The 72,089-nt window shown below is 34.7% G+C and overlaps 4 protein-coding genes and 1 long non-coding RNA gene across 5 annotated transcripts; 1 reads left to right on the forward strand and 4 right to left on the reverse strand.

The window, feature by feature from the left end:
- The first annotated feature begins 12,089 nt into the window (after nt 1–12,089).
- Nucleotides 12,090–14,207, forward strand: LOC110698165. The gene is made up of 3 exons (XM_021875572.1): nt 12,090–12,364; nt 13,696–13,905; nt 14,079–14,207. Exons 1-3 carry the CDS (start codon nt 12,167–12,169, stop codon nt 14,205–14,207), a joined length of 537 nt encoding a protein of 178 aa, XP_021731264.1. The 5' UTR covers nt 12,090–12,166.
- A 1,110-nt stretch (nt 14,208–15,317) lies between these two features.
- Nucleotides 15,318–16,694, reverse strand: LOC110698166 (protein FAR1-RELATED SEQUENCE 5-like). The gene is made up of 2 exons (XM_021875574.1): nt 16,104–16,694; nt 15,318–16,061 (listed from the first exon to the last, which is right to left on the reverse strand). The coding sequence occupies exons 1-2, from the start codon at nt 16,692–16,694 to the stop codon at nt 15,318–15,320; spliced, it is 1,335 nt and encodes a 444-aa protein (XP_021731266.1).
- An 831-nt stretch (nt 16,695–17,525) lies between these two features.
- LOC110698182 (protein FAR1-RELATED SEQUENCE 5-like) lies at nt 17,526–18,401 on the reverse strand. Its single transcript, XM_021875584.1, has 2 exons — nt 17,847–18,401; nt 17,526–17,597 (listed from the first exon to the last, which is right to left on the reverse strand). The coding sequence occupies exons 1-2, from the start codon at nt 18,270–18,272 to the stop codon at nt 17,568–17,570; spliced, it is 456 nt and encodes a 151-aa protein (XP_021731276.1). The 5' UTR covers nt 18,273–18,401; the 3' UTR covers nt 17,526–17,567.
- Nucleotides 18,402–26,486: 8,085 nt separating this feature from the next.
- On the reverse strand, nt 26,487–39,824 carry LOC110698183. The gene is made up of 3 exons (XR_002506678.1): nt 39,405–39,824; nt 33,881–33,884; nt 26,487–26,496 (listed from the first exon to the last, which is right to left on the reverse strand). It is a non-coding gene; the product is annotated as an uncharacterized LOC110698183 (long non-coding RNA).
- A 1,165-nt stretch (nt 39,825–40,989) lies between these two features.
- LOC110698184 lies at nt 40,990–42,042 on the reverse strand. Its single transcript, XM_021875585.1, has 2 exons — nt 41,673–42,042; nt 40,990–41,575 (listed from the first exon to the last, which is right to left on the reverse strand). Exons 1-2 carry the CDS (start codon nt 41,964–41,966, stop codon nt 41,003–41,005), a joined length of 867 nt encoding a protein of 288 aa, XP_021731277.1. The 5' UTR covers nt 41,967–42,042; the 3' UTR covers nt 40,990–41,002.
- Between the last annotated feature and the right edge of the window lie 30,047 nt (nt 42,043–72,089).

Raw genomic sequence — 72,089 nt, forward strand, 5'->3', positions numbered from 1 at the left:
TTCGCCTAGTGATTAAACTTTGAAGATTTGAGCAAGTTATACCTGTGCTAAGAAGAAGTAGCTCACCCTAGGTGCCTGTTTGGCAGGCGACTCCTCGGTGGACCGCTTGTCAAGAATGGCTGCACGGAGTTGGGCGACTACTTTCTTGGAGGCCGAGATCTTTTCCATAACTTTGTCTGCAAAAGATGAATCAAATGGTTAGACACAGAAATTAGTCAAGTCTATCAAGACACACTAAACAGGCTATGTAGAAGGTGTGCCTCCAATCCTTCCACTTGTTCCCCTTTCCCATGGTCATCATGTAGCCTTTATGGCTAGACAGCTGGTACCAGCCGGTACCGCTTGTTTTTGGGGTCCGACTGAGGTAGTTCATGTGAGCGAAAGCTTCAAAGCTTGGCTCTACCCCATACATCTCGCAGCCGGCAACATAGCCCAAAATGTTGAACCATGAGTTTGGGGCCAGTTGCCAGAGACCCAGCTCGTACCCATCCAAAATCCTCTCTATAGCCGGATGTAGAGAAAATCTTAAACCATCTTTAATGGCCGCCTCATAGCAGCCAAAACACTCGTCCCTATAGTTGGACGATTCTGGCCAGACTACCGTATCCTCGGCATCCGGCATTGTTAAAATGAAACCATGACCCATCACATGGTCAGCCCTAAAACTCCCTATTTTTTCAGACATGGCCTTGCGCCTGCCTTTGGGAACATGGAAAAAGTAGGGAGTGTACATTTCCCTTTGGGTGGCAGCCAGCTCTGTCCATCTCTCCCCTTTCTCCACCTCATGGCTCTCTCTCGCAGTATCTAGCCGAGAGTGCTTCTTCTCTGAGTCGTCAGAGTGCCGACTGGAGGTGCTGGGCTCAGAGTCATCGCTCAAGCTCTCGGGTAAAGCAGTCGCCTGCCCAAATAGTTCAACGATAAGAGGCTCGTTCTAAACCTCCTCCCCTGATTCTGCCAAAATAGAATCACTTGGGGTGCTAGGGACTCCTGTTGGCACGTCCGAGATCTCGCTAATGGGCGCGTAGAAGGAGGAGTCGTCTGAATTTGTTATCCTGGCCGTTCTCTTTGTTCTGGCCATGGTGTCCTGCACAGACACATAGACAGTCGGACTCTGGGCAGTTCGCAAAGGGTGGTCCAGCATGGGGCAGGCGGCACTCCTCGTTCTAGATTCAGCCGTCCCTAGTGACCGGCTGATCACTAACCTAGGTCGTGCCGGGTGCTTTTGGGCTACCATTTTTGAAAAACAGAAAACACAAAGAGAAAGTGAAAAAGGGAACAGGCGGTTACCTTTGAGTATAAATGTCTTTGAACCCTTGAAAAAAAATTAAACAGCTGAAGAAGCAGGCGGTCTGTAAAGCAAGCGGCAGTCGTCCAAAGAGTCAGAGCAGTCTTCCAAAGTTCTGTCTTAAAAGTTTCTAGAATATCCAAATGATTTGGACACCCCGTATTTATGAGGGGGGAATTTCAAGGGTAAAAAAAAAACTGTAAAAACCGTTCTTTAATCATGGCGTGACACCTGTCACAGGCGCCACGTGGAATGCCACGTCACCCTTGTGAGGGGCAAATGATTAGGGGATTTTTCCCCGCCACGTGGACCAATGAAATCCTACCACGTGTCATCCACGTGGACCAGTCAGAGTCCGCCACGTGTTACCTCGTGAGAGGTCCAAGGTGGACCAATCAGGTCACGACACGTGGCAGGCAGGATTGCCAACTGAACAAGTGGCCTCCTACGGCCCAAAGTTCCAAGCAAAGCCCAATCAGCCCTAGGTTTACTAAAACCTAGTATTGGGCACGTTTTCCAACATCCTATAAAAGGGAGATGTTTCCCTCTGAGGAACATTCATTCAGAAATATTCAATACACATTAACTTTCCATCAGAGAAAGTCAGACACCTGACACCTCGAACTGAGCAATTACACATTGCAGATACTCTCTTGGATTCCAAGAGAGACCTTTTACTTTCCGCACTTTACTCCTCAAACACGTTCTAACTTGATCATCGGAGGCGGAACTCCCACCCACCGGAGTGTCCGTTGTTTTGCAGGTACAGGCGTCCATAAGTCAATCTTGGAATTGTAACTCTCCCGAAGGACATCAAAAAACCCCGAAACAACTAGCAACGAACATTGAAGAACAAATTCAAGAATAGAAGAGCAAAGACAAACCACGGAACAGAGATAATGAGATCTTAAATATATCAAAATTTCCAAAACAAAACAATTTTACAGCTAAATTGATATCTTTACTTTACTTTTAAGGCTATATAGTTTACTTTTGCATAATTTTTTTATTACTTTAAAACATTATAATATTCATTAGGGGTAAGGATTGTTACAGAACCTCAGCGTGTTGGCAATGCCTCAATGAATCAACCTTCACCATGTTGTCACCTGCACATTCATCTTCCAAGCAAAGATTAGCAAAATAAGCAGGGGAAATAGGACAGAGAGGTGGAGTTTGTGACATATCATGAGCTGAAGCAACATGTTCAAAGGAAATGTTGAGCACATTTTGGTGCTGCTGATCAGAGGAGGCAACTTAGTCATGATCAGCATCAAGTGAGTGAGGCATTGCAGCATTTATGGCCGAGCCATCATCAGAATCAAAAGAAGCAGAAAACACACACTCTTCCAAGGAAGCAGATTTGCGAAAGGAAGCACCTGCAATAGGGTTTGCACCAGGTGGCGTAGTAGAGGCCTGAGTTTTCATCCCTACACCTTCATATTGTCACTGAATATTGAACCGAGATTAGGCAGCATCGTCAAAACTCTATCATATTATATTAGAAGTTACTAAATTTCAAAATTGTTCATATTATATCAGAAGTTAATCAAAGTATGTCAAAAGTAGGCCATAATTACTCAAAAGTAATGATAATTAATAATCATTCATTAGAATGCCAGGATATATTTTTATCTCTACCAAACTACACTATGATATCAATGATGCTTTAATTTAACAACAAACCTATGGATGCTCTAAGAAAATCAACAAAATCTAGTTGCCATTCAAATGCGGACATAAACCACAATAGGTCAGCTTTTCACAAGCATATACACTTCTGAATCAAGATAGGCATCTGCAATGTTTTTCATCTTCACGAAAACCATTGAATAACTTAGATTCAATTAAGCCAATAAATTAAACAGATCAGTTTATTGCGTTGTAAAAAATTTCCTTTACACCGATTTAATTTAACTTTAATGAATTTATTAGTCACCTTCAACACCACACTGTCAGTACTTTGCAATATCCTGCTGCTTCCACCCAACAGCAATCCCATAAAGCAGATCCTCACGCTGCCACTACCATCAACACCATGCAGCTAAAAAGCCCCAAACAAAACCATATCATCCTCACCTCATTGCAACCTTGCACACCCCCCTACGTACTCTTCTAACCCATGGCAGCCCAACAATCCCACAACACAAAAACGAACAACACCCCTCAACACCAACAACTCACATTATAACAATAGATACCCTAATTAAAACATACAAAAAACAAAACCCTAAAAAATAGCATATAAATTATTGCATGCAGAAAATTGGAATATTTTAGCAATTGAACTAAAATATTTCAAAAAAATAATTGAAAAACCCTATAATTTTCGTAGTTGAAATAGAAAATATGCAAACATATAATTGGAAAAGCCATAATATATCAATTGAAATCATAAATACTTAAACAAATCATTGAAAAAACCCTAAATTTCGCAATCAAAATCGCAAAAACTCATTTCAATATCAGACAAAAACTCAAATCAACTTACTTGCTTACATATTTGCTAGGAAAATGAGCAAAGATGAGAATCTAAAAAGTTGAAATCGTGCGCAGAGATCAGAGAAATCACAAGAGCAGAAAGAATATGCAGCTAGAGAGAGAAAATGAAATGAAGAGAGAGAAAGTGAAAATAGAAAAAACGGGAAAATGTTAGGTAGTCATTCAAAGCCCAGAATAACTATTTTACCCTTAGTGAAGCGGGTAAGATTTCGGACGTTAGATAAAGCATGATCAACGATTGAGATGAGTTCCTAGTTCCTATTATAGACCTTGGTTTTCACATGATCTCGGTTCAATTCCGATATATATATATATATATATATATATATATATATATAGGATCATATGAGACCACCCTCCTTATGTGAGAACCCTATTTTATGTGAGGACATATTACAACCGTTGGATCAACTACATCTAAGGGTCATAATACAACCCGGTAAAACAAACAAAACAAAACAAATTTATTTCAAAATTTATTTCCTACATTTTTTTTTCTCTCTCCTCCTTCTTCTTTTTCGCTCATTTTTCTCTCTCCTCCTTCAATTCTACGGTGTTCATACTCTGCTGCTCTCTGATTTTTCATCAAAACTTCTTCAATCTTCATCAATTTTTGTTAATGTAAGTCTATTGTTTATACATTTGCTATTTTTCAATTAATTTTAGGTTACATTCATTGTTTTATTTTCGTTTTGATGTTCGTTTAATTTTTTCTGATTTTAGCTCATTAATTTAACATGCAATGTGTCGATTATGTTTTATTTTGTTATTTTTTTGTTGATTTTAGCTTTATTTTCGTTTTCTTGAGTGATTATCCAGTAAATTTTAGTTTTAATTTGCCTGAATTTTGGTTTTACTAAGTGTTCTTGTTTTGGTTTTGTATTTGCAATATTATGTTGTTTTGTTGCGATTTTTGCTTAATTTTGTTGCGATTTTTGATTGATTTTCATTTTGCTTTTCGTTTAATTTTAGCTCATCTCTGATTTTAGGATAATTTTCGTTTACTTTGTTCTGATTTTTGATTGATTTTGTTGCGATTTTTTGATTGATTTTCGTTTTATGTAATTTCTCAAAAATTTGTAAAATGTTGTTTGTCTAGTATCGGAAACAACAATTTGTAAAATTGATAAATAAATGGTGATAGTACAGTAAGATTCTATCAAAACCAAAAAAATCTATTTATTTCTAATAGAAACATAGCAGCAAAGCGCTAATCCTGAAGGTGTAACTGCATTCTGATGTAGCCCATATTGTTCTGACAATCCTCTAGTATTGTATAAAAGTAATAGCTCCTCTTCTTCTTGTCCAACATTAACTCAAGGCTGGAAATTAGGTAATGTTATCTTTCGATATTCTTTTTGTGATCTACATTGTTAAACTGTCTGGGTTTTGGATGATATTTGAAAAGGTCTGGAGGAATGCAGCTAAGTCAGCCCCGTAGATGATTCTGTGATCAGCTGTGACATTCACCTGCACAAAACATTTAACAGCTTGAGTCAAATTATTCAAAAAGCCATCCAAATATGATCTTGTCTGCTGGACCTTGGAATGTTAAGTTGTTAGGATTTCATGTATGAGTATGTTAAAACCCAGGCGAGAGTAAAATTTGGAAAATAATTCTAGTCGTCATATGCTCAAACTGTCAAACACTTATTTTCAATAGCACAACCTTAATAGCAATAATACTATTGCAGACAAGATACATTGCTCAAAAATTTTACTTGTCACTTAAAGAGCATCTATGTTTGATTGCTCATTTGACAAATGAGCATCTATGTTTTTGCTCATTTGACAAATGAGTATCTATGATTTTGCTCATTTGTATAAAATTACCAACTAATTATTTACTTTTTTTTTAATTGTTTTTGCTCATTTGGGAGTGTTGAATGTGTTATATTATCTAACCAGTAAAGTCGATGGTTCCGAGTCTTTTGTAAGGTCCTCCATGATGTGTAATTGCACCTTTATGTCATGTAGTCTACCTAACTTGCTGAATTTTGTTTAATCTCCTGACCTTACTGAGCTTTTCTAGAGCGCTCTATCACTATTCACTAGTTGTTACACTACCTTTCCATCATATTCCTTTCGGGAAAGGACTTCTGGGGAAATATAGGCCGGTGTTCCTACCGTCGATTTTGGTTGAGAATGTAGCACTGTAGACTATTATAATTAACAAAGATTAGTCATGATTCTGTTAAGGCTGCTGTGTCTGTCTGCGAGGCTGCTGGTGTCTGTCAGTGTGGCAGGTTCTGTGCAGCTCTTGTCCTTGCAGTCTTTTTTGTTTTTCTTCATATCTGAGGTTCTGGTTCTGTGTCTGCTGGGTGTCCTCTCTGCTGTAGTCTGCTGTTCTGCTTCAGCCAGTCTGGTCCTGAAGGTTGTTGTGCTGTTCCTTGGTGTGTTTGGATGCTGGCTTGGTTAGCTGAGTTCAGGTGTTGCAGGCTGCTATTTGCTCATGATGGAGTTAGTTGCTGCTTCTGTTTTGTGTCTTGTTCAGGCTGTTTTAGTGCCTGTTTTTCAGCTAGTTTGTGTTGTTTGTTTCTGTTTTTTTGTGTTGGCCTTTGTCCTAGTCCTTTCTTGTAGCTCCGTTCAATGAAGATGCCTTCTTGCATGAGGCTAGGTAGGTGTTTTTCCCTCTCGCCGTGTTGGGCACCCTTCCTAGAAGGTGGTCGGGGACGGGTTTGGGAAGTAGATGGTGGTTGTGTGCCTTCGGGCTTGTGTAGTTTTTAGAGGTTTGCAACTTTTTTCGTCTAAGTTGTATTATTTCATTCTTTGGTAATAAATTTTCTTATTTACCAAAAAAAAAAAAAGATTCGTCATGATTAGTAATTGATTATAAACAAAATGATAGATTTAGAGGAGTTTCCCTGCCTTAGAGTAGCTAAAGTCGCAGATTTTGAGACGCGATTCTGAACTGCCATCTAAGAGAGTGTTTTCCAGCTTAAGATCTCAATGACAAATTTGCTGTATTCAGGAAAAAAATAGCATTATTAGCCTTGTTTATGTGTACAAAAAGCTTAATTCATTTGAAATTAAGCTTTAATAACAGAACAAAAATATAATATCAGAGAATAAATATAATGAAATGTACTCCATAATTACTCATTCTCTCCTGTTTGTTTTGTCATTTATGGTCTTGCAGTAAATGGAATTTACTCATTTAAGTCTATGTTTTTGCTCATTTGTATAAAATTACCAACTAATTATTTACTTTTTTTAATTGTTTTGTATGAGCAGGGAGTCTATTGAAAAGGAGCCTGCTACCGATGTTGGTTCATCAGGTGCTACTGCTGATGTTGTTTCAGCAAGGCTTGCTGCTAATGTTGGTTCAGCAGGGCCTGATGTTGGTTCATCGGAGGTATTAGTTGGTACTAAGGTTAAAGGTAAAAAGGTTGAAAAAGGATTAAAAGAAAAACAAAAGATTAAGCTGGAGGAGACGAAATCCAGCAACGAAGGGGAAGATTTGAAGTCTCATGTTTATGGGACATTACATAGTCGGATGTCCCCTTCATCCATAGTTCAAGTTATTGAAAAATGTTCAGAAAATCAGTTGAAAGCTATTAGAGCAATAGGATTCGGGTCTATGGAGTTCTTGAAGGTGACCCAACTGCCTTTGCAGCTGGGTTTATGGTTGGTTCATCACTTTGATGCTAACACATGCTCTTTAAACATTCCAGATTCTGAACCTTTTTGTATCACTGAAGAGCATGTGCATCAAGTACTTGGGCTGCCAATGGGTGGCATAGAAATTGACAAAAATAATTTTTCCAGAGATAAGAAAGTGATTCAGCAATGGAAGAAGCAATTCAAAAGCAACTCACTCTCTATCAAAATAGGGGAGCTGAAAGAGTTTCTGAAAGAGCATAACTCAGCTGGTCTTATGTTCAAAAGGAACTTTGTAGTGCTATGCGTTTCTACATTGATGGATGGTAAACTTTTTATTTTTATTTTGCTTATTTTTAGTTATAGTTAGCACTTAGCAGTTGTGTGCTATATATAGCAATTATATTATCTAAGTTGTTGGTCATATATGAATAGAATCAGTTACTTGAAACTATACATCATTAGATAGAGACTATTGACACTTTCAGAATAAGATATATATATATATATATATATATATATATATATATATATATATATATATATATATATATATATATATATATATATATATATATATATATATATATATATATATATATATATATATATATATATATATATGTATTTATCTTTTGTTCTATGTATTTATATTTTGATGGATTATTGTTGTTAGTCAATGATGAGATGGGTGAACAAATTTGGAATAGGATTTGGTACATACTTCATATTAACATACTTGTCAAAAAATTTCAAGTTATATTATAAATTAATTATATCATCAGGAAAAGGTGGAGAGTCAACATCATGGTTTAAATTTTATAGGAGTTTGCTAATTTTCAATTTTGTTTGCTTATTTATATTATATTTTGTTCATTTAAATTTCCTTTTGCTCATTTTTCTTTTGTTTTGCTCATTTTTTTTTCAGGGAAACAAAATGTGAATATCAATTCTGATATTCTCACATTTCTTTCTGATGTTGATAAAATAAAGGACTTGAATTGGTGCAAGTATATCCTTGATTCACTTGTGAAGGCCAAGCTTTTCTGGGAAGAACGTCAGACTCGTTCTTTTCCTGGATCTTTACTGTTTCTTATGGTATTACTTTAATTTTTGTTGTTTTTTTAATGTAGTATTTTTTACTTATTTGTTGATTTTTAATTTACTAATTATTTTTTCTTACTTGTTTGTAGCTATTGTATGTATTAATTTTTATTTGTTTAATTTTAATGTACTAATTTTTTCTATCTTACTTGTTTGTAGCTTTTATACGTTGATTAGATTGTCATTGAGGAAGTTAGAGCCAAACGAGAAACTCCAGTTCTCAAAGGTTGGACAACCAATATGTTGTCAAGTCGTGAGAAATTGGAAATTTTTAAGGGGAGGCTTGAAGTTTTTTTATAAAAATCAGAAGCTTGTTGGTCCTTCTGGCAGCAAACAACCAAAACTGGTATTTCACTTGTAACCAATACTTAGTTTTTCTATGTCTTTGGCATTGCTTGAAGAATTGAATTGGAACAAATCTTGCTTTAAGGAAAAAGATGCAATGTGGTGCTTTTATAGCACATTAATGGACCTCCTAAATCAGCAAAAAAATATTTGCTCATTTGTCAAATGAGCAATTATTTTTTGCTCATTTGATACTGTGTGATTTGGATGAAAATTACACAATTATGTAATTTTTTTTTTGTTTTTTTTGTTTTTGCTTGATTTTAGGAACAATCTGATCCAATTCATACAAAAAATGAAGAAATTGAACAAGATCCGAAGAAGGAATTTATATGACTTTTCTAGAAACTTATATTAATTTGCTCATTTTTATATGACTTTGCTCATTTTTTGTTTTTTTTTTCCCTAATTTTTGTTATTTTTTACTTAATTTGTGAATTTGTATTGTTGTTTTGTGAATTTGGGGATTGTCGTGCGATGAAAGAGTAGGGGGTTAAAAGGTTGGGGGTGTGCGAGTTGTTATCAGCCCAATCCCTATCCTCCCTAAGATACATCTTCTGGTTAGCTTTAAACATAAATCTGATTAGCTTTAAACACCTCAGATGGGAAAACCTCCTCATTAACATGTGTAGGTGTTTGCTCATTTGATAAATGAGTAATCAACTATTTGCTCATTTGGTAAATGAGCAAAAAATTGATTGCTCATTTGACAAATGAGCATCTATGTTTTAATTTACTGCATGAAAGGACTTTTAGCTATTGGGGAAATGGATTTAAGGATCCAGGTGTAGTGTTAAATGATCCTCTAATTGTTAGCAAAAGAAAACTCTAACAAGCTGATCATGATTTTGCTCTAAAGTTTGGTACTCCTTTAAGTATTCAAGATGGTCTTGTCTTCTTTCCATTATTATGAATCAATTTTTTTTTTCTTTTTATAGAAATGCCTTATGAAGCTTGCAACAGCATCTACAAATCTAGTCTTGGCATACATGGATTTCATTGAAAAACATGAAACTGCTGTTAAGTATTTTCCAAACAATGAGAAGATTCAAAAGCTAAAGGAAAGATGCAATGACTGTTTGTGATGAGTAGAAGATGAGCTCTAAAGCTTTGGCTGAAGATATTCCTCTCTCATTTAGCCAAGATGAACAGTATTGGCAAGATCCAGCTGTAATTGAAGCTTGGGATAGGTTTTCGAAGATTTCAGGCAATGACAAGCATGCTGAATCTACAATTTATGCTAGGGTTGATCAACTGATTGAATCAGAACCAATTGATATTACTAAGATTGCTGCTGAATGTGTTCACATAGCAAGTGGTATACCTGATGTTGAAGATCCATCTGTTATCATACAGCCTAAGGTTGCTGAACATGTATTTAAAAAACTTGGAGAGTCAAGTACGAGATATAGTTTAAGAAGTTCAGTTGCCAAAGGATGTGGAACTCCTTCATTCAGCTTAGGAATCTCTTCTCAAGAAAATGATTCTCAAGAGAAGTCCCCTGGGATTGCACCTACTGATGAACCTGTAGTTGCTCCTGTCAGTGCACAAGTTGGTGCTTCTAAATAAGTTGATGATGCTGATGTTGTGAATGCTCAAGAAGACCCAATTGCGCTTAAGAGAAAAGGAGACGCTGAAAATGAGAGTTGTATTCCAAAGAAGCGTAAAGTGCAACCATCGTTGCAGATAAGATCTCCTTTTAAGTCTCGGATTATCAACATATATACACCATTAACAGCAGTTCAGAAAGGTGTTATGGATTCATTTTTTCATGAGAAGAAAAATCGTTTGTAAGTATTTATTCAATTTTTTCAGTTCTGGAAATTTTGGCAACTGACTTTATTTTTCTTTCTTATAACAAGTCTAGCTCTATATTCTCACTTTACATATCTACGATTGAAATTATTTTAACTTCCCTAAATCTTATATGTAGTGATGCAGGGTTTTTATGCGAGGGTGAGCCTGATAATGAAGTAATGCTATTTCAACTTGAAATTCTAAAAACTCAGAGCAAAATTCATGGCGGTATCATTAATGCATGGTCTACTGTTCTGAATTTTAATGAGAAATATAAAGATGTCAATTCTAGTGGACGTTTCTTTTTCAGTCTTAATGTTGTTGTAAGTTCAACTCGTTCATTTTATTTTGTTTTATTTTGTTCATGTTCACTTTGCTCATTTCATATAATTTTTTTAATATTTGAATGTAGATGTTGTTTTGTATTTGCAAAAACTATTATTAGTTCTTTTCTCATTTGTCAAATGAGCAAACTATTCAATGCTCATTTGTCAAATATTCTTGCTCATTTGTCAAATGAGCAAAAAATAAATACTGAACTAATTCAAGTCTCTTATTGGATACTAAATAACATAAAATCTTTTGATAAAATATTTGAAATACAAAACTAATAATAATATAAATTCTGACTTCCTTGGTCTGAATCAATGTATAATCAGTGTTTATGAGTTGTATTATGGTCTAATTTTGGTCCTGCACAATTCGGACTCTTATTTATGACCTGTATTATGGTCTGAATCAGTGACGAGTGAGAATTCACAGACATGCTGCATCTATAATTCTATATGTTCTATGTACATCCACCACACTGCCTCACTGGATGAATGTGGAGAGCAGGTTGTAAGTGTTCAGAAAATGAGTCCTAGTTCACTGAGCTATTAGGAATTCCTCAATCAAGATTAGCAAATGAATTTTTGTTGTGTGAATTTTGGAAAGCCAGCAAACTGCTGTATTCAGAACTCATGATATATGCCACAATCACTATATATTAAAGCATGAACTATCATACATCAAATCAATCTTATTCTTTTTTAAATATTAAAAGAACAAGATTAAAGCATAAACTAGCATTAGTATGAACTAACTTTCATATATTAAAGCATGACCTCTAATTACATTTGTAATTCTCATGGCAGATATCTGTGTAAGCACAAATGAGGCTGATAAAATAAAGCTTAAACCAAAGGACTTAATTCTTTATGTTTATGATGCTATCTGACAACTAACATTCTGCATGTTCTGTAATTACATAAATAATTGAATGATAGCAGCAATTAATTCTTTGCTCATTTGCCAAATGAGCAGTTAATTTTTTGCTCATTTGTCAAATGAGCAAAACATTCACTTGCTCATTTGTAAAAAAAAATTTCAATTTACTCATTGTATATGACTTTTCTCATTTCATATTCACTTTACTCATTTGTTATTTACTCTTTTCATTTATATTCATCTTATTTATGTATTTTTCTTTATTTATTTTTTTAGGATTGCCTTTTTCAATACGAAAGTGATCGTGCTCAAGAAAGGAATAAAATGTTTTGTGAGGTTGTGGAGTTGGAATTCAGCAAAACAATCATCCCAAAGAAAGATATTGAGCTTTTCTTTTTCCCAGTATTTGAAAAGGATCATTATTATCTGGTATGTTTTAACACCACCACAGACTGTGGTACAATTGAGGTTATTGATTACAGTGAAGGTCCTAGAGAAAATAAGAAATTGCTTAAAAATCTGGTATGTCTTCTGCCACTTCTTCTTCATCATTAATATCCTCATTGATGCCTGCCATGTTGTTACCAGATTCCTTATTCATGTCTCCTCTCATTATATCACTGGTACCCTAACCCTTTCAGAGGATTCTCCTCTGAATTTCTCCTTTCTCCCATAACAAGAAAATACACACACACACACTCACGCCAGAGACTCACACACACACATACACAGGCACACACACTCACGCCAGAGACACACACACACACATACACAGGCACACACACACACACACACACACATACACACAAACGCATACACACACACATACACACACGCACACATACACACACACACACAAGAAAAGTCTTAAATAGCTTCATGTTAGTCTCTGTCTCTGACCTCACTTTGAATCTATTCATGGTCAGCTTGATTCTTTCGGGATAATTTCCAAGTCAGATGGATTATTGGCTTTGCTGCTTTCAATTGTTGAAACTTATTGCACCTACCTGCACTTTTTAGGAAGCACGAATATGGTTTCTTCATAGACTATTTATTTTGTTTGTGCTAATTTTATAGTTGATGGAAGATATATTAGTTGTTTATGTGAAAAAAGGTGAAAGGTAGGAAGCCCTATTGATTGATTAAGATTCTCCCTTTTGGTCCAGCAGATCTGTACGACGACTGTACTCAAACATGAAGCATTTAGTTATGCATCCTTATAATCTGCTCAAACCTGTCTTAGCATTAGATATGAGAATACTTGCATTTTATTTCCCTGTGAAGAAATATCTTGTCCTGGAGTGGCTTATATTGCGAAGTGGCTTATGTTGTCCTGGAATGGCTTATATTGTGAATTATCAAATGTATATGTATATATGACATGTAAAACTTTTCTAGAGGATACTTGCAAAACTCTGTGATTTATTTTTCTACATAATGTGCATCTCTGCATTTGAACAATGTGTTGAGAGTTTTTTATTGTATACAGGAACACACACACACACATACACAGTCGCACACACACACACACACACACACACAAATACACACACACGCATACACACACACATACACACACGCACACATACACACACACACACACACACACAAGCACACATACAACCTGTAATAGAATCTGAAATCAGATTCTGAAATTAGTTTCCGGAATCAGAATTGTGTAATGTGTGGGTAGGTTTGTGTGGGTAGGTGGCAGTAATGGCTCAAGATTTTGTTAGATTATTTTAGAAAAATGATTTGAGTTTAGTTGTTTATCTTGATCTTGTTCTTCTTATTCTAACTATATTTGTTCCACCTGTTTTTGTTCTTATTTTAACTTATTTGTTCATTTTCAGAAAAGTGCATTTTCATATTTCATGAATGGTGAAGGAAGTATACAAAGTGTTGTTTTGTCAAAACAAATCAAGTCTATGGAGTCTGTTGTGGTTGATTTACCTTGGAAGTCTTCAGATGACAATCATTTGCATTGTGGTGTTGCAATGATGAGGCATATGGAAACATATATGGGTTTGCAAAAGTGGAATTCAGGTTTAAATAAAAATAATGTAAATCTAACCAGAAAAAATCTAATTGCAATTTTTATAATTTGCTTCTTCTGGAATGAGAAATCTGCACTTTTTAGATTAAAATTTGTGAGTAGCTTGTTGATATACATTCATGAAGCCATTACTTACCCTATACTTACTCTGAATTATTGCTTCATTTTTTCTCTTTGCAGGACATAATCATTGAAAAACTTCGTTTGAAGTATACCCTCTCAATTATTTCAAGTGAAGTAAATACTGTTAAACAAGTTGTCCAAAAGAAAAAAAAGGCTGAGGAAGCAAGTGATGCTGAAGAAAGCTAGGGGCAGCAATCCAAGAGCAATTAACGGAGAGAATTGAAGACTGAAGTTGATCAATTGTTCTTAGGATTTGTATAGTTTTTGTACAGAACAATAGAAGTGTTAGTTTTATGATGTTCTTAATAGGACAAATGTGATAAATGTTCTTAGTTGATCTAATGTTTTTATGATGTTGTTAGGATTTTCTAAGTATAAATTTTGCTATGTCAATGTAATGGATATCATTTTCTATCTTATTGACTAAGTTGTTTGTCATTTGTTAAATTCCTGAATAACTATTTGCTCATTTGACAAATAAGCAACTAACTATTTGCTCATTTGACAAATGAGCAACTAACTATTTGCTCATTTGCCAATGACCAAATAAATATTTGATCATTTGACAAATGAGCAACTAACTATTTGCTCATTTGCTAAATGAGAAAAGAAATGTTTTCTTATTTTTTAAATGAGTAACTAATTATTTGCTCATTTAAAAAATGAGGAAACTAATGCTTACTCATTTCACAAATGAGCAAAGAAATGGTTGTTGATTTAATGTATTATTAAAAGGAATGTTTACTCATTTGACAAATGAGTATTAACTATTTTCTCATTTGACAAATGAGTATTAGCTATTTGCTCATTTGCCAAATGACCAAATAAATATTTGATCATTTGACAAATGAGCAAATAAATATTTGATCATTTGACAAATGAGAAACTAACTATTTGCTCATTTCACAAATGAGTATTAACTATTTGCTCATTTCAACAAAATTAAAAACACAAAATGCTAAATCTTATATTTATATAAAAATATTAACTTTTATATTTGTATAAAAGTATCATTATACAAATATCAGCAAATATCTAGTTAATTTAGCCTCTATGATTTTGAAGATTAGGGTATGTTGGGTTGTTCTCTTTACTGAACTCATTGTATAATATCTTGGATTGGACTATTTCTGTTACCAAGGACATTACAGTAGCTTTGGTATAATTACATATGTGTGTATGATAGATAACAGAGCTTGCAAAATATTTGCTCATTTCAACAAAATTTAAAACACAAAATGCTAAATCATATATTTATATAAAAATATTAACTTTTATATTTGTATAAAAGTATCATTATACTTTGTTTGGACAATTTCTAATATCATGATGACTCAATTCACCACAACCTCTACATAATCTCTTTTTCTGGTTTTGTTCTACAGCCTTTTCTTTTTCTTCCTTCAGCCTTTTTGCACTTCTACCTCTTGTTTTAACATTTGGCACATCAATCTCAGCCCCTTTCTCTTTTGAAGTCTCTACATTTGATACATGAATTCCAGTCCCTTTATTCTTTGAAATTTTTGGAGGTTTGACAATTATTTCAGTTGGCACACTAGCTCCAATCAATAGCTCAATGTCTTGTGCTTTGTTGTTTGCACTTCCTGTTGTTTCATTATTCCTTGCAATCCTCTTAGCCTCCAAATCCTTTCTTATTCCTTGAAGATTTATCACAAGATCTTGAATATCTTCATCATTGCCTTCTGCCAAACTTACACAAGTGTGTATCTCTGACCATAAATCATTTAACAATTTTTTCTTGTCAATTAAATTAGCACATTGCTCCAACAGGTTTCCACCCAAGTCAAAAATTGGTTTTTTCAGTGCCATAGTAGTCCATCTGTGTAGCATATACTGCTCAGGAATGGTTTCAAACCTTTTTGCTTTCCAAACCCAAATCATATGTCTACATGGAATTCCTTGTCTATAAAACAACTTGCAAGAACATGTGGTGTCAAAGTTAGTTGGATTAAACACAACATCAAATGTTCTAATCCGATTTCCTTCACTTACTTTTGCAACTTCAAATCCATTTTCTTTCTTCAATTCATCAACACCACAAGAAAAACAAGCAATTTCAACCTCATATTGAAATTCATAAAAGACAGAGTTAGTATATAAATGTGAGGCATGCTTTTCTATCCCTAGTGGTGTTTTGCACTCAGGATATTTGTGCTTTGAATCATTATCATTCTGACCTTGAGTGTGTCTCTGGGCATCAATTGCAGCTTCATATCTCAAGTAAAACTCAACAAGTGACACATGAGGATTGATAAAGGAGTAGAAAAAGTTGTTTTCGCTTTCGGATCTTGATGTTGTACGCATTATTCCTCCAAGGAACACATCTCTGAAATACGCCGGAATCCACTTGTTCCTTATGTTGTACATATAACCTAACCACTCATGTTCTTCCAAGTGGTATTCAACCATCACCTTGTTCCACCTTTCTTCAAACTCAGCAGGTTCAATTTCAAGATGCCAAACACAAGCACATAATTTTTTTAGGAACCCAGTTTCTTCTTGTATGCTTGATTTCTCCACCTTATCTGGTAACTTTTTCATTATGTGCCACATACAGAAACGATGTTCAGTCTTGTTAAACACACTTTTAACAGCAATTTTCATTGCTGGATCTTGATCTGTAATCATACAATTCGGTTCATTTCCACCCATTGCCTTGAGAAATGATCTGAACAACCACTCAAATGACACTATATCTTCCTTTGCTATGAAACCAGCAGCAAAAGTAAGGCAGCTCTTATGATGGTCAACGCCTGTAAATGGAGTAAACACCATGTTGTACCTGTTTACACATACAGATTAAATTTTAAATGATCAAATAACTACACACACACATAAATACACAGACACACGTACTTAGACACAGACACACACACGCACACACACATACACATACATACATGCACTCACAATCTGTGATAGAATCTGAAATCAGATTATGAAATCAGAATTATCATCAGCTACTGAAATAATTCAATGCTCATTTGTAAAATGGGCAAATAATTGATTGTTCATTTGTCAAATGAGCTTATAACTCAATGCTAATTTGTGAAATAAGCAAACAATTGTTTGCTTTTTTGTCAAATGAGCAAATAATTGAATGCACATTTCTGAAATGAGCAAATAAGTCAATGCTCATTTGTGAAATAAACAAATAGTTATACTAAGTTCATTTAAAACAAAGTTATTAATTTAAGCTATAGTTGTAACATAAAAATGAATTGTGATTTTTATGAATTACCTATTGGTTTGGTATGTGGTATCAAAGGATACCATATCACCAAATAGAGCGTAACTCTTTTTACAAAGGGGATCAGCCCATAATGCTCTACAAAGGCAATAATCATCATCCATCTCAAAATCAAAGAAAAAAGCTCTCCACATTAACTTTTTGTTGGTAAAGTTATCCACGAACATTTGAGCATCACTTCCTTGAATGTATGCTTTCAAATCTCTATGAAATTTTTTGAAATCTTTCTTAGATGCACCGATGTTATCATATCCTCCAACAATTTCCTTCATCATTCAAAAAGTTGTAACAGGACCAATATTCACCTATTTAAAGAACAAAATAGTTTATCAAATGAGCAAATAATTTAATGCTCATTTTTAAAATGAGCAAACAATTCAATTATTTGCTTGCTCATTTGAACAATTTAATGCTCATTTTTAAAATGATCAAACAATTTAATGCTCATTTTTCAAATAAACAAACAATTAAATGCTCATTTTTCAAATGAGCATACTACTTTTATTAGAACATACAGGGAATTCATGAAACATAAGAGACTTTGAAAGTCGTACCTTAGAATTATTCACAATTATTTTTTTGTGCAATATGTTCATTTTTCTTCCTTCTTTTTGGAAGAGATTGCAACTAGGTGTATAAAGTGGATGAGTATGTCCCTCATGAAATTGTGACACTATAAATTTGTTATCATCACAATGCTTTATGATAATATGTGCCTTGCACCCAACACGAGTAACGAGTCTCTTCCTTTTGATTGAAGTTTTTTCTTCATTGCTTTCTCCTTCGTTGTTATTTAAATCTTTTTCAACAGTAGGCTTTCTTTTCTCTTTGTATCCTTCTTTATTGCATAAGATATATTGTGATTTCAATTCTTTGCTTCTTCTTTGCCTTTTAGTTGTATATTTTCTCGTGTTGAATCCAGCAGAAAATGCGTATCTTTTATAAAATACAAGGCCCTCTTCAAGATTATTAAACTTCATCCCTATAGCTGGTTTCAACTCATTGGGGCATATTGGAAGCCATTCTTTTGTTCCTCCAGGAGTGAGCAAAGGTGCTACTTTAGGAGAAACTACTATTGTAGGAGTAGTTGCCACATTTGTGATGGTACTAGAATGTCTGTCAAGTTCTTCATTGTTGCTCATCATTTCTGAAATCAGATTCAGAATTCAGAATTGCAAACAGAAAGATGAGGGGGGGGGAATAGGTTTGTATAAGTAAGTGTAAGAAGGGAGTGTGGTTGGTGTGTAGGAAATAGACCAAGAAGAAGGGGGGTGGGGCTTGTGTGCAAGCAAGAAAACCAAGGAACTCAATGCTTTGATAGCAGAAACTAGATGATTTGAAAAGGAGTAAAACTTGATAATGCTACCCTTTAATATGATTTGCAAAACCTAGCATATATAGCATTCAGTATAGCATATTTGCCTACAAAAACCATACATTCTTAGACACACACACACACTCTAACACATGCACTCTTACACTCACTTACACACACACACACATACACACAGTAATTTCAGATTATCACAGCACACAGAAGTGCTCGATCTAAGAAGCACAACCACTTGCTCATTTGATAAATGAGCAACTAAATATTTGCTCATTAGCTACAGCTACCTCTTTCACTTTCACTGCTTCTACAACTCATGTTAATGAGCTGAATCCCATTTCTCACCCTCTTTCTTACACTGTACAATTACCACCACCACCAAACTCTCTCTCCTTCCTCTGCCCCTGTCCCTGTACCTTACCACCACCAATATCACCACCACAACCTGTCTCACTCTCACTCCCTCGCCGCCACCCCTGTCCCCTGCACCCTACCACCACCATAATTACCAACTTATTTTGCTCATTTGCTCCTTTTTATATTTGCTTAATTTAATTATGTTTGCTCATTATATGTTTTTTATATTATTACAAATATTTAGGTTTGCTCATTTTCAATTCATTTGCTCATTTTAAATTTGATTGCAAATTTCCAATTTCTATCAAATTAATCAAACCTAAATTTTTTATTTAATTCAAAATATTTCAAAGAAGTAAATTCAATCAAATCCATAGTTGATGCAATTAAACAAGCAATTCAATGAGAACAGAACAAACCTCAAAAATCGAAAATTATCATGCAATTAACATGCAATTCAATAACCTGGTGATTGATGCAATTAAATATGCAAATTAATAAGAACAGAACAAACCAAAAAATCAAAAATTATCATCCAATTAACATACAATTCAATAACCTGGCGAATTTGATTTGTAGCAGTGATTGCAAATGCGATTAGTAATATAGCGCAAGGCGAGCAAGGTCGGTGTGAACTTCCTTATGATTACTTTGATGAAGCAATTGATGAAACAATTTGAAGCAATAAGAAACAGCGGTACTAATTAGGCGCCATTGATGAAGCTTCGTGGTGGAGAGAGAAGTTAGTTAGCTAGGTGGAGAGAGATGACAGTTAGGTGGTGTATTTACTGATTTTTCCATTACTATGCGCTTTTTCATCCGTCAGATCTATTTAGTTCAAGGGCCCAGATTTGGGCTCATATAAGAGATGGTCTCATATAGGGGGATGGTCTCACTGGATCCCGACCATATATATATATATATATATATATATATGTATATATATATATATATATGTATATATATATATATATATGTATATATATATGTATATGTATATATATATGTATATGTATATATATATGTATATGTATATATATATGTATATGTATATATATATGTATATGTACATATATATGTATATGTACATATATATGTATATATGTACATATATATGTATATATGTACATATATATGTATATATGTACATATATATGTATATATGTACATATATATGTATATATGTACATATATATATATATAGAGAGAGAGAGAGAGAGGAAGGCTCATGTAAGAACCCTCCTCTATATAAGAACTCAATCTTATATAAGAACCAATCTCAACCGTTTATTAGTTTTGATCCAACCATCTAAAATGATCTTTTAGTAATGGCATTTATGTAATTTAGTCTACTTATGTTCTAATTTTTTTTTCCTATGTTCTAAATTTAGTGTACTTATGTTCTAAAGTTTTTTTTCCTGTGTTCTAAATTCTTTTGCCTATGTTCTAAATTCAGTCTATTTATGTTCTAAAATTTGTTTTTTTTTTACCAATGTTCTAAATTTTTTTTTTCCTATGTTCTAAATTTAGTCTACTTATATTCTAAAGTTTTTTTTCCTGTGTTTAAAATCTTTTCAACCTGTGTTCTAATTTTTTCCTATGTTCTAAATTTTTTCTACCTATGTTCTAAAGTTTTTTTTCCTATGTTCTAAATATTCTTTTACCTATGTTCTAAATTCTTCTGCCTATGTTCTAAATTTAGTCTACTTATGTTCTATAGTTTTTTTTTTTTATGTTCTAAATATTCTTTTACCTATGTTCTAAATTTGTTTTCCTATGTTCTAAATGTAGTCTGCTTATGTTCTAAAGTTTTTTTTTCCTATGTTCTAAATTTTTTCAATCTATGTTCTAATTTTTTCCTGTGTTCTAAATTTAGTCTACCTATGTTCTAAAGTTTTTTTTCCCTAAGTTCTAAATTCTTTTGCCTATGTTCTAAATTCAGTTTACTTATGTTCTAAAGTTTTTTTTTTTCCTATGTTCTAAATTTTTACTACCTAGGTTCTAAAGTTTTTTTTTTTTATGTTCTAAATATTTTTTTACCTATGTTCTAAATTTTTTTTTCCTATGTTTTAAATTTAGTCTACTTAAGTTCTAAAGTTTTTTTTTCCTATGTTCTAAATTTTTCTACCTATGTTCTAAATTCTTTTGCCTATAATCTAAATTCAATCTACTTATGTTCTAATGTTTTTTTTTTCCTATGTTCTAAATTTTTACTACCTATGTTCTAATTTTTTTTATATAGTTATTTATAAATATAGCCTATGTAGGATTCGAACCTACATCATCTATGCATTTGTTGTAACATAGTTTCCATAGGCATTTTTTGTTTGAATAACTTAGTGCTATTTAATTTTTTCTTATGATTTTAGAGATAACCTATGTAGGAATCGAACCTACATCTCTATGCATTAGCATAGTGCTCTATCACTTGAGCTAATAGGTTTTAGCATGCCCAACGATTAAATAATGTATTGTAATTCAACCCTATGTTCTAACCTTCTATTTCAATTTTCTAAAAACTGTTCAAAATATTTTTTTCTACCTATGTTCTAAATAATTTTTCATATGTTTATATTCCTATTTAAAAAAACAAAAAATTCCCTTATATTCTATATATATGTTTAAGATTTTTCCTATGTTCTATATTTTTTGTTTATGTTCTAAACTTTTTCCTTTATTCTAATTTTTTTCCCTATGCTTGTTGTAATTTTATTTTCCTATGTTCTAATTTTTTTTTCTTATGTTCTAATTTTTTTTTCCCATGTTCTTATTTTTTTTCCCATGTTCTAAATTTTTTTCCCATGTTCTAAATTTTTTTTACACATGTTCTAATTTTTTGCATGTTCTAGATTTTTTTTCCTATTTGCTAAACTTTTTCCACCTATGTTCTTAATTTTTTCCTATGCTCTAAACTTATGCACTTATTTTTTTTCCCTATAATATAAACTTAAGTTCTAAATTTTTCTTCCTATGTTCTAAATATTTTTTTATCCTAAATCTTTCTTCCTATGATCTAAAATTATATGTTCTAAATTTTTTTAGAACATGACTATGTTCTAAAGTATTTCACTATATTCTAATTTTTTTTAGAACATGACTATGTTTTAAAGCATATTTAGAACATGACTATTTTCTAAAGTATTTCACTATGTTCTAAGCAAATTTAGAACATAAGTAATTCACTATGTTCTAAAGTAATTCACCATGTTCTAAGCAAAAGCAAATTTAGAACATAATTATGTTCTAAACTAATTCACTATGTTCTAAGAAAAAGCAAATTTAGAACATAAAGTAATTTACTATGTTTTAAAGTTTTCTCTCTATGTTCTAAAGTTTACTCTCTTTGTTCTAAAATTCTCTCTCCATGTTCTAATGTTTACTCTCTATGTTCTAAAATTTTACTCTTTATGTTCTAAAGTATTTCAATATGTTCTAAAGTATTATTTAACAATATTAGCATGCTCTAAACTTTTATTTAGCATATATTAAATTACTTTTTATAGTTTTTTTTTTAGTTATTCTAAAGACAACCCCCACTTATGGGATTAAGGCTTTGATTGATTCTTAGAGACAACCCATGTAGGATTTGAACCTATACATTTGCATAGTGCTCTACCACTTGAGCTAATAAATATATTATTCATTAATCACTTGAAGAATCAAGATACATAACAGTACTACCACCTATGGGAACTTAATTCATACCATCATCTCACCATACTCTTTCCTTATTTGAGCCTTATAATTTAGATGGGCTGCCTAATTTCCCGTACTACCCACTTGTGAACAAGAAATAAATACACAAGAATTAACAAAATGTAAAAAAATTTCAATTTACAAATTTTTTCCCTATGTTTTAAACAAATCTACAAATTTTTTTCCTATGTTTTAAATGTTTTTTTACCTATATCTTAAAATTTATACTTATGTTCTAAATTTTACCTTGTGTTCTAAACCTATATTCAAATTTTTTTCTATGTTCTAATTTTTTCCCCTATATTCTAAAGGGCAAGATTAGACAACAATAATTTATATACACTAAAAAAAAACATCAATCCTTTTTCTTCCACACATACCATATAATTTACACTAAAAAACCATCAATCTTTCCCTTTTCTTCCACACATCCCATAAGGGCATTAGTTATATAAAATTATGAACCATACTCGAAAAATCTAATTTTCCCCATCCTTCTATTACGCCACTAATCACCAATACATATCAATCTCAACCTAACACCCAAAGAGAGAAGAAATCTATCATTTCTTAGATTCTTGAATCATATTAAAGAGTTATTTGATATAAAGCATAAACACACATAACAAACCTCTCCATTACATAATTGAAAACCGCAAGCACACAACATTCCAAAATACATACACCTAAACTAATTAAATCAAAAATCAAAATTATTAATCACCAATCCACTAGAGGTATTAAAATTGCCATGCTGCTACTTAATTTTTTCAATAATATGCAAACAAAAATAAAATTCGTTTCATCTCTGTTTGTGCACCTAATTTACTACTTTTGCAATCAAATATATAGACATACTAATAACATAATAAACCTTCTTTAGAACATGATTTCACATTCCAACATTAGTACATGAAGGCAATACGGACTGCCTAATTGGGCTCAAACAATGATTCATTGAGTTATCATAATATTCAAAAATGAAGATAAGAAGCTAATGTCCTCCTTTTCATTTCCTTACTTCTTCTCTCACTTCCACAAACATAGAAATACAGAGAGACTGACACTCTGAGCTTCTCTATTTTCTGGGTTTATCCTACTTTTTCCTCTGAATTTCTATTTTTTTTAATTATTATGGCTCTATGTTGTGTTCTTGATTCTAAATTCTACCCCTGCTACTCATCACACCCCTCACTCACAACCACTGAACTCTTCCTACCCCTGTTGCTCCCTCACACAAAACCCTCCACAACTGCCAACATCACCAACCTTCTCATTCCTCTGCCACCAATCACACCCAACAACAACCACAAACAACCAAAAAATGGCACAAAAATAGCACAACAACAACGGCACCAACAATAAAAAAAAATGGCTCAAAAATCGCTCAACAAAACCTCACATAAAATGGTAAAATGACAAAAAAATCAAACAATAATAATCAAGAGTAGCGTGATAATAAAGTTTAATTTATGCGAAATTCATGAGAACCAAATCAGAAAATCGCAAAAAACAAATCACAAAAATCGCAAAAAATCAAACCACAACATCACAAAAATGTAATCGATAATCAAGAGTAGTGTGATAATAAAATTTAACTCATGCGAAATTCATGAGAATCAAATCAGAAAATCGCAAAAATCGCAAAAAACAAATCACAAAAATTGCAAAAAATCAAACCACAAAAATCACAAAAATGAAACTGAAAAATCTGGAAATCTACTTGAACATTATGCGAATTTCATACAAATTTGAGCAAAATCGAAAAAAAGAAACCATACCTGATTTGAAAATCCTTCAAATTTCAATTTCTATGAAGATTTTTGGGGTGAGGAGAGAGAAAGTCATAAACGTATACGAAGAGAGAGAAAGTTAGAGTTGCTTTTTTTTAAGTGTAGGAAAGATTAAAATTCATTTTATTTTGTTTCATCTTGACCGCCCATCCTATTTTGATCCTACGGCTGAGATTGGTTCTTATATAACTAGGGTTCTTATATAAGGATGAGTTCTTACCGAATCCCTCCCCTATATATATATGTTGTTTGTTAAATAGTGGTTAAAAGTCTTAAAAAGATGCTTAATTCGAGGTCTTGTTTATTTAGAAATTTTTATTCAATTAAGTATACATCTCATAAAAGTAAACTAAATCTCTCCAAAAGTAAACTAATTCTCTCTTAAAGTTAACTAATGCCAACAATTAGGACATTTTAATGTTTGTGTCTTTGGTGTAAGGTGTGTGGTCTTATAAGAACTCTGTTATGTTTAATGAGCCATGGCAGAAGTGGGATATTGGAGTCATGGGGTTCGTTCGACTGGTTGGGGATTATAAAAAATAAATTGATATAATTTTTGGGATAGTTAGAGGAGTTTGAATGGGGCAGCTGCTAGGAGCTCTTGGGTGCCACCTGTTGGTAGCAAAGTTTGTATCAATTCGGATGCAATAATTTTCAAAGTAAACTATATCTATCTAAAAGTAAACTAATCCTCTCTTAAATTAAGCATATTCTAGCCTAATTTGGGGTGTGAGTCGATTTTTAGAATTGATTACAGAAGCTCCCAACTCTTCTTTTCAGGATAGCCTAAGCTGGGTGGTAGAGAGACTATCAAAAGATGAGATTTTAGTGTTTGCAAACTTATGTTGGTCCTCTTGGACTAGCAGGAATAACGTCATTCATGAGCCTTCAACACACGATCCTATAATGTTAGGTACAAGTTTCACCAGGTATGTCTATGACTATAATGCATATGCTGCTAGAGTCTTTACCAAGGTGAAAAGAAGTGGCACATAGTCTGCTTCTTCCTAGGTAGGTAAAACCTCCTATTAATTTGATAATGTGGATGCTGCAATCATGAATGGGAAAAAAGTGGGTCTTGGGGTGGTTATGCGTTACTCAAATGGCAAGGTTTTAAACATTGCAGTAAGGAGAAGAATTGGCGGGTGGGAACCAAGTGTTGCTGAGGCTGTTGCTTTGTGTTATGGGGTTGAGATGTCATGGAGTTTTGGCTATAGCAGGGTGTGGATGGAGAATGATGCTCTTATTATCGTTGAGAAAATTAAGGGGAAAATGTCAGGGCTAGCTTAGCTATTTGTTTCTCTTCATTGGTCGTGTTATTGATTTGATGTCTTTGTTCGATGATTTTCGATGTAGTCATGTTAAGAGAGTCGGTAATACTTTAGCATACTTGGTTGCTAAATCTTCCCAATAATTGAGGTGGGTCGTTTTCTATATCCAATAATTGAGTTGTTCAATCCTAATCAAAGCAATTAAGCGAATATGCTCGAATATAAATTGTACTCAACCCTTATCATAGATAAGTAACCGAGTGTATTCTAAAATAAGAGTGATGAATTGTATAAAATTGAACCTTGCAAAACCTTTTAGCATGTAAATCCTAATTAAAGACTGAAATTATGTAGAATTCCCTATTTTTACGATATCTTTCTCTATTAGTACAATATTATGACAGAAAGTAAAATTGTATGATTGACATGCAGCCGTCCCTCTTTGGGGGTCAGGCGGCACTATATGTCCAGCCAATGGACTGGCAGCTCCAGCTGTTATACCTTGGGGAACAGCCGTCGGCGTTCTCCATGGGATATAACCAAGGCGGCTCAACCGGCCAAGGTTAAGAATGTGTTGGTTGGTACCTATGACGGTACCACCAACCCAAAAGACCATCTAATGGCATTCACCAACCTCATGTATTTACAAGGGTTGGATGACGCCGCCTGGTGTCGATGCTTCCCGGCGACATTGAAGGGTATACCCCAACGATGGTTTGGCAATCTGCCAGCCGGATGTATCAACAATTTCAAGACGCTTGCATACTTGTTCGCGTCCAACTTCACTATGTATATCCCTGCCAAAAAGACAAGTCTCGACTTGGGAGCTATTCAGCAGGGAAATAGAGAGGGTCTAAGGTCCTATGTCAGCCAGTTCAATCTGATGAGAATTCAGATTCAAGGGTTGTCTGACGAAGTTGGCTATACAGACTTCTTCAAGGGTCTAAAGGACGGGTCGACCTTAAAGTTCGACCTGGTTAGAAAGAGGGTTGTTACCCTCCAAGAAGCTTTGATGGAAGCCGAAGCCTATATACAGGCGACGGAGCTCTGTTCCATCAAGCAGCCGTCGGACACTAAAAATTCTGACAAAAAAGAAAGCCGGTCAGCTTAGCCGGCTAGAAAAGAAGAGAGCAAGAAAAGGAAAGAGGTCTGGGTGGCAGACAATTCTGGTCAGTCATCCCAGAAGAAGAAGAAAGAGTTGAAACTGTACGTCCCCAAGTACGAGTTCAACAAGGATTGTTACTCCATCCTCATGGGGATCAAAGATCGGGTGACTATTGAGAAACCGGCTGCAATGAAAAGCCCTGTCAAAAGTCGGGACAAGGACAAATATTGCCACTTCCATGAGGATATAGGCCATGACACCAACGATAGCTATGGCCACAGGCGGTCATTGGACCGTCTGGCTGACAAAGGGGTACTAAAGTCATACATTCTGAAGTCCAAGGTGACCCTCAAAACAAACAGTGGACAGTCGCCCAAAAAGTCAGACCAGCTTGCTATTAGCTCTGACACTGATGAAGATCAGATCTATACTATAGCAGGCGATTTTTCTAGAGGGGGTCCTATCATTCGGGGCACCAAGGACTACATCAGAAGGCTGGAGGTCAACTCAGTGGATGAGGGCCAAGCGTCGAAAGACACCTTCCCTGAGGTCATCATCTCTAAGAAGGACCGTGGCAAGGTCAGGCGGCCACATGATGACCCCATTGTCATCGGGTGCAAGGTCGCCAATAAACGAGTGGGCCAGATCCTTATTGATACCGGGAGCTCGTCTGATCTTATCAACTGCAGGTGCTTAGCAAAGCTCAAGTACAAGCCTAGCAGCATGCATAACGTCTCTCACCCCTTAGTCGGTTTTGGGGGTGGAGTAGTGCATCCGGTGGGGAGGATTGACCTACCCATCCGGCTAGGAAAAAAGGGGGAAGGACACCACATGGTCGTCAAATTCTTGGTGGTTGAGGAATTGACCGCCTACAATCTAATTTTGGGTCATCTAACCCTCAATGAGTCCAAGGCAGTTATCATCCCATCCCTCATGCTGCTGAAATTTGAGAGGGATGATGGGTCAGTAGGTTCCCTGAATAGGGATTAGAAGACGGCAAGGGAGTGTTATCTCTCAGACGTCAAGCCTACTGTGGCCACAGCTGGCCAAGGCAAAGAACCTATTGACCTTGATGACTTCAAGGAAGCCGCGCCTGCTCCTAAGGCAGCCGGCAAAAAGAGGAAGGCGGACCAGTTGGTGACCGTCAAGAACGAAAAGCAATAGCAATCACTGATCGGGGAACGGTCAGATGATCTCCATCCCCAACTGGCTGTTGAGCATATAGACATCCCTTTGGACGATGCATGCGAACTGTTAAGGTGGGGACGGCTGCTTTTGCAAAGTTGGGTGCTGACCTGCACCGACTGTTGAAAGAATTCAAAGATATTTTTGCCTTTGAAGTGGAAGAGATGCCAGGCGTCAGCCCAGATCTCGCTGTCCACAAACTCGTCATGGATCCAAAAAAGAAGCCTTTTAGGCAAAAGAAAAGAAACCACGGTGAGGAGAGATCTCAAACGGCTGCCGTCGAAGTCAAGAAGCAAATGGATGCTGGATTAGGTAGCAAACGTTGTTCTTGTGAAAAAGTCGAATGGTACCTGGCGCATGTGTGTTGATTACACAGATCTGAACAAGGCATGTCCAAACGATAGCTATCCACTTCCAAAGATTGACAGTCTGGTCGACTCTACAGCCGGTCATGCCTTGATGAGTTTCATGGACGCCTACTCAGGCTTTCATCAGTTACCCTTGTGGAAAAAAGATCAAGAGAAGACGACATTCTTCACTAATCAAGGGTTATTCTGTTATACGGTGATGCCGTTTGGGCTGAAGAATGCGCTTGCTACTTTCCAACGAATGATTAATACAGTCTTCATTAATAATTTTGGGAGGAATGTAGAGGCGTACATTAATGACATGATAGTCAAATCTAAACTACAGCCGGATCACCTTGCTGACCTCCGAGAAACATTCACCAACCTCAAGCGGCATAAGGTCATGCTTAATCCCAAGAACTGTGTCTTTGGTGTTGAGTCTGGGAAGTTTCTCGAATTTTTGATTGATCAAAGGGGGATAGAGGCCAATCTAGAAAAGGTGCAGGCTGTAATTGACATGAAGTCTCCCCGCACTGTCAAAGAGGTTCAAAAATTGACCAGTTGCCTGGCGGCATTGGGGAGATTCCTCGGCTGGTCAGGTGACAAGTGCCTCTATTTCTTCCAAGCAATCAAGAAGAAGACTAGATTCGAATGGGGGGAAAACTCTAAGGCGACATTTCATAAATTTAAAGAGCACTTACACTCGTTGCCAAGGTTGGTTAGCCCCCTAGCCGGGGAGGTTCTTTACATGTACTTGGTCGTCTCAGATCATGCCCTCAGTGCCATTCTCCTGGCTGAGAGAGACGACATTCAGCTCCCGGTCTATTTCATTAGCCATGTTCTTCGAAATGCAGAACTACGGTATCCCTTGGTTGAAAATTTTGGCCTTGCCCTTTTCATGGAAATCAATAAATTGAAACCCTACTTCTTGGCTCATCCAGTGGTGGTCTACACAGATCAACCCCTCAAGCAGTCAATAACAACTTTGGAGTCATCCAGTAGGATGCTCAAGTGGGCTATTGAAATGCAAAGCCTTGAAATCACTTTCGAACCTAGAAAGGTAGTGAAGGGTCAGGCGTTTGCCTACTTCATTGTCGAAATGACAAGGCCGGCTCAGCCGGAAAATCTTGATCAGGTTTGGAAAGTGTATGTAGACGGGAGCTCTACTATGAACATCTGTGGTACAAGGATAATATGCCAGTCACCGGAAGGGGACAAATATGAATATGCACTACGGTTTAAGTTCCAAGCCACGAATAATGAAGCGGAATATGAGGCCCTGCCAGTCGGTATCCGCATGTGTAAGGCGGCAAGGGCAAGACAGGTTGACGCCTGCTTTGATTCTCAGTTGATCGTTAGCCAATACCATGGTGACTACGAGGCCACCCATCCGGCTATGATCAAATATCTTCAGGCAGTCAAAGACGGGACAGGACACTTAACGAATTTAATCTAAGTCCGGTGCCCAGGTCAGAAAACAGCCAGGCGGATGCATGCCCTCTCTAAATTAGCATCATCCGCCTCTTGTGATACGCCTAGGTCAGTCTTTTGGGAAGTCATTGAAAAGAGAAGTATTGAGCATGATCCCATTGGAATTCTTGACCAAAGCTTGACCTGGATAGATGGCATCCGGGCCTATTTGGCAGACGACACTTTGCCGGATGCCCATTCAGAAGCGGTTGCATTGAAGAAGCGGGCCGCAAGTTTTGAGATCCATAATGGAGAACTCTTCAAGAAGGGTTACCTCCAGCCGTTGCTGAAATGCGTTACCCCGGAAAAGGGGACAAAAGTTCTAGAGGATCTGCACTCGGGCTTTTGTGCATCACATATATACAGCAGAACTCTAACAAAAAGATTTAGGCGGAAAGGCTACTTTTGGCCCATTCTTGAGGCGGATGCCATGGAAATGGTGAAGAAGTGTGATAAATGTCAAAAGTTCAGCAAACTCATCCACCATCTGATTACTGATTTAACGGTTATCTACAGCCCAGTGCCATTCGCCAAATGGGGCATGGACATTCTGGATCTGTATACGCCTACTACAGGTGGACGGAGGTACATTCTAGATGTCGTTGATTACTTCACAAAATAGGTAGAGGCAGAGGCGGTCAAGGGCATAAAGACAAAGGATGTCATCTCCTTCATTTGGAGGAACGTTGTCACCCGGTTTGGGGTACCTATGTCTATGGTCTTTGACAATGGCCCTCGGTTTGAGACGCCTACCCTCAAGAGTTGGTTGGGAGATCAAGGAATCTCACATTGTTTTGCATCAGTCGGTCGTCCCTAAGAAAACGGCCAAGTTGAAGCCTTCAACAAGCTCATCTCAGACGGCATTAAGAAGAAAATTGAACGGGCTAACGGTCTATGGGCAGATGAGTTGCCTCATGTCCTATGGGCCATCAGAACAAACGAAAAAGGGGCAACCAGTGAAACCCCATTTCTCATGACATATGGCACTGAAGCCATCCTACCTATTAAACATTACGAGCCAACAATTCGAATCATGCTCTATGATGAAGAGGATAATTGGGAGGCCATGCGGCTAGCATTGGATTCACTCTCGGAACTCAAAGGCAAAGCCGCCTTGCGTCATGAGATTTACCATCTGAGAATGACGAGAGCCTACAACAGAAGAGTGCACAAACGACCCTTAAAAGTGGGGGACTTTGTGTTATGAAAAATGGAGGCAACTAGTAAGGCCAATGAGCAAGGAAAGTTGACCCCTAATTGGGAAGGGCCCTATCAAATTTTTGAAGAAGTTAGAGGCGGCACCTACCGCCTGGAAACTCCAGACGGCATGTAGCTAGCCAAAACTTGGAATGTAGACAACTTGAAAAAGTATTACTTCTAAAGAATTGTTAATCTTTGTAAATAGAGTATATTAATGAAAAGATGCTTTATTTTTATGGTTTCTTGTATAAAGTCCCATCTGTGCAATGCATAACCGGGCATACTTCTGTTCTAACTTGAGCAAATATAGGCTAAGTCCAAAACTTAGCAGCTATTTACGAGGCCAATGGCCGGATAATCTTCAAACCACTGGTTCCAGCATGAGCAGGAAATCGGCGATGCCCATATGGGTGAATTCGTTGAAGAGAGCATCTCCCATTTGGGTGATAAATTGTTCTATAAATCATAACTCAAGCGGCTTTAACCGACTGTCTAGGTTAAAGATAACTCACGGCCGTTTAAATAATCAATTGAGACCTAGATACAACCGGTCGTTGCTTCAAAGCAACACAAACGGTAACTGATATCTTAGTCAGAGGTAACCGGTCTTTGCCCAAAGGCACTACCGCCGGTTACAAATCAAAATTAAGCAAGGTCAAAGCCTAAGCACCTAAAACATAACATGGTTATGACCCCTACACCCGGCCAATGGCCGCTTGCTATTATGCAAATAGCAAAGACTGATTACCCTAAGGGCTAAATCACAGCCGGTTAATAGAGTAATCTAGGTTGGTCCCTAGCCGAAACCGTCTGCTATTCCAACTTAGAAAATACTTTGGGAAATTTCTCTTAAAAGCGGCCAATGACTCTCTGTCTATTCATCAAGATGCTTTATTGGACGACTGCTTGCTTAGGGTGAGACAATTACCAAACAAACAACCGTCCAGGGGCAGGATAAGCCAATGCATCCGTTAAACCACATGCGCTAAGTTACTTTGCAAAAAGATAGAAAATTGCAAAAATTGAAGCAAAATATATCAAAGGGAAATATAGGCAAAACCGACTCAGTCGACAAATTCTATATAAAAAAAAAAGAGTAAATGTCAGCCGAAACTACGTCAGGGGAGAAAAAAGTACATATAAAATACTCGGCATGCAGGCTGGGAATAAAGATTCAGTTCACTGCTGCTGGGGAGGTTGAGACGTCTGGCCCTGGCCAGATGGAGGAGCATCCTGAGTTTGCTGGGCCTGATTAGCATCAGTCGGCGCTTGTTCTTCCGCCAGCTCCTCCTCCTGATCTTCAATGCCCGCCCATTCCTCGAAGGGAGCCGGCTTCTCAAGACTGAGAGCTTGAGCATCGTACACCTTGGTGACATACTTGTACCTCAGCTCAAAGAACTCCCATACGCGGTCCGGGTGGACGAGGGACCAGGCCATCTACATTCGAGCCTCAAAGTCTTGCTCGTTTTCAGCAACCAACCGGGCTTGCTCGACCGCGAGCTTAGCTTTGTGTTTGGCCTACGTCTGGGCCAACTCGTTCTTCAGCCGGGAGACGTCTCCCCTCAGTTGGGTGTTCTCCTTATCAGCATCCCCCAGTGCTTTGACATCGGCCTGGAGGTTTTTCACTTGCAGCTCAAAGTCAGCCGCCTTCTTGTTGGCCGTCTCCGCAGCCGCAATGAGCTCCTTGATAAGCTCCTCCTGTTTCATCTCCCGGCTTTTAGTTTTAATTTCATACATTAATGTGTTGTACTGAGTAACATCAATGAGATCAGCCGCCCGCCTATTGGCGTCCCTTACCTCCTCCATTGCTTCTTCCTTTAGGGAACCTTGAGGCCGTCTACCCTCAGCATCACCTGCAACATCAGCCGGAAAAGAGTTAGTCTCTCAATTATTGTACAAACGACAAAAAGGTAATAAAAGCGCATTCTAAATGCCAGGCGAAGGAGAGCCAATTTGGCTTTAATACCCCAACCGGCAAATTACCTCAGCAAGCAGAGCATTGAGGCGGTCAATGTTGACCTGATGCACGCCCGACACCTTCTCCTTCTCGGACCTTGTGATGGTCCTCAGCATCCTCTTAGCGTATTGTTGGAGGTCAGGCTAACGGGAGGAGGCATCTGCACTAATAGAGTCATTTGTTAAGTAACGAGCATAGGCGACACCTATATTCAGCCGGCTGTCGGAGGAATCCCCTAATTGGATAACTTAAGACTTGACTCGTATAGGCCCAAGCGGCCAGGGGGGATCATAGGTGAAAGCCATACCTTCATTTTTAGGCTGAGGGTCACCCTACCCCCAGCTGCATTGGAGTCGGGTTCTGCAACAGGTTACTGGCTCGAGGGTGTTTCGGGCTCCCTCACCTCAAGGTCAACCAGTCCTATGTTTAAGCCGAGGTCCTTCAAGCTCTTGCCTGCTAAGGTTAGCCTGTCAGATACAGGCGGCCTTCCAGAAGTGGGGGGGGGGGGTGGCAGCCGGAACCCTCCTTGCCTTAGAAAGAGCCTGGGAAGGCTCCTCATAAGGTCTTTTTAGCATTTTTGCAATTGAGCGAGGAACATTCTTGATCCCCGCCTGAAAAAGAAACAGAGCACAACCGGTTAATATTTGAGTTGACATCGAAACTATATAGACAGTAAAAAAGACTCAGTCAGAGCTTACCCCATCGTCCTTGGCCGCCATTTGGGCTCTTCTCTTTTCTAATTGATCCTTTCGGATCAGGGCAGTAGACTTAGCCGGTGTCTTTTCAGGTGGCACCATTTCTAGTCCTTTTTCTGCAAAAAGAAAATCAGTCAAATACAACTCAGAATATAATAGACGGCAGAAAAAAGCCAGTTAACTTCTCTACATACGTCTACTGAAAAAGGTGTTAAGGCCGTTGGCGGAGAGGAAAGCCTCATCCCTAAGCCAGTCCGGATGGGGTACCCAATTCTTGGGTATAATAATCTCGGACCCGTCATCTAGGGGCATGGTTGTTTTCTCAAACAGCCCCGCCTCTATTATTTGTGTATATGCCTCCTCCGGGACGCGAGGAAGGGCACACTTCTTCCCTATTATAGTGCCGGAGCTGGCGGTTCAGGCGAAGGGAAGGAGAGGAGACTAAGTAAAATTTTCTTTTCCAATTGCTCCATTTTGACGGCTTGTCAAGCGTCATCATATATTCCGGGTGAGTCGTCAAAGTATACCACGCTTGCTAGCCGCCTGGGGCACGGCTAAGGTGGTGCATATGTGCAAACGCCTCCAAGCTAGGTGTTACGTTTTGCATCTCGCAGGCGGCAGTATATCCTAAAATGTTCACCCAAGAATTGGGTGTTAACTTCCAGACGCCCAAATCATAGCCTCTCAATATAGCTCTGATGGCGTTGTGAAGAGGGAACCGGAGGCCGGCTTTAAATGCCGCCTCATAACAGCCGAAATAGTTATTGGCGTGATCAATGTCGTCATCCTAGACGATGGTTGCCTCTGCAGGCGGTACAAGTACTTCCCACCTATCCCCAACCTGGCACTTCTTAATAAAGGCGGGGAAGGTGGCATTCAGGGTAGTGATGTCCCTGGTGGACATGCTCGCTTCGGTAGGGTTATTGATGGAGGGCCATTTGTACGCCTCCTCATCCTCCCTGAAGGCATCCGGTTCTAAGGATGCTGACTCCTCAGAGTCTGATTGTTGGATGGTCTCATCACCGCCTACATCCTCAGACTCTTCCAAAATGTTGTCGCTGAGTGTGTTGGGTGCACCCGGAGGGTCAAAATATTATATGTCAGTCGGCGCTTCTATGGAGCCGTCTGATCTGTAGTCAGGGTCAACAGTCGTCCGCTTCGTCTGAGCCATCCTGTCTTGCACATGCACATAGACGGTCGGATTCGTGGAAGAGAAAGGGTGGTCCAAACACCCCCATACGACATCCCCAGTCCTAGACTCAGCCGTATCAGGAGACCAGCTGACAATTGTCCTAGGCCGTGCCGTGTGTGTGTTGGGTGAGTCCATTATTCCTTACAAAGCATACAACCGGAAAAGCTCAAAAGAGTTGCAAAGGGTAGAGACGGTACCTTGAAGAAGCTTTGAAAGTGGAGAAGGTTGACTAGCTGAATCAGCAGTCGGAAATCTATCAATTGCTTGCTAGATACCCAGACGGTTGCCCGGATGTACCCCTTTTGAAAGAAATCAAAAATTGCTGAAGAACCCAGGCGTTTCTTTGAAGTCTTGCTTGATGATACCCCAGACGGTTGACCGGATGTGGGCGTATTGAAAGCAGAGGGAAGCAATTAAAGTATGCTCAGACGGTGCTAATAAGTTTTGAGTAATGGGTACCCAGGCGGTAGCCGTTTGAGTGAAGAAGACGCAGGCGGTTATGAAAGAAATGGCAGCCGGTCTCAGAGCTCTTTTTCCTCTCTCTCAGAAAATTTCTCAAAGTGTGAAATGAGGAAAATGAGGGGGGTGGACTTCTACTTATAAAATAAATCCCACAGAAGGCAAATCGTCGCCTTCTCAGATGGTGAGACCTGTCACAGGTGCCACGTGGCAAGCCACGTCACACCTGTGAGGGCAACTGTTTAGGTTAAAAATACCCCGGTCCACGTGGACCAATTGCATGCTGACACGTGTCAGCCTCGAGAAAGGTTTTGAAAGAACCAATCCTCTGACGACACGTGGCAGTCCAAGTCATAAAAGGGGAGTTGATCCTCAAACCCTATAAATAGGGAGAGATCCCCATTTATTACACATTCAGAAATATTCTCAAAAAACAGAGTAATATTAATTGCAGATACTCTCTTTCGGAATCCGAGAGAAACTCTTTACATTCCGCACTTTTAACTCCATCCGTACACATACTAACTTGATCTTCGGAGGCGGAACTCCACCCAACCGGAGTTTCCGTGGTTTTGTAGGTACAGACGGTCGGCACCCATTCTTGAAATTGTAACTCTCCCAAGGAACTCCAAAAACCCCTAAACACCTTCATTGTAAGTTTGCTAATTCGATGTTACCTTCAAATGATATGGCTAACATACAGGTAATCCCTATAATCTCTTCTTTAATATTTGTGTCAGTGTATGTATATGAGTATACTACTGTTGTTTAGTATGAGTAATATTTTTATTGTGAATTTGAATCATAGTTTTTCCTTAAACCTTTTTTTTCCTAACCACTAGCAACTGCCAAAATTTCATAGAACGATCATAATCCTAAGTGGTCTCTAAAGTAAATTAAAAAGAATCTAAAGTGAATTAAAAAAAAAAACTTACTTTAAAGTAAACCTATTAGCTCAAGTGGTAGAGAACTATGCGGATGCATAGAGGTGTAGGTTTGATTCCTACATAGGTTATCTCGAAAATAAATATAAAGCACACTTAAGTAACTCAAAATATCTCAAAAGTAAATTAAAATAACTAAAAAGTGAGATTTATTTGAATGTATTTTTGTAGAAAATAAAAAGGACAGATTTTTCTATAGGATATATAGAAAGATGAATAGGTTTAGACATTATGTAGGATAAAAAAGTTAGTTTAGAGTTTTATTTACAATATAATTGGATAGATTTAAAATATAAAATTAATGGTTTAGAGTTTTATTTTCGATAAAGTACCAATATTTCGTGTACAAATTAAATTATTACTTAATTAAAAAATATTAAATTATAACTTTCAATAATTATCTTATAAATTAATTATTTTCATATCATATTATTCTTATTATATAGTAATTAAAAAAAATCACGTATGATATATTTTAATAAGCGACTTAAAAAAAATATTCCATTCATTATTAAATATATAAAGTTGTACAATTAGTTAAGTTACACTGCAACAAAACTTAAGCCGTACAATTAGCTAGGGCCACACGAGACATTAGAACTTGGCATCCTACCTATTCGTCAAGTATCGTGTCACGTACGTAACAACTAATCATTAGTCTGACACGTATAATTTACTAGATGAAGCCAGTGCGATACACGGTTTGTATGTATTTTTCAAATAAAATCTAATCTATTAACTATTACTTAAACAAAACGTTTCTGACGTCATCACTGTCCACATTTCACTCACATAATAAATTTTTTCCCGCCTAAATGCAAGGATGATGTCTTTTTTTTTTTTTTTTTTTTTTTTGGAGCTACCATATATAACAATTTAAAATTTGAATATTAGAAGCTTCTACCTTACAACTACAACCTATCAATTTATCTTTAAAAAATAAAAATAGGACACTAATGAATGGACTCCTACATTGAAATATGTTTTAGGCGATGTTGAACAGGTATTATATCATAATTTTGATGAAAATCTAAAACTATAAAATTACAAATATTTTTGTACAAGGTGCATAATTCTTATTTATATTTATCCATTTTTTTTAAATGTACAAATTATAAAAATAAATTTTATATAAACTGTGCATCGCACGGGTTCTAACCTAGTATATACTCCCTCCGTTTCGCATAAGTTGCAACACTTTCCATTTTCGGCCGTTTCATATTAGTTGTAACACTACTTTATTTGGAAAAGACCCATCATTATTTTATAATTTTTCTCTCCCACTAACCCCACTTTTACAAATATTTTATTATTTCTCTTTCCTACCAACCCCACCCATACCACTTTTTTTTTTATTATTTCTATCTCTTACTAACAATACTTTATATTATAAACCTATAAGCCTAGTCTATAATTTACTTAAACTATGAGTCAAGCCTACTATTGCAACTAATGCAAAATGGAAGGATTATATATATAAGGAATGGATCATGTAAATACAAACCTTATAATGAAAAATGAAAACGACTGATCCTAACCATCGAATATAATCTGACGGATAATATCTCATTTACTCCGTAACATTTTCAGCTTTCGATCGTCATTTTAACGAGTTAAGTATAATAATGGGGTCTCACTTTTCACATTTTTCATCTTTTGGGACCTCTCACTTTTTTTTAAACCTTTTGGGACCTATGGTTAAGAATCAGGTAAACTTACCACACTTAATTCACCGGAGCAATGAATAAAAACTTAGACCCTTCATTAGTAAATGTCAGGTCTTTAATCTCATTTAATACAAAAACTTAGTCCCTAGTAAACATAAAGTTAGGATCTAAGTTTTTTTAATTTTTACCATTTGATACCTCAAACAATAATTAAACTAACTCTGTCAAAACATAATGAAAAAATGGGCAATATTATAATGAATACACAGTGTTTTTATTTTTTGTTTTATTTGAATAAAATTTCTACGCAAATTAATAATATTGAGATCACATCTTTCACTTTCCTAAATCAACAAAACTAAAACTAAATTAAACAATTTCAATACTAACTAAAAAATCAGGGCAAACGTGACTAAAAAAACGTGTCGGCGAAAAAGAAACAGAAAAAGTACTTAAATAAATCTAGCAAAAGAATATGTAATCATGATACTAAAATTATGTAGCTCAAAATCATCGAGAAAAAAAACACCAAAAAAAATCATCAAGAAAAAGAAAGACTTAACAATAGGAAGAGAAAATTCACAAGATCAGATTTTGGCTGGAGAACACCCCACTACCACCCACATCACCACTCATTTCTCACCAGTTCATAGCACAAAATGGAAACTCAAAGACCCACTTATATTTTTTTCTCTTCTCCACATCGAATTGCTGTTAGACAGAGAATCCAATGGCTTAAAAAATATCATAAATCCTTTATCACCATTTACATCAAAATTAGCCTCAATATTAAATAACAAATTGATTGAAAAATCACCAGTTGCAATATGAACAATCTTCTGGGACAGCAATTGATACAATTGATTGTTAGCCATTGATGATTTTTGAAGTTTTTATGTGTAATTTTTTTGAAAAAAAAAAAAGCTAACAACTTAAACAAATTGGCATAAATTTAGATTGGAAAAAATCAAGTTTATGCAATTTTCTTTAATACCTTGAGGTGGGTATTATATATTAATGAAGCTCCAAAAAAAAACACAAGATTTTAATCAAGGGACATTTTTAAAGACACTTTTTAAGGGATTAAGTTTTTAGCTAAGAGAAAGAGGCCCTGTTTAGTTCACCTTATTTTTACTTATTTCAGAAAAAATAAGTTCAGATCAGATCAGATCATAAAAGATAAGTTCAGATCAGATCGGATTAGAAAAAATAAGTTCAAATCAGATCAGAAAAAATAAGTTCAGATCAAATTATTATTATTATTATTATTATTATTATTATTATTGATTTATGATGTATCGGATTTGATTTTATCGTTTTTTTGAACTAGCAACATTGTCTATGTTATTAAATAGCACAAACAATAAATGATAATAATTAAAATTTCATTATAAGCTCCAAATCATAAACGTTTACAAATATAATTTTCATTACAAGAAATTACAAATTTCCTTCGCTATATTAAGTTGTACTTCTTTCATTACAGCTTTACGATTCTCGTTAAACAAATCATAATCTGCTCTTGGTTCGATTTCTATATCACTATCAATGGTTATATCCAACTCATGTAATCGAATAAAATTGTGAAGTGTGAATGTAGCAACCATAATTGCCAATTGATGTTTAGTGTCCATTTGTGGCATCATTGTCAATATTTTCCATCGACCTTTTAATTGTCCAAAACATCTCTCGATCGTTGTTCGAAGTGAAGAGTGAAGATAATTAAAAAGTTCAAGCATGCCTTGTGGTGGTGGACCATTTCGAAATTCAGGCAAATGGGTTCTAATATCTTTTTCTTTTATTGGACTCAAATATCCAACGGTATTTGGATATCCAGAATCTACTAGATAATATTTTCCTGTAACAAAATAAAGTTATACAACATATTAGTATAGTGTCATGTATGGAGTAAAAACATACACTATTTTAAATTATACCTGGAGGTGGATAGGGAAATCGAAATTCTGGTACAGTTAAGCAATGGTTCCATACAGTAATATCATGAGCACTATCTTCAAATCCAACGTTGATAAACGTGAAAAGCCTATCAAAGAAACAGGAAGCCAAAACATTCCATGTTTTTTTTCCTTTACGCCATCGATGTGCCACACCATCATCATCGCTTACAACTGCATTTATATGAGTCCCATCCAATGCTCCAACACAATCCTAATAGTTCATTAACATTTAGGATACATTTTATAAGTGATTATATATTGCATATGCATAAAATAATATAATGACAATGCAAGATAATAATAATGTTTCTTAATACCTTGAAATATGGCCAATATTTTGTGCTGTCACCTATTTTTTTGGCACCACGGTCAAACTTTGGTATGGTCTTATGATCTCGGTAGAAAAATGAACCATTGCTTCCAGTACTTGTTTAAAGTACAACCCAATTGTTGCAATAGAGTGCTGAAATCAACCGGCAGCATCACGATAAGAACTGCCTTTAGCCATGATATATAAAAATATTCCTAATTGCTCAGCCACAGATATGTAACGACCATCCGATAATAAATTTTTATTTTTCATGCAAGTAACAAGATCCACAAATATGTTTCTATCTAATCTCAATTGTTCTTTGCATAAATCAGGATGGGCATGTAGTAGTCTGTTTATGTATTCGCTACCAGATTCTCCACCTAACCTTAGAGGCAATCACTCAATTGGTGTAACAAGTCTCTTTAGCTCTTCTAATGCGATAATTGCCAAGCACATTGGAAGTGTGTTATCCATTCTACAACATAAACCAACAAAATACCAACATTATTCAATTTGTAAAATAAAATCAACAATGACTTTTAAAATAAAGGCTAAAGCTTCTTAATTAGATCACCTGAAAAGCAATAGCATCATATGAAGCTACTTAAACCTAAAGGTCAGAAAAAAAAATAGTAGCTTCATATGTGGAACCTTAATTAAAACTAGAACAACATCAAATAACTAACAAAGAACATATGAAAGTGCAAAACAAGTCATAGGAAAACATAAGACAAAGTTAACTTCAAATACTCATCACCCCAAAAAACCTAATTAAGGACCACCCAATGTTGGATCTTGAAATGTTGTCTTCAAATACATGATCTTCTGATCATCACTTCGGAGACCTAAGAAGAAATCTGCATTATCGTCATGATGAAGAAAATTCATACATTGGTAAATAAATCCTTCTCCTTGTTGAACAATAGCCTCAATATTGTATAGAGCATCTGAGACATCTTTATACTTATTACCACTCCCTTGCTTACAATTAGTTTCAATAGACATTTTCAACAACTCTATACAAGAGTCAATGTTACTACTCTTGTTTTTTTTAAGTTTACTAGTACACCCGTCACTCTTACGTTTCCCCAACGAGGTACTTTTAGGAGGTGAAATGCTCTGTTCATCATCCGAATTATTTATTCCCCTACTTATTTCCATATCTCCTATATTTTCATCATTGTCCCCGGACCTTTCCTCATTTTCTTTACCAATTTGTTCCCCACCTAATCCGGGAGAAAAACTCCATTTGCTAGTAGCAAAAGACCCTGAAAAAAGTGCCCGTAACTTCTCTAGATGAGGCAATGGTCTCCTTAGGAATCTCGCTGGAAAACCTTTATGTTTCTGCATAAATGCACAAAATTTCGATTAAATAAATTTTAAAATAAACTAGCATTGTAGAGGTCATAATGCAACAAAATGGATAAACAAAATGTCATACCTTTACAAATATATTCCACCTATCATCTTGTTCAACTACAGGACAACCAGTAATAGGATCAAATGTAAGACCGGTCCAATTGAGTTCCATTTCATTCCAAATTTTGAACTTTTTCCTTAAATCATCCCAATGATTTCTTGCTTGTTTAATATTGAAATTCTTCCCACTTTTAACGTTCAAATTACTCACTATTCTATCCCAATTAACCTTTGATAGTCCACCTGCTTTCATCTCCAAGCATATGTCCAAAAAATAATTTGTATTGTCATCAGACCATGCTACCCTACCAGCCATTACACTATGATCAAGAGCACTTTAAAATTATTAGTTTCATGCATGAAAGATATAAATAATCAAAATAAGTACATAAATATATACGTTACGTTTCTTCTTCTTCAAAAAATATATACGTACTACTTCTAACATCTATTGAGAAACTAGGACCAAACTAGGACCACAGAACATGGATGTATTTGATCTAGAAAAGAAATTTGCATTTTTTGCTGCATATCATTGCATATCATAGCAACCCAGTTAATATTTTTATTCATATGTTGTTTGTCTGGCCAATTTTTTATACTGGGCTATGCTACTATACTTTGTACCCATGCTGTTTTTTCACTAATTTTGCACTAATTTTCACTATAACCCAACTCTAAACAATTAAACCCATAAAGTAAACAATTCACAAATCACAAGTATTGTAAAAGTTAAATAACAAGGTGACAATCGATAGATAATTTAAAAAAAATGATATATCATCTTATCACCTACTATACAATCATCAATTTGACTAAACACTTATATAGCCTATAATCCAAAAAACTGTCCTTTTTTTAAGGTATTGTCTATGCAAAGTGTATTAATTAATTAATTGTAATAAAGTTAAAGTAATGCTTTGCATACGTCAGTAGGTATGTATTTGTTTAAGTTTGATTTCCTTTTTAATTATTCCTTAAAGCATGAGCAAGTGACCATTATTATTATTGCACTCCGTATTATTTATGAATTATAATATTGTGTCAAAAAAATGAAAAAAAAAAACTATTAGTTGGTGAGTTCCTAAATTTAGAAATATTATTAGTTTGAAAGTTACAGATCCAGTAATCTGGTCCACTTCACCAACTCGTACTTCATATTTTTGTCATAATTTCTCATCATCAAGCTAATAGGGAACATTTATATATAATGTTCAGGATTTTATTTTTATTTTTATTTTATTTTTTTTACTTTAAATGCAATCATTAGTAATATCTATATATATGAGTTGATTGGACTATAGAGAAACACAAGTTTAAATGGTCCCTATGGACAAAAAATTTCATATATTTACGATTAGTATATTATATTGACCTTTACGGAGTAATTAAGGCTTAACGATAGTCAATTCAAAAACGACATTTAACTAAGCAATTGGATCAATTTGACATAAAATCGCATGAAATTAGATGATTCTCATTGAACTTTAAAATGCTTTAACATGACTCTGAGTCATTATAAACCACATCGGCCTACCAACAAAAGGAATTTTGTAGGGAAGTTTTATTGCTCGGTCGTTTATGGCCAGGTTTACCAATTACAATATTGATCTTTCAACAAAATAGAAATTTATTAAAGAAAACAACAAAAGTATCATATCTAATTATATACGTAGTATATTTTTTGAGTTATACTACTACACTACATTGTAATGTGACTATTTATGTTGTTATTATTACTACAACTTCCATTCTTCTTTTTTTATTATTCTCCACTTAAAATAAAGAAAAGGTCATCATTTTTAAGAATAACAATAGCAAAATAATAATTGAAAATTAAATAATTCCTCCTTAGATAAAAATTCAATTGAAACAATAATATACTCCATAACTAGTAAATTACCCGATGAAGTGATGATTGTAAACGAAATTATGAAAATATAATAAAAAAAACAACAAAGAGTTAAGGTATTTACCTGTCGACGAGATTGTATACGAGCAAGCTACTACAATGACCAACAAAAGGACAAAATTTGGGAGAGATTGATGTGTTGTAGGTAAGAGATATTGCAATACGAAAATATATATATATACACAAAAAAAAACTGTAGTAATAAACTACCAATACTCCCAATTAATATTTTTGTCGGTCAACCCAATTAGAGAAAACCCAATTCAGATTTCTAGAAAAATGAAGTGTAAAGTACCAACAATGGTGAAGAGTGTGAAGTAAACACAAAAAACGGAGAGGAGAGAGAAAGTGTGAGTACAGAAAAAGAGATAGAAGGTTGTTATGGGAAAAAGGAAAGCAAGGTCAAAAGCTGGAAAAGTGAAAAATTAAAGAACAGAAAACAAAGTAAAAAAAAAATTAGGGGGGCAATAATATTAATGGAGGAAAAGTGGTTACAATTGCTGGGGCGGTTTTCCACAATTTTTGAGACATTTGTCCGATTTATAAGGTCCTCTGTAATCACAATGGTCACTGCAACCACCACTTGGCGAACTTAAATTTAGCCAATAGCGTCTTATGCTTTGCCCATTTACCCATGCCTCACCTTTTCCCATCCCGGTGAAGTCCAGAGCAAGTGGGTCATTCCCATCAGGAGCATTGAACGATGTATTTATACACCCATTTCATTGAACGATGTATTCCCATTCACCCATTGAACGATGTATTCCCATCAAGTGGGTCTTCTTGAGGCAACCATAATTGTATTTATACACCCATTTCATATAGAGGAGCCTAACGCGAACATGGGTCGGAAGTAGAGCTGTCAATTCGGGTAAACATGTCGGGTAAGTGTGGGTCGGATTAATTCGGGTCGGATCATTTCGGGTTGACTACATTAATGCACATGCACCTACAAAGTAGTAGTATTCGTAAATAGTAATTACTAAATTTGAATAAAGAATGCACATGCATCCAAAAAGTAGTGGTATTCATAAATTTTCATAGGTTTTTTTGAGACGTAAATTATAATACATTTGATAATAGAGATTTTTTTTGAAAATATTTGAATAAGATTAAATAGGAAAATAACTCATAGAATTAGGGAAAGAAAAAAAAATATGACGTAATCCTAGATTGCTAGTTAATTTCGGGTCAATAACAAGTCGGGTTGATTTCAGGTCGGGTTAATGATAGATCGGGTTGAATTCGGGTCAAGCTAGTAATAGGTCGGGTTAAATTCGGGTCGGGTTAGTAATAGGTCAGGTTAAATTCGAGTCGGGTTAGGAATAGGTCGGGTTGAATTCAGGTCGGGTTAAATTCGGGTTTTGACAGGTTAAAACGGGTCAATGTGTCATTCCCACACAACCATACACGCATGAATAAAAAAAGGTTCAATAGAGGAACAAATGATTAAAAAAAAACACTTAAACGCCCTAAACAAGTTAAATATAAAAGCTGAAATAAAAAAAGAAAAATGAAATCTAATAATCACACCTTTGCTCCATCTTCCAGAAACAATCTCACCTTTTGAAATTTTAGAAACAATTCCATTAACAATAATGATATTATTATTATTTAATAATAATAATATAATATAATATAATAGTAATAATATAATATAATATAATAATAATATAATACAATATAATATAATATAATATAATATAATATAATAATAATATAATAATAATAATAATATAATATCATATAATAATAATAATATAATATAATATAAATTAAATGATGATAATAATAATAATAATAATAATAATAATAATAATAATAATGATGATAATAATAATAATGATAATAATAATAATAACAATAATAATTAAACATTAATATTGATTAACATTAAAAGTAGAATATTAAAATAATTAAAATAAGGTCAAATCAGAAAAAGTAAGTTCAAATCAGATCAGATTTAGAAAAAATAAGTTCAAATCAGATCAAATAAAAAAAAATAAGTTCAGATCAGATCAAATCAGAAAAAATAATTTCAAATCAGATCAGATCAGATCAGAAAAAATAAGTTCAAATCAGATCAGATCAGCTAAAATCAGATGAACTAAACAGCCTTTGAGTTTTTAACTCGCCTGTGGTTAGTTTTTGATCGGAAAATACTTTTGAAGTCCCAAAAGGTGAAAAAAAAATATAACTGAAAAACTTAAAAAGATAGACTCTAAATTTGTACTTAACTCTCATTTTAAACTCTCTAACATTTTTAATTTCTCTCTCCTACGGTCCTACCTATCTGCAGAACTCTTTCTTCTGATTCTCTCTCCTAAAAAATTTGGTAATTCTTTCTCATTTTTTTCATACAATTTGATCTTGCCATTAAATTTGATTTTTTCATTCAACTAGCAATTTTGTTCCAGAATCAATTACAATAGTTGTTATCGATTTACTAATTATTGCTGATTATTGCTACTCAATTTTTTTAGTTGTTTAATTCTTCCTATATTAAGGTTCTTCGCATATGAGATTCTTATTTGTATTTTTTTTGCCGTTGATTCAAACCGCATTTTGCATTCATATTCTTGTGAAGTTGTGATTATTGTGTAAGTTTACTGCCTTTTTTGTATATTTTTTTTCGATTTTGGCTAGTTTAATTTGCATTTTTATATAATTCCTTTAATCTTAAGTTTGTCGCAATGGATCAATTTTAGTTAATTGATTATTTACATTAATTGCTCTAGTTATTTAATTGATTTTTAGTAGTTCATAGAGTGATTTAGTCGAAATTAATAATAACTATATTTCTCAGTGTAAATTTGTGATTATTTGATTTATGAGTCTAATTTTTACTATTTTTTTTGTGTAAATTTTGAGTGTAATGTTTGAGTTGATTATTGCATCAATTTCGTATGAACGCAAGATAATAAATATTCTATGAGTTTTGAGGTTTTTGATTTTTGACTTCTGAATTTTTACAATATTTTGGTATAAATTTTGAGTGTAATGTTTGATCGGACTATTGCATCGATTTCGTATGAACCAAGTACTCGTATGAATCAAGCTTTTGTACAGTTTGATGTTTTATTCTCCTTAATTTGGTTGAATGTTTAATATGAGCCCACATAACTTATGTATAATTTGGATGCAATAATTAGACTGACATAGAGGCTTGCTAAGTTCGGTTCCGATAGAGGCTTTTCAGTTTCTTGAAAGCCTGCCCTATAGAGATATGGGGTGACAAGAAACTTGGGAGCCTAGGAGAAGCAGGAAATGTTGTCTATGTTCATTTTCCCTAAAATCATTGCAAATTCTCAATCGTTATACTTTGCGGCGTGTTGTGCCTGGAGGATTGGAACATCTCACGACCTCGGAGAATTTAGAGATAAGGGGCGAAGTTTTTGGCATATTGAAAGTCTATTAGGTCAATTGGTCAAGCACTGTGTAATCATGAGATGTAGGTTCGAATCCTACATAAGTTTAATTTTAAACAAAGTGTCTCTTTTTAATATGTGGTGACCTTTTTTGTAATACCACTTTACTTTTGTACACATTGACCTCTATGTTATAATATAGTTACCCTATTTTTGTATAAAATAACCCGTACGTAATTGTTGTCAAAATCAAGATAGTTACCTTGTATCATATATAGTGACTATTATGTAAATGTGGTTATATAATTACCCCTTTTTTGTATGTAGTGGCCTTTATGGAAATGTTGTTAAAATGGATATAGTTATCCTATTTTTGTATATAGTGACCTCTGATGTAAATGTTGTCAAAATTGATATATTTACCTAATTTTTGTATATAGTGACATTTATGTAAATGTGGTCTAAATTGATATAGTTACCTTTTTTTTTTTATATAATGACCTCTATGTAAATGTTGTCAAAATTGATAGATACAATTACCCTATTTTTGTATATAGTGACCTCTATGTAAATGTTGTCAAAATTGATATTGTTACCTTGTTTTTTAATATAGTGACCTCAATGTAAATGTTATCAAATTGATAAAGTTACCTAATTTTTGTATATAGTGACTTTTATGTAAATGTTGTTAAAATTGATAAGTTACATTTATTTTATACACAGTTACCTTTAGATAAATGTTGTCAAATTTGATAAAGTTGTCTTATTTTTGTATATAGTTAGTTCTAAACCATAGAGTATATATAATGGAAAGTCGGAATGATCATTTGGCTTTTAAACCGTCAGATCTTGTTAGTAATAATGGACGACCAAGATTTTCTGTACTTAGTTTTCACCATAAGTCTTGTTTTCTGCGGAAGCACCTCGTGTGTGTGTGTGGATCCGGTAAGAACACCTCCTCATATAAAAACACTTTCTTATGTAAGAGCACTTAATGTTCTAAACTTTTTCTTATGTTCTAAATTATTTTCTATGTTCTGTTTTTTTTTTTTTCCTTATGTTATAAATTTTTTCCTATGTTTTAAATTTGTTTTTCCTATGTTTTAAATTTTTTTATTTATGTTCTAAATTTTTCCTATGTTTTCAATTTTTTTTTTCTGCTTATGTTCTAAATTTTTTGCTATAAATTATTTTTCTGCTTATGTTCTAAATTTTTCCTACCTATGTTCTAAATCTTTTTTCTTATGTTTTAATTTTTTTTTCGATTTTCTAATTTTTATTCCTATGTTCTAAATTTTTTCTGCTTATGTTCTAAATTTTTTCCATGTTCTAAATTTTTTTTCGATGTTCTAATCTTTTTTCTTATGTTCTAAATCTTTCCTATCCTCTAGTTCTCATATATGTAGTTATCTAAATTCTTTCTTGTACACTATACTGAAACAATGCAAAACACTACTATTCACCTTACCTAACCATCTCCATCTCCAAACAACAATCGCCACACAATCAAAGCATATACAACTCCACACAAACAAGGGTCTTGTTTAGCAAATGGTTGTTGGCGGTTGGCTGGTTCACTTGGCTTGTTTGACCAGTTGGATGTTTGGCTATTTATAATGGCTTTTGAAATTGGTTGTTTAAGCTGGATGTTTATAAAAGTATTTGGTAAATTTAGTTGTTGGATGTTGGTTGTTTATTAGATAATTTGTGGGCCAACAAGCCAAAAGCCAACAGAAAAAGCTACTCAAAGCAGTTTTTTCATTTTGGCTTAAAAGCCAGCTTTTTCGCTAAATGAAAAGCTAATTGCCGAACACATTTTTTGGCTGTGTTGACCACATAAAAAAGCCAAAAGTCAAAAGCTAATCAAAAAGCCACCAAAAAGTCATTTACCAAACATGGCCAAGAGCAAAACTATACTTAGACATTTAGGAAACAATCACATAAATGTACATTAGTGATCAATGCACACATAACCAAGCAAGCACCGAAATTCCCGTAGATAAATACAATACTCCGATCCATATACACTACATCAACCACAACGAATTAAACAATTATCTGAATGTAAAATCTCAAATCATACATTAAAAATCAAATAGCTTAATCAAACACATAATTCAGCCAAAAAAATTGCAAAAACCTAATTCGTGAGTAGCTTAATTTCGTATCAAATTTCAGCAATTATTTTAAAAAATAAATCACAAATAATCGAAAATGGGCAAATACACAAACTAAGAACATTTTATATACAAATTAGAATTCTAAAAAAAAATTAATCATAATATTGATAAACTTACTTCTAATTGGTATAGGATTTCCGCATAAATTTACTTCAAATTGTAATTGATATATGATAAATTAAGTTTTGAAAATGTGTGTAATAATTTTAGAAAAATGAGGAAACAACGAATTGAAAAGCAAGATTTTTTTTTTTTTTTTGTTGAAGTCGTCATCTTCATCAATGAAACGACACTTCCGTGAGGAGGATGAAGGTCCATCCATGGTGATTTTTTTATTGAGGAGAGAAAGAAAGCTGAGAAAATTATACAGTAGATAGAGGATAGAAAATGTGAAAGAAGAAAACAAGGGGTTTTATAAGATCTACGAAATTACGAAAATGCCATTACTAAAGCTGTGTTTTGGATGGTTGGATCAAATTTGATCTATGGCCCTGATTAGTTCTTATATACAAGAGAGTTCTTATATAGAGAAGTGTTCTTACGAGAGCTATATATATATATATATGTATATATGGTCGGGATCCGGTGAGAGCCACCTTTTATGTGAGAACTTACACCTTATGTGAGGACAAATCTCAGCCGCTAGATTAGATCAAATCCAACAACTGAGATTTTCTCTCTCCTCTTTAGATTTTCTCTCTCTTCCTCCAGGTTATCTGAATACACTCTTCAATTTCTTCGCTCTTCAATTTCTTTGCTTTTGCTCATCAATTTCCGCAATAATCTGTTAAGGTATGTGAATTTCAGTTTCATTTTGAATTTGATCAATTTTGAAACATGTTTTTGCGATTTTGATTTCGAAAATTAGGTTTTTTGCCAAAGTCTGGTTATGCGATTTTTGATTGGGAAAATTCAAAACATCACAAAATTTTCATCATCCTTTGTTGTTCTTGTATACTTAAGGCACTGTAAGTTAATTTGATTTTGATTTTCGTTGTTGTCTATGATTTAATTCGAATTTTAAATCAAGATTGTGCGATTTTAATTACAAAAATTTGGGTTTCACATTTTTTAATTTTGATTAATGTATAATTTTGTAGTCATTCTTTGCACTTGATTGACAACAAGCTATATTATTGATGTAAAAAAATTTCAGAGCATCCATAGGCTTGTTGATAAATTAAAGTAGCATTGAAATAATTGTGTAGTCTGGTAGAGTTTTAAGAGAAGCATTTTGAGATGTGAAAATACTAAGTGTTTCTCTGTTGAGCAATTAGGTTTTGATGATTATAAACTAATGATGATTATCTATCTAACGTGTATGTTAAGTTGTGCATAGAAAAAGCAAATTATGCTTGGAACAGGATACAAGGAACCTGAGTAATGACAGGTATATATGTAAGGAACTTGAGCAATATAGGATAAGCAATAGAGGAACAAGAACAACGATAAGTGTTATGGTTGATAAGCATGATGATGGCTAAGGGACCATGAAGGTAACTATGTAAACATGTGTTTACATATGTTAGCTTCATAAGGTAAGTATCCTATACATATATAGGTTATGTATGTGTAGGAGTCTTTTAATTTAGTTTAGTTTTCTTTATTGTTTTTATAAATAAAAAACTAACCTTCTGTTTTACTTTGTTATTCTCAGAAGTTTGCTCAGTTCGTCATCATCAAAAAGGGACAACTTTTTGATCCTTATGAGGTTTTGATGATGATGTTAAGAATTGAGCAAACTTCCATTTAATAAGGATTTTCTAGTGTTGTGATGTTTGCAGGTTCAGTAAGCGTTGAGGGCTGAAGTAGGAATTGAAACAGAGGAACTTTAGAGGATCCATGAGGATACAAGTAAATTTAGAAGAAGAGTTCCAGAAATGGAACTTCCAGAAGTTTCTTAACAAGAACTTCAAAACGGGTTGTAACGACCTGGTTTCGGTGTAATGCTGGGGAAAACCCTAAGATCCAGAATATATCAAGACTACAGGATTCCAGAACAAGAGTTTCAGAGAAGCAACATGAAGACAGAGAAATAGAAGTATATTGCTCTAGGATTCATGTAAGTATGTTGGACATAAAAGTCGGTCTGGAACAAGTCTATATAGAACCAAGGTGAATTCCAAACAGTCAATGAAATTAGAGTAACTGACTTGTCAGGAACTCAGAGACTGTCAGAGTTCAGGAACCTAATAGGAACTTAAGTATGAACGTCGTTAAAAGTCGGTTTTAATGATATATATATTTACCTTATACGTGCATATCTTTTAGGGATTTGGTTTTACTGAATAAAGATATTTATCTTCTAATAAATCCCTTTTGGAAAAAGATAAGATTGTTTAAAAAGTATTTTAAACAAAAAGATAAGTTTTGAATAAAATCTGATTTTATGCTAAGTTTATCTTATTATTATTGACAGTTTTTATTCTTAACAAAAAGATATATTTTCGGAAAACTGATTTTTAGAAAATATCTTTTAAACTTATCTTTTCAGAAAATCTATCTTTTTCAAGATGAAATGAATAATTCGAGTGTACTATAAATATGCTCATATGCATTCATTCAAAGTTGAGGCTGACGAAGTGTAGTGGTCGTGCTTAATGGTTTTATCCTTCACCACGAAGCTAAGTCAGTCCTCCTGGTCAAAGTTCCTATCAGGTTTTTGGTTACAGTACGTCTAGTGAGTTCCAGACAGATCTTGAGTGTTCAACATATTAGTTTTATCTCTTTATTCATAGATATGTATTTAGGGATATTCGATGAGATCTTGTAATGGGAAAAAGGGTTTTGAGTGTTTTGTATTTTGGGGTGAGATTGTGAATTCTCTTAAATTCACGCTTGTGTATGAGTTTGAAATCTGGTAAAATTCGAGTGGTAGCTGTGAGTGCACAGTGAGTGAAAGGAACCTGAGAAGTGTCTTGGGTCACCTAGGAAGTTTCCTGGGTAAAGGGAGAAAAAGGGTCCTGAGAAGTGTCTTAGGTCTGGTAGGAAGTGTCCTATCATAGAGTCAAGTGTCCGTGGCGGAACTTGCAAAGCAAAGGTCTGTGTAATAGGTTGTACTAGGAGAGTTGCCTATTATAGTGGAATTTGTTTATAAGTCCCAATAGGGCCGAGGTTTTACTTCCAGTTAGGCACTGGATGGTTTCCTCGTAAAACTTGCTTTGTGCTTTAAGTTCCTTTACGTTTTGTTTTTAATTTCCGCATAAGTTTCGCGATTGGAACCTACTACCATTCACCCCCCCCCTCTTGTAGTAGTTCATCTAAAATAACAATTGGTATCAGAGCAGGTGCTCTTGATAAACCGGGTAACCCCGAGGAGCAAGTTCCAGGCTAGGATGGATATCTACAAGGAATGCAGTGAATGGAACTCAACCCTAGAACGTTCCAAATACCACGTGAAGACCAAAGTCTGCTTGTGAAGCAGATGTGATTCAAAGATGAACATCTTTGAGGTAAGTGTCTCGTCTTTGAAGTGTTGATTATATGCATGACATTATGTGTACAAGTTCCTTGTAGTATTTCTAGTTAAATTTTGGATTTTGTTTTGAAAGTTTGCAAATCAATTTTGTGTAACCTCAAATTTGATTTATAGAGTGAAAAGTATTTGTCAGATTTACAAATTGATTTATTTTTAAAGAATCGGTTGACTGGAAATAGTTCAAGGAACGTATTATGTAGAATTATGCATATTTGGTCTCTTGGAACCTGGATTATCCCTGTATGGAAACTTAATTCTTTGGGCAAGGTAATGAACGTATATTTTGAATATTTTCCAAAGAATGACCTTATCATGTGTATGTGTTTTTCTGAATATTTATTATGTAGACACATGATGTTTATTGTTAGTAAAGATAGTTGGTTTAACCGTAGTTGTTTTAATTATGGATTATTAATGTCTATTACTAACATGAAAGTACCCAATATAAATTGGGTAACCAAAGCCAAAAGATGACTGATTTTGCAGGCTAAGTGAGTGGAGACAACTTATTAATAATGATGAACTTTGGTTGTATGTATATAAGCAATTATGTGCAAATTCCTCTCACTAGAAAGCCTTTATAAGAGGTTTGTAGTAGGTGAATCGACAACATGAATAAGTGTGTAAGTTGCCTATACATCTCTCTGTAAATATTGGTCATGTTCTTTTGGTATGTATTAATCCTTCACAAATTCCAATTGAAATTCAATTCCCTAATCTTATGAAGGTTATTTGTGAATGGATGAAAAGAGAAGTTGTTTGGATGTTTATAATGTATATCATGACAAACTAACTTCTCTTCTAGCTTTGTGCAAGTTATTAATCATTGTTTTGTAGGTTTGTCCATTGAGACAAATTGGTGCGTAAAAGTTTGTTCCATTAGGAGCTCAGTGCTTAAATTGGTTGGAACTTGGTGAACTTGGAATGATAAAACGAATTAGGGATACAGGAATAACAAAGCTTCTATATCAAGGTGCTATAGGAGTTAGCGTATACGTTCCTGTAAAGATTCTTGTTCAAGTTCCAGTTAAGTTCTTATTTGGAACAAAGCATTAATTCCTGTAGCAGACTCTTATGAAGGATAATGAGTTAAGATGATTATCTTTGACTGCGTGTTGGAGATTCATCATTTTGTTGATGGAACGACATCTAAAAGGGAGTATTCTTACAGGAACTTTATGTTTTAACACTTTTATGCTTTAGGTTTTATCTACCTCTTTTGACTAACCTACTGACATTTTAAAGGCACAAAGGAATCTCTTGGGTTGTGAACTTTCAGGTTATATCTTTTGAATGATAATATGAGGGACTTTGACAAGGTGTTGAAGAATTTGAGATTAAATCAACACGTTCCTCTACCCAAGATACAACGGTCTAAAGGACCAGAAGGACATGTTCCAACTTTATGTCAAAAGGAACATGGAAGAGTTGAAGGTTTATAATAGGAGGGAACTTGCATTATCTCGACAGCGAGGATCCAAAAGAGATGATGATAGCCAAATCAAGGTATCTCTTGCTATAAACCTGCAATGGAAGAACTTTGACTTATAATACTAACACGAAAGGTAAAATTTCTACATAACAGGAAGTTAGTAAGTCAAGTTCCTATCCCATTGTGAATATTTTTCTTGTCAAGTTTTTAATGCACATTCTGGTTTTCAATTGCTTGTAACTCTAGTTGTTTTATGGCTTCAAAATGACATCATCAATAAAGAGTGGAAATGTCACATATGAAGGGAGTCAAAAAGGGAACACATCATTTGTGGATCTCAAGGTGATTCCTAACAACAACCTGACATTTCTAGGTTTTATTGAAGATGAGATACCTCTATGCTTCAAACTGTGAACATGTTAATCTTTTCATGCTTGATAAACCTAGTAGGAACTCGATAATAGGTATATGTACATGTAAGTTCCAAACAGGTTAAGATCGAGAAGCATGAGAATGAAACACATGTTACATTCTCTTTCAACATCAGGTAGATGGTAAGCAACACTAATCCATTGGATCTTAGTGATATGGATATGTTTACCATGTGATATGTAGAGACTAATTGAAAGAGATGTCTTGTTTATAAGTAATGAAAGCAAATGAATACTTGGTTTCTTTTCTTAATAGAAGAGATGATGAACTGTTTATTGAAAGTCTTTTCTATCACAGGGTATGTGGCTAAGTATTCATCACTTATGAGATTATAGATCTAACAATGGAACCTAGTTCCAGTCATGTTTAGTGTTTGTTGCAGGAACACAGGATTGTCAACAAGTTTCCAATTTTGAATCATGAAAGACAAGAAGAGAACAAAATTATATACTAATGGTCTTTTCAGGTTCTTTAGAATAGTTTTCAATGTCTCTGGCTACATCATCAACACTGAAGCAATAGATCTTTGATGAACAAGACACCCTATGTTCTACTTAGGGATGTTTGATGATAGAAGTACCAAGGCGATTTATCCATAAACGCCTAGACTAGTAAAACATATAGAGTTGACACTATCATGTTTAATGTGCCATAAGTGAACATATTTTGAGACTAACAGGTTTGTTCCCATCAAACAGGTTATAAAGATGAACTCACAAGTTACTGTAGAACTAACTGAGTTCCTAGTAAAGAAATATGTCACTAAGAATAACAGCAAGGGATAGCTACATATGTTGAGGAACTTTTAGATGTTAAGTTCCAACTCATGCAGCAAAGTTCAATGAACTCAATATAAGAAAGCAAGTTCCAACGAAGTTCCAGAGCTGAGATAATATTTGTTCTGACCAGCAATATCTCAACAAACTATGGAACTAAAGTGTCTTATATGCATATGTAACCAAGGCCGAGCCTCACGACATTGAAGGATTTGAGGATGTAGCTTGAAGATTAGATGTGCAACAGGAACTCGATGAGCTTAAAAGGAAGAAGGTGTGTATTACATTCTAAACCTATTCTAGAACACCTAAAAAGGGTCGGAGATCAAAAAGGGTGTTCTGGAAAAAGCTTGTTGAGTAAGGCACGTGAATGGAACAAAGCTAGGTTGGTTCTTAAAGGAAACAACCAATACAAAGAAGTGGAAGTTCATATTAGATTCGAAATCATCAAGGAACAGAATAACCACTTCAAGAACTCCAAGGTAAGCCATCATATCAACCTATGTATTAATAGTTACATCTTTATTGATATGAGACTATATAAGATATAAGTTCCTTTCACATGTCGGCATTAGATGAATTGGATTGATATATCTTTGGTATGGATGCAATATGTGAATTTGTGAATTGATTCTCTTATGGTTGTGTCTTGACTTATCATATTCTTGTTTATTGCTTAATGGAACAAGACTCGATGAAATATAACATGAGTATAAAGTATTTTTCCCTTAAGTTATGTCAAGTTGGGGTTCCTATGCATGTTAAACATAAAGTAAAGAATGTGCGCTTATTGTTTATGTGTCACACTTAGTTCTTGTGTTGTAAAAGACATACTCACTTGCCTAATAGTATTAGAGGTCTCTTAATAGAACTATGGGTGCTGTCAAACACGAAGTTCCTAAGTTGCCAAAGGAACAATGGAAGAAACTTTGGTGGAACAAGACAGGTAAGTTCCCAGACCGTTTGTAACTCACTTGTTTAAATTTCAGAGGGAACTAACCTATCTTTTAGTCAACTTTCAAGCATCCACACCATATATCTTCGATCGCAACATTATTCTACAACTCTAAGTTGTGTGTCTGTGTTGCATATACTCTAATTGTCTTATATTTAGAAAATTGAAGATTCTTATTCACCCAATTCAATTTCCTCTTTCCGTTCACACACTTTTACTTCTTATTCTTAATTCCCATGTGCTCTAAGTTTGTTGATCATCTTTTTATGATTTTTAATGATTTGATGAAACATAAAAAATGGTGATTATATGTTGAGGAGGAAGTTGAAGATAAAGGAAGAAGAATGGTAAGGGACTCAGGGGGAATAAGGTAGGAACCAAGAAATCAAAATGGTTCAGATCTGGTTGTGGAACTCAAGTGTATGAGTGAGTAATATCTTCATTGATTTAAAATGTGTTATTCCAGGAAAGCATGCAAAATTTGTATAATGACACCCTTTAAAAAAAAAATAAAAAAAAAGAGAAAGAAAAGGAAAAAGGGTGATCAAATATTTAATTTCCTGGGTATCTATATATGATGAATGTTGACTATGTTGATGTCGTGTACTCGTATACTTGGTGAGCTAGTGAAGGAACAATAATAAACGACGAAGGAACTTGATTATGATGAAACTGAAATCTATTTAAGTTCCAGTATGGAGAATGTTCCTCAAAGAAGTTGGTGGTTAAGGTAAGGGAACTTGGTTATCAATTGGCAAGATGAATATGTGTTGTGTTCAATAGGAGATTCAAGAGTTTGAGATAAAGTACAATGTGGCGGTTCTCATCTCAAAAGGTTTAAACGAAGAGCACAAATTCCACTTCACGTTCCCTCTACTTATTTTGTTCCATATGCTTCTTTATATATCCTTTAAGCTTGCGCTTTAATTGGTCTATTCATGCAATCCATTTCTAACTTTTTAGCTCTGATCTTTACTTGAATTTTAACTTCTTATTTGTCAAGTTCAATTAAGGGTTTTGAAGTTGGGCCTTTGGATTGTGAGTTGGAAGTTAGTGTGGAAATGGTATCCGTGTTTGAAAAGTGAGTACCTTGAGGCTTTTAGGAACAACAAGTGTTTAACTAGTATATACTTACTTATTATATGGTGGTAGGTGTGACATATGACTTTAAGTGCATATAATTTACGAAAAACAAACGTGTGGAACAATACCCTTTTTGATAATGACAAAAGGGGGAAGAATATGTATGATGCTTATGGTATGCAGTAATTAAGTCTAAAGTTATTACATCATGATTGTTGAAAGTATTTATATATTGATAAATGATGTGTATTGCTAAGTTCCTAACTATTAAGTTCTTGTGTATGTTCTTAACTTGTTTAAATGTTATTTCCTTGAAAAACTAAGGGGGAATAAATGTACAACGATTATCCTTTAATATGTGATGAGCATCAATAGTTTGTCATCATCAAAAAGGGGGAAATTGTTGAGCAATTAGGTTTTGATGATTATAAACTAATGATGATTATCTATCTAACGTGTATGTTAAGTTGTGCATAGAAAAAGCAAATTATGCTTGGAACAGGATACAAGGAACCTGAGTAATGACAGGTATATATGTAAGGAACTTGAGCAATATAGGATAAGCAATAGAGGAACAAGAACAACGATAAGTGTTATGGTTGATAAGCATGATGATGGCTAAGGGACCATGAAGGTAACTATGTAAACATGTGTTTACATATGTTAGCTTCATAAGGTAAGTATCCTATACATATATAGGTTATGTATGTGTAGGAGTCTTTTAATTTAGTTTAGTTTTCTTTATTGTTTTTATAAATAAAAAACTAACCTTCTGTTTTACTTTGTTATTCTCAGAAGTTTGCTCAGTTCGTCATCATCAAAAAGGGACAACTTTTTGATCCTTATGAGGTTTTGATGATGATGTTAAGAATTGAGCAAACTTCCATTTAATAAGGATTTTCTAGTGTTGTGATGTTTGCAGGTTCAGTAAGCGTTGAGGGCTGAAGTAGGAATTGAAACAGAGGAACTTTAGAGGATCCATGAGGATACAAGTAAATTTAGAAGAAGAGTTCCAGAAATGGAACTTCCAGAAGTTTCTTAACAAGAACTTCAAAACGGGTTGTAACGACCTGGTTTCGGTGTAATGCTGGGGAAAACCCTAAGATCCAGAATATATCAAGACTACAGGATTCCAGAACAAGAGTTTCAGAGAAGCAACATGAAGACAGAGAAATAGAAGTATATTGCTCTAGGATTCATGTAAGTATGTTGGACATAAAAGTCGGTCTGGAACAAGTCTATATAGAACCAAGGTGAATTCCAAACAGTCAATGAAATTAGAGTAACTGACTTGTCAGGAACTCAGAGACTGTCAGAGTTCAGGAACCTAATAGGAACTTAAGTATGAACGTCGTTAAAAGTCGGTTTTAATGATATATATATTTACCTTATACGTGCATATCTTTTAGGGATTTGGTTTTACTGAATAAAGATATTTATCTTCTAATAAATCCCTTTTGGAAAAAGATAAGATTGTTTAAAAAGTATTTTAAACAAAAAGATAAGTTTTGAATAAAATCTGATTTTATGCTAAGTTTATCTTATTATTATTGACAGTTTTTATTCTTAACAAAAAGATATATTTTCGGAAAACTGATTTTTAGAAAATATCTTTTAAACTTATCTTTTCAGAAAATCTATCTTTTTCAAGATGAAATGAATAATTCGAGTGTACTATAAATATGCTCATATGCATTCATTCAAAGTTGAGGCTGACGAAGTGTAGTGGTCGTGCTTAATGGTTTTATCCTTCACCACGAAGCTAAGTCAGTCCTCCTGGTCAAAGTTCCTATCAGGTTTTTGGTTACAGTACGTCTAGTGAGTTCCAGACAGATCTTGAGTGTTCAACATATTAGTTTTATCTCTTTATTCATAGATATGTATTTAGGGATATTCGATGAGATCTTGTAATGGGAAAAAGGGTTTTGAGTGTTTTGTATTTTGGGGTGAGATTGTGAATTCTCTTAAATTCACGCTTGTGTATGAGTTTGAAATCTGGTAAAATTCGAGTGGTAGCTGTGAGTGCACAGTGAGTGAAAGGAACCTGAGAAGTGTCTTGGGTCACCTAGGAAGTTTCCTGGGTAAAGGGAGAAAAAGGGTCCTGAGAAGTGTCTTAGGTCTGGTAGGAAGTGTCCTATCATAGAGTCAAGTGTCCGTGGCGGAACTTGCAAAGCAAAGGTCTGTGTAATAGGTTGTACTAGGAGAGTTGCCTATTATAGTGGAATTTGTTTATAAGTCCCAATAGGGCCGAGGTTTTACTTCCAGTTAGGCACTGGATGGTTTCCTCGTAAAACTTGCTTTGTGCTTTAAGTTCCTTTACGTTTTGTTTTTAATTTCCGCATAAGTTTCGCGATTGGAACCTACTACCATTCACCCCCCCCTCTTGTAGTAGTTCATCTAAAATAACATTCTCTTAGTTGGGGCAAAGGGAGTAGTTCATATTTTACACTGGTCCTGATGAATGGTTGATTTTTTTTTCTTATCATTGTCAGTTGATAATCCATGGGCTTTAAATTCTAACTGAAAGAACTCATAGAAGTGACGTATGTGCAGCTCAGTTTAAGAAATTACTACTTTCGCTAAAGCTCCAAAATATAGCTACATTATGAGAAAAAGAGTTGATCCACAAAGCATGGTTGGGGAGGACTCGGAGGAGGTCCTACGACGATGTACCTTAAGTGAATCAGATGATATGAAAAGTTTGGATTCTATTTCCAATATAAAAAATAATGCTAATTTATCTCAAACAATTGCCAATAATGTTGAAAATTGCATCTTTAGCATTGACGATTTAGGACAATCAAAGGAAGAAATTCAGGGGCACTCAAAATATGGCTAAAGGCATCAACAAAGATTTAACTTTGTAGCCACCAATAAATAGCTCTGAAGTGGTTGAAACATTGTCGGTTGGTCACTTTTCAAAGGTGAATGTTATTCAATCTAACAATAATGGTGGAATTGGCTCCTTAGTTGGTGCGAATGAAGAACTTGTAACTGACAAAATCAATGGTAAGTACATCCAGACCATCCAGTATTATAGCTTGAAACAATTGCACCTGTTGAAAATGTTATTATAATGATCTCACTTTGTTTTCCTTTTAATATATGCATGATTCTTAAGTGTTAATGATTCTAGGTGTTGCTAAGACATTAATTGGGAAGCTGATATGATATGCATAGTTTCTCATGTGAATGTGAGGTCTATGCTCTTTTTGCTATCTTTTCCAATTTGCTGTGCTTAGAAAAATGATCATTTTTGGTAATAATTTATTTTTATTGTATTGCTTCCTGTTTTCAGCACATTAAATCAAAGTAAGCTTGTGTTAATCTGAGGTTCATTCTTGGCAATTTGTTTTGACCAATTTTCTTTATTAATGGTTTTTGGATTATATGAAATCTTTGCTATTTTGTAGCATAATCTCTCGTTTTGCTGTTGACCCATGAAATTCAATAATATGATTCTTATTGTCGTTTTACACTAGTCTTATTTCAAAATTATCTTTAATGCGGCTTTATCACCATTAATAGGTTCTAAAACAACTGAAGATGAATGTTATAACAAAGAGTCCTCAGTTTGTGTAGTTTATAGTTCTTTACCAAGGTTGGTATAAGTGCCTATGAATTTTCCTGGAACAATGTTTCTTACTTCTGAGTCCTTACATTCTTTTTCCTTTAAACTTTGATCTATTATCTTGCAGCCACAGCAAGAGAAAGCTTAAGGAATTCCTATTAGCACACTCAAAATTTAAAACATTTGATAACATAGAAATGATTTAAAACATTTGATAAACCTATTAGCTCAATTGGTAGAGAACTATGAAAATGCATAGGAGATGTAGGTTCAATTCCTACATAGGTTATCTTTATAAACAAAATTAAAAAAAAAAAAAAAAAAAAAAACAAACAAATTCATACTAAATTATATGAGCAAAAAAATTGTTTGAAATGATTTATAACTATATAAACTTTGTTACAATTAAACTCTCATACAAACTTGTGTCTCCACATTACATAAATGAACCTACGTGGGATTCGAACCCACATCTTTTGTGCATTTGCACAATGCTCTACCCTTGACCTAGTAGGCTAACGTATTTAAAACATTCAAACACACTTACAAATGAGCATTAATTTGACAAAATGAGCAAGAATCATTTGCTCATTTGACAAATGAGCATTAAATAGTTTGCTCATTTGACAAATGAGCAAAAATTAATTGCTCATTTGACAAATGAGCAAAAAATAATTGCTCATTTGACAAATGAGCAAAAAATTAATTGCTCATTTTAACAAATTTGTAAAGAATACATATTAATTTTTGACAAAATAAGCAAGAATTATATGCTCATTTGACAAATGAGTATTAAATATTTTGCTCATTTGATAAATGAGCAAAGAATTGTTTTGCAATTTTATAACCTGTAATTTTTTGTAATCAATGAAGAAAAAATGATCATTTGGGAAATGAGCAATCAATTTTTTGATCATTTGGGAAATGAGCAATCAAATTTTTACTCATGTAGCAAATGAGCAAATAGTTAATTGCTCATTTGTCAAATGAGCAAATAGTTAATTGCTCATTTGTCAAATGAGCAAATAATTAGTTGCTCATTTGTCAAATAAGCAAATACTTAGTTGCTAATTTAACAAATGAGCAAAAACTTAGTTGCTCATTTGTCAAATGAGCAAGTTAGTTGCTCATTTGTCAAATGAGCAAACATTTCTTTAATCATTCATTAAATCAACAAATATTTCTTTGCTCATTTGTGAAATGAGCAATCAATTATTGGCTCACTTGACAAATGAGAAAATATTTCTTTACTCATTTATAAAGATGTTACATGTTCTATGTCTGCAGCACTTATACAAATGAAAGATCAATTTCCCTTTTTCTTCTCTTAAATATTGATCATTTTGTTTTATAGGAATGGAAGAAACCAACTATTTTTATGCGCATTATTATTATAATCCACAAACAGTCTCATAAATATAATCCTTCAACCTGTCCTCAAGCTTTGATTCATAAACCACAGATCAACTTCTTATTACTATCCTTCATAATTCTTTACTCATTTGTTTTATAGGGTTATCAAATGAGCAAACAATTCTTTACTCATTTGTCGAATGAACAAACATTTCTTTGTTCATTTATCAAATGAGCAAACATTTCTTTATTCATTTATCAAATGAGCAAACAAATAAGCAACAATTCTTTGTTCATTTATCAAATGAGTAAACAATTCTCAACTAATACAAACTTTACCTTATACCAACCCGCCTCAGGCTTCTCCCATTTCTACACAACACTAACAACACCCAGATTAATAATTGATGTAGCTTCATTGGCTTTCTCATGCTCTCCAATTATACTCATAACTTTTTGTTGAATCCCAGCTAGATCAACCATCTTCCCTTCAAAAACCTAAGCATTTCTTCGTAACCATATATCCCAAAGCAGACTCCAAAACACGCTATACCATTCAATATCAGTGTGCACCATCTCCAACTCTAAGATCCAACCTTAAAAGTGCTAATTGATATGTATTTAGTTAATTAGAACTCAAACATATGTAACATCATATCAGAGACTTTTATCAAACACTTGGTGTGCACATTACATTCCCTTAATTAGAAATCAATTAATTACTACCTTAAAACACAAAACATTTACACTGCATTATTTAACAAGTAGCTAGCAAACATCAAAACATTACATGTCCAAAAAATAAACACAATTACATGAAATAATTAAGCAAAAACGGACTTAAATGCCCACAAAAACACAAAATCGGAAAAATATCATCAAAATTATCGACACAAACACAAAATTCATAAAATTTGATGATGAAATTGAAAAAATCGAACACAAAGTGATAAACTAAGCCGAAAAAATCGAACACAAATTGAACAAATTAAGCCAAAAAAATCGAACACAAATTGAAAAAATTAATCCAAGAAAATCGAATACAATTTGAAAAAAAAAAATTAAGCTGTAAAAAATGAAAAATAAAAAAAAAATTGAACATTATACATTGAAAAAATCTATTAACGTAGAAGAATTTGATGATAAAATTGATAAACTTACCATATTTTGATGATGAATTTCCACCTAAATACACTGGGGAGAGAGGGGGGGGGGGGGGAGAGAGAGAAATATGTAGCTGAAATTTTTAAATGTAAGCTATGAAATTTACATATATGCCATTATTAAATAGTGAAAATGGACGGTTAGATCTAAGCAAATCAACGGTGTAGATTTGTTCTTATATACTAGAGTGTTCTCACATAAGGGATGTGTTCTCACATGATCCCATTTATATATAGAAATAGGATCATATGAGACCACACCCCTTATGTGAGAACACTATTATATGTGAGAACTCATTATAACCATTGGATCAATTGCATCCAACGGTCACAATACAATTCCGGTTTAAACAAAACAATTTTATTTCAAAACAATTTCTGCGTTTTTTCTCTCTCCTCCTTCCTCTTTCACGCCCAATTTCTCTCTCCTCATTCAATTTCATTCGGTTTTGTACTCTCTTTCTCTCTGCAATTTCATCACAACTTCTCCAATCTTCATCAATTGTTCGTCAATGTAAGTTTATTGTTTATTTTTTGTTGTTTTCCAATTAATTTTAGGTTACAATCATTGTTTATCTTCATTTTGATTTTCGTTTTATTTGTGATGATTTCATCTCACTAATTTTAGGTTACTTTGTGTCGATTATGTTTTATTTTGTTTTTTTTGTTGATTTTAGTTTTATTTTAATTTTTTTAAGTAATTATCAAGTTCATTTTAGTTTTATTTTGCCTGAATTTAGGTTTTAACATGTATTCTTATTTTGGTTATGTATTTTCGAAATTATGTTGTTGTTTTGTTGCGATTTTTGCTCGATTTTGTTGCGATTATGTTGCGGTTTTGGTTTTATTGTGAGTACTGTTAAAGCTAGTATAAATATTACTCCGTATTTACATTACTCACTGTAGTCACATTTACTAATTTGAAGATTTGCAAGGTTCCTCGAAGATGTGAATTGCTTAGAAAATTAGCATGATTTCTTGAGCTATTTTATTTGACATCGTAATTTGGTGAGGTCTTTTGTTGTTCATGCTATCAGGAAACCTGCAGAACTTCTTGATGTAAAGTCCGTGCTGTGAGATATGAGCAAATAATTTTTTGCTCATTTATCAAATGAACATATCATTTTTTGCTCATTTATCAAATGAGCAAACAATTGAGCATACTCATTTAAATGAGCATTAAATAATGTTAGTGTTTGAACTGTTTTTAATACAATTACTAACTAATTTGAGTGTTTTTCAGGTTAAATTGTTGAAATTGAAGTTGTTAAAGTTGAGGTTGCAAGAAATTGTAATTTCGCAAAATTCAAGGTATGTGATTGAAATTGATTTTTTATAGAAAAAAAAACAAAAAAAAATTCTGAATTTTGCTATAATTTGTTCATAGGTAAACATTGTGATTATGTTCGAGTTAGTATATAAAATCCGATTGATTGTGGGCTTGTATTAGTGATTATGAGCTTTGTACCTTAAGATTGAGGTGAATGTCATAATATAAGTCCAGTATTAGGGAAGTATGTTACTATATACTATCTTATTATCCCCATCCATGATCAATTGCTTTCGGAATTATCTATATATCTTGCTTACAAATTGATTTAAGTTGAACAGTTATTGCTTTTTGTATTTTCTAAAAGTAGATAGAAAATTAGTAAAAGTAAACCAATTAGTCTCAAAAGTATTATGTTTATCAATTGTTAAAACGTTATTTAGAGATTATCGACTTTTGTTTCCGGGAACTTTGTACACTTGGAAAGTCTTATTTTTCTAATGAGACTTCTACAACCAGTTTTGCTCCAACTAGTGCTTCATAAATACAAATCCTCTTCATAGGCTTTGCTTCAACTAGTTGTGCTTATTATTGTGCTAATGAGAGTCGTATTTATGAAATTGCTACTAGGTTGAACTCTTATTTTGCTATTATTTATAATATGTTGCTTCAGTTTTGCTTTATAATAGTTGGAAGCAAGTGATTTGTCTAGTAGTTCTTTGGAGAACAGTCCTCATAGTTTTAGAGACAATCAAACTCAAGCTAACAGCACAAATGAGGGCAATGAATGTACCAAATGATCCTCAGATTGAGGTCCTTGATGGTGCTCAATTAAAAAATGAGCTTGCAAATGAGATCCTAAATGATGCTCAATAGGATGAGTCTGCAAACGAGATCCTTGCTGGGACTTGTGAACAAAGTGATGTTGAAGGAAATGTTGATGTCGGTCCATCTACTGATGTACGTAAATCAATTGAGAGAAGGTAGTGAATGCACTAATTTACATCAACTGGAAGTTCAAGCTGAAATCACGCTGGAAATCGTCTCATATGGGGAGAATAGATCAGAGACAGTTACTAGTGGGCTTGTTGTAGGTTCTTCAAAAGAGGGCTACTTGCTGATGAATTCTCAGGAACCTTCAAGAGGTGGAAGTGAGGAGCTTATTGATTTAGAAGAAGCCCATGAAATGTCTCATCATTTTAACATTCACAAAGAAGATATTAACTTAGTGAATTAGATGATGAAGTCCATGTATATGAAGAGGTAAATGGTCAAAGTATGCGTATATGTGCTTCTTCATTTATTTGTCTTTATAAATCAAGTTTTAATTTACCATTGTTTTTAGGTGAGACAGAGGACTTAAATCCTGTTATTCATCTATTTCCCTCTTTTAAGACTTTCTTTTATGAAATGACAGGCTTTAAGAGTTTTGAACAGCACTCAGCGATGTATGGATTAATATCGATGAGAAAAACAAGAAGAAAGGTATTCAGGTTAAGTAAGCTATGCACCATACCCTTGGTTCATTAAAGCCTCATTCTAGAATGAAGTTATAAAATTGTACTTGGCCAAAATTTGGTCCAATTTGTGTTTTTTATCGTCTTTATCATCTTCCTAAACAATACTTAATGCCAGAGTAGTAAATATGAACCACATAATATTTTACAACAATGTGAGTACATGTCCATTTCCTATTACTGTTGACACTCATTGTTCAATGTGAATATTGATGTCTAACGCGTATCAATTTCTTGATCTAATGTCGCCTTTCGTGATCAATAAGGGAAGTTTACAATGTGAAACAACTAATGCCAATTCTATTCATAATATGGAGTTAGCTCACATCACATTGGTTGTTGCAATGCAAATGTTCAGGTATAAAGCTGGAGATTGTGAATAAAGACGCATTGGCTTCTAGTGTTGTAGATTTTATTCATAATATTTGGTTTGCAGTCCAACATCAATTACGTCTGCAGCCAAGGAGTTGATTGCAAACCCATTCAACCAGGTTGTGCTTGTTATAACCCGAAAAATGGTAGGGCTCACGCGACCTATGCCATGAACACATTTTACCAGACAAATGAGCAACTAATTATTTGCTCATTTGACAAATGAGCAACTGATTTTTTGCTCATTTGTCAAGTGAGCAATTATTTTTTGCTCATTTGTCAAATGAAAAAAAAAATTCAATGCTCCTTTGTCAAATGAGCAAACTATTTAATGCTCATTTTTCAAATGAGCAATTAACTTTTTGCTCATTTGTCAAATGAGCAATTAATTTTTTTTCTCATTTGTCAAATGAGCAATTAATTTTTTTTGTTCATTTGTCAAATGAACAATTATTTTTTGCTCATTTGTCAAATGAGCAAAAAATTCAATGTTCCATTGTTTAATGAGCAAATTATTTAATGCTCATTTTTCAAATGAGCAAATTCTTGCTCATTTTGTCAAATTAATGCTCATTTGTGAGTGTGTTTGAATGTTTTAATTACGTTAGCCTACTAGCTCAAGGGTAGAGCATTGTGCAAATGCACAAAAGATGTGGGTTCGAATCCTACGTAGGTTCATTTATGTAATATGGAGACATAAGTTTGTATGAGAGTTAAATTGTAACAAAGTTTATATAGTTATAAATCATTTCAAACCATTTTTTTGCTCATATAATTAGTACGAATTTGATTTTTTTTTAATTAATTTTGTTAATAAAAATAACCTATGTAGGAATTTAACCTACATCCTCTATGCATTTACATAGTGCTCTACCAATTGAGTTAATAGGTTCACATATGACATGTTGCAAATTTAAAATCCAACTACACTGCAAATAAGAAATCTCAGGGTTTTAGCTTTAACAAATGTCTACAAGTAACTCAAACAACAACCAATTCTCTTTACGCTCAATTCTCGACAAGGAGAAGTTGAGCGGGCCAAAATTTCTTGATTGGCAAAGAAATATGCGCATTGTATTAATGCAAGAGAAAAAGGAATACGTCCTTGATGAGGAAATGCCTGACGCTCCCAATGAGGAGGTCACTCAGGTTGCCCTTAACCCATGGCATAGTGCCAATCGGGATGTCAAATGCATCATGTTGGCCACTATGTCTCCGGACCTTCAAAAGACTTTCTTTGAAAAGGAGACAGCTTTTGAGATCATTTCTGAGCTTCAGAATATGTGTCAAGAGCAGGCCCGAACTAAAAGGTTCAAAACCCACAGGCAGATCCTTGAGAGCAAGCTCAAGAAAGGAGAGCCAGTCAGCCCGCATGTCCTCAAAATGATTGGATTATTTGAGAACATGGAAAGGCTTGATGCTGGTTATTTAACCGAGATGGCAATTGACATCATTCTCCACTCGCTTCACAAAGGCTATGATCAGTTCAAGATGAACTATAATATGCATAGCATGGAAAAAACCCTCACCGAGCTTCATGGTATGTTGAAGCAAGCCGAGAAAACCCTCAAGGATGAGGGCAAGCATGACATGCTCATGGTGAGGAAGGGCAAGCCATTCAAACGTTCGGGCAAGAAGAAGAGCTTTAAAGGGAAAGAGAGAAATTTTCCGCCTAAGTCAAACACTGCCAAGGGCAGCAAGGACAAGAAGGTAGCCTCTTCCAAGTCCGATTCTGAATGTTTCTACTGCAAGAAGAAGGGACATTGGAAACGAGACTGCCTCAAGTTCAAGGAAGATAAGAAGAACGGCACCGTTGCTTCTTCATCAGGTATTTTTGTTATAGACATAAACTTCGCTAGCAAAACATCATGGGTATTAGATACCGGATGTGGCTCACACCTTTGTTCCAATGCTCAGGGACTAAGGATAAATAGGAGGCTAGAGAAGGGAGAGGTCGAGCTTCGGGTCGGCAATGGAGCAAGAATGTATGGCGTCTCTGTTGGAACTCTCAGTTTGTCATTGCCCTCTAGGATCATTTTAGAACTTGACAATTGTTATCATGTTCCTAGAGTTACCAAAAACATTATTTCAATATCGGCGTTGGACGCCAAAGGTTTTGAATTTTGAATTAAGAACAATAGTTGTTCATTTTATTTCGATAATGTTTTATATGGTAAAACATATTCAAAACATGGTCTTTATGTGCTTTCTCTTGACAAACAAGTCTATAACATTGATAATACCGCCAAAAGGGCTAAGACCATCGAGTCGAATTAAACCTACTTGTGGCATTGTCGTCTTGGCCATATTAACGTCAAACGCATCAAGAAACTTCTACAAGAAGGTGTTCTTGACTCATTCGACTTGGAGTCGTTTGAAAATTGCGAAGATGTCTATTAGGCAAGATGATAAAACAGCCATTCTCCAAGTTGGGAGAAAGGGCAAGTGACTTATTAGGTCTAATACACACGGATGTATGTGGACCAATGAGTACACCCGCAAGACAAGATTACCGATATTTCATCACCTTCACCGACGATTTTAGTAGATATGGCTATATCTACTTAATGTCGAATAAATCTGAATCCTTTGAGAAATTCAAAGAATTTCAGAAAGAAGTTGAAAATCAACTTGGCAAGAAAATTAAAGCGCTTCGATCGGATCGAGGTGGCGAATATTTGAGCCATGAATTCGAAAATCACTTGAAAGAAAATGGTATTCTTTCAGAGTTGACACCTCCCGGAACTCCTCAATGGAACAGAGTATCTGAACGGAGGAATCGAACCTTGTTAGACATGGTTCGATCAATGATGGGTCTTAGTGAACTTCCTATCTCTTTCTGGGGACATGCGCTACAAACCGCGACACTAACACTGAACCGTGCTCCGTCAAAAGCTGTTGAAAAGACTCCATATGAATTATGGACTAAGAAACCTCATATGTTGTCTTTTCTCAAGATTTGGGGATGCGAAGCATATGTCAAACGATTAATTTCGGATAAACTTCACCCCAAATTGGATAAGTGTTTTTTTTGTGGGATATCCAAAAGAAACCAAAGGGTATTACTTGTACAATAAATCCGAGAACAAAGTGTTTGTTTCTTGTGATGGTGTCTTTTTGGAGAAGGAACACCTTTCCAAAATGACAAGTGGGAGGAAAATCGAACTCGATGAACTTCGAGAGGACGAGCAACAATGTCAACCTAATAAAACTAACAATCTAAGTGCTTTGGAAGCAGCTGAGAAGATTGGTCAAAATCAAACAGACAATGTAAATGCTCAACCTATTACCCTTCTTAGGTCGCAACGGCAAAGATCTCAACCAGACAGATACCATGGTATTGTCTTAACCGATGATCAAGACATCCTAGTTATGGATAGAGATGAGCCAGCGACACACAAGCAAGCTATGACGAGCCCCGACTTTGCTAAATGGCAAGAAGCCATGAAATCCGAGATGGACTCCATGTCTGAAAATCAAGTCTGGGACTTGGTGAATTTGCCCGAGGGTTACACGCCCATTGGTTGCAAATGGATCTTCAAATTGAAGACAGACAAGGATGGAAATGTATCGATATACAAGGCTAGACTAGTGGAAAAAGGTTATAGACAAGTCCACGGGATTGACTATAATGAATTTTTTCACCGGTTGCAATGCTAAAGTCTGTCCGAATTATTCTAGCGATTGGTGCATATTACGATTATGAAATATGGCAAATGGATGTCAAAACCGCCTTCCTAAATGGGATTTTGGAATAAACTGTTTACATGACACAGCCAGAAGGTTTTGTCGATCCGAGCAACGCTGGAAAGATTTGCAAGCTTAAGAAGTCCATTTATGGACTAAAGCAAGCCAGCAGGAGTTGGAATCTGCGATTTGATGAAGCCATCAACAAGTTTGGTTTCATCGAGAATCCAGATGAATCTTGTGTATACAAGAAGGTCAGTGGGAGTGACATCGCATTCCTAGTCCTATATGTCGATGACATACTGCTCATTGGAAACAGCACAAAATTACTGGAGTCCGTAAAGGGCTGGTTGGGAAAGTGTTTTTCAATGAAGGACTTAGGATAGGCACAGTAGATATTGGGCATCAAGATCTACAGGGATAGATCTAAGAGGATGATCGAATTGAGCCAAAGTACTTACATTGATAAGGTACTGGCACGATTCAACATGGAGAATGCCAAAAGAGGGCATCTACCCATGTCTGATGGTGTAACTCTCAGCAAGAAACATTGTCCATAGACACCTGTTGAGCGAGAGAATGGATCAGATTCCATATGCTTCGCTAATTGGGTCGATCATGTATGCCATGATATTTACCAGGACAGATGTCTCGTATGCCTTGAGTGCTACGAGCCTATACCAATCAAACCCAGGAGAGGCGCATTGGACTGCGGCCAAGAATATCCTGAAGTTCCTGAAAAGGAACAAGGATAAATTCCTGGTTTATGGTTGCCATAAAGACCTGGTTGTTGAAGGTTATACCAACGCTAGCTTCCAGACTGACAGAGACGACTTCAAGTCACAGTCAGGGTACATATTCTGTCTGAATGGAGGAGCGTTTAGCTGGAACAGTGCCAAGCAGAGCACAACCGCAGACTCTACAACTAAAGCCGAATACTTGGCTGCTTCAGAGGCTGCTATTTGGATTTGCAAGTTCATCAGTGAACTTGGTGTTGTACCCTCCATCAAGGGTCTTATAGATCTCTACTGTGACAACAATGGAGCTATCGCTCAGGCCAGAGAGCAAAGAGAGCACCAGAAGATCAAACATGTCCAAAGGCGATTTCACATGATAAGTGAATGGAAATCTAAAGGTGAAATCAGAATTTACAAGATCGGCATGGATGATAATGTGGCCGATCCTTTGACTAAACCTCTGCCTCAAGTGAAACACAACAAGCACGTTGAGGCAATGGGAATCAAGCACATCGGAAACTGGCTTTGAAATTCCCTGTACATGTGTTTTAATTAAACTGGTTGTTTTAATGTAAGACACTGTATTGAACCATTCATTTACGGAGTAATTAATTTTGTGCAAAATTATCATTCACTCCATTACTATTTAATTTTAATTTAGAATTAAAAAATGAGTCCATTCAATTTATGGAAATATTCAAAACAGGGTATCAAGACCATGTCTTGGATAAAGAAACACTTGTTAAGTGAACATTGAATATTTAAATCGAAAATTATCCCTAATCAAGGTCGTCTAACTGATGGACGATTGATGACCACCAGAGATTAGTGTGCAGTATGATTTACAGCACCGTTTCTTGTGCTGCAAGGACATGATGGTCGTAAATCATTTGCACAGGTGCAAGTTTGGAACTGCACTGGATTGACCTATGAGAGTACTTTAAGAGATTCAAAATTGTCATAAGTACATTTCTCATTATAGCTATCGGAACTCGTTTCCTCGACCATGAGTGTTGTGAAGTTTTCTTGTTTGAGAACTAGTCTCTTTGATGTTGACTAACGTCTGCCATAACTGGGGATCATAACGGGAACACTCAGGAGATTAGGTCCTCTTAGTAAGAGAAACTTACAATGCAAGACTGGGAATGTCCCC

The sequence above is a fragment of the Chenopodium quinoa genome, unplaced genomic scaffold (assembly GCF_001683475.1).
Source record: "Chenopodium quinoa cultivar QQ74 unplaced genomic scaffold, ASM168347v1, whole genome shotgun sequence".
Classification (NCBI taxonomy): Eukaryota; Viridiplantae; Streptophyta; class Magnoliopsida; order Caryophyllales; family Amaranthaceae; genus Chenopodium; species Chenopodium quinoa.

What these genes read in the sequence shown, in the direction of transcription:
- LOC110698165 (XM_021875572.1), top strand. Translation starts at nt 12,167, where the DNA reads ATGTTTTGTGAGGTTGTGGAGTTGGAATTCAGCAAAACAATCATCCCA. An exon ending in AGAAATTGCTTAAAAATCTG is followed by an intron (nt 12,365 to 13,695) that starts GTATGTCTTCTG and finishes GTTCATTTTCAG; the next exon opens with AAAAGTGCATTTTCATATTT. An exon ending in CAGGTTTAAATAAAAATAAT is followed by an intron (nt 13,906 to 14,078) that starts GTAAATCTAACC and finishes TTCTCTTTGCAG; the next exon opens with GACATAATCATTGAAAAACT.
- LOC110698166 (XM_021875574.1), bottom strand. Translation starts at nt 16,694, where the DNA reads ATGGGTGGAAATGAACCGAATTGTATGATTACAGATCAAGATCCAGCA. An exon ending in TTTATGAATTTCAATATGAG is followed by an intron (nt 16,062 to 16,103) that starts GTTGAAATTGCT and finishes GATGAATTGAAG; the next exon opens with AAAGAAAATGGATTTGAAGT.
- LOC110698182 (XM_021875584.1), bottom strand. Translation starts at nt 18,272, where the DNA reads ATGAAGTTTAATAATCTTGAAGAGGGCCTTGTATTTTATAAAAGATAC. An exon ending in TAATTGTGAATAATTCTAAG is followed by an intron (nt 17,598 to 17,846) that starts GTACGACTTTCA and finishes TTCTTTAAATAG; the next exon opens with GTGAATATTGGTCCTGTTAC.
- LOC110698184 (XM_021875585.1), bottom strand. Translation starts at nt 41,966, where the DNA reads ATGGCTGGTAGGGTAGCATGGTCTGATGACAATACAAATTATTTTTTG. An exon ending in GGTGGAATATATTTGTAAAG is followed by an intron (nt 41,576 to 41,672) that starts GTATGACATTTT and finishes GCATTTATGCAG; the next exon opens with AAACATAAAGGTTTTCCAGC.